The sequence below is a fragment of the Solanum dulcamara genome, chromosome 2 (genome assembly GCF_947179165.1).
Source record: "Solanum dulcamara chromosome 2, daSolDulc1.2, whole genome shotgun sequence".
NCBI classification, from domain to species: domain Eukaryota; kingdom Viridiplantae; phylum Streptophyta; class Magnoliopsida; order Solanales; family Solanaceae; genus Solanum; species Solanum dulcamara.
In genome coordinates, this window is record NC_077238.1 from 56,815,555 (window position 1) to 56,887,643 (window position 72,089).

Genomic DNA, 72,089 nt, shown 5'->3' on the forward strand with positions numbered 1-72,089 from the left:
ATAATTATATTTATTTTCTTTAGGCTTTACTCTAAGTTATGGGGGTGTTTATCCATGGGTTCTTCCACCCATGTAGTCAAAAAACTCTTTCAATTAAATCTCTTGATTTCAAGTAATATTTTCTTATGGGTAATTCTTATTTTTTTACTTAATAGCATGAATCATGGTTAAACTAATGATTATTGATCTATTTTGATGTAACATAATTTCATATGTATGAATTGATGGTTTGCAAGTAATTTCTCTATTTATCTCTTTAAAGGTTCTTGAAATTCATGGTGGGTTGGTTAAAGCATGATTTTTAATTAATGAATTTCAATGTATTTATGCATATTTATTTACATACATGTTTGTAAGTTGAAGTGATTTGAACCCACCTAGTTTTACTATATTTTTAATGAAATTTGACTTAAAAGCTTTGACTCCAAATGAATATTTATGAAAGCAATATCTATAATCAAAAGGAAGTCTTATGGAAAAAAAATGATGAAATGATATGAATAATGTATTCTTTATGCAATAAGGAAAATTCTTGCATATTTGAATTATCAAATATTTTAATGAGCTATTCTATCGAATATGATGTTTTGAATTCTCAAGCTACATGCTATGACTATTTTGAAGTATTAAACTATTCCATGGGATTGACTTAGCACCGAATGAGCCATTGAGGTGGGATTCGGTAAGAAAATCCTAGTAGCAACCCCTTGTCTCATTAACTATGTGCCAACATAGGAGCCCTTGTAGGCTTAGGCTAATGGATTCATGAAAGCCCTTAAAGTTAAAGTTAAAGAAATGAATGAAGTTGACGGAGTTCTACCTGGCAAGTAATCTTCCCGGCCAACGTAGGGGGTTATATTGGATTCCATGTAATAGTTCGCATGATCTTAATTTCGGTTATGGTCATTTTTCCATAAAATAAATGTTTTAAAGGATATCTATATGATTTATTATGCATTCATTACATTATGTTCCATATTACATATATGTTTTAATGTTTTCTCAATGTTCATGTATCCTTACATACTTAGTACATTCAAAGTACTAATGCATACTCTTTTGCCTACATGATATCACCATGTAGGATCGATGCTCCTCCTTGGTCTCCTCCACGTGGCTAGTTGAGATTTCATTTGAAGACTACTTTTTGTGAGTTCCCATATTTTGGGAACAATACTCCTTTATATTTCTAGCTTATGATATATTGAAATATTTTACTATGGTATTTCTTCTATTATGATTGAGGTTGAATTAGGGACTTGTCTTAGCCCCATTAAATCTAAAAGTTAGAGGTATTGTTGGAAATATGTAAGTTAAATATTTACTATTATAATTTTTGCTTGTTCATTTATCGTCATTACTTATGAAAGGCTAAAAGAATGCTAAGAGGCTTGTTTGAGGTACTTTCGGGTTTCTCATTCGCCATGTCACGTCTACGCCCTAGGCTTGGGTCATGACAATTATGGGCTTGATTCTGTACACTATTATTTTAGCGACAATTTTGTAAGCAGTATTACAAAGCCCAATGGGTCTGTAGTTTTTGATACTAGAGGCATTAGAGCATTTTGGGATGAGATAGAGAAGTGTAGAATTGAGATGGTGAGGTGGAGCTAGATTCAAAGACTTCTCTACAGAAGGTAGAGATTTTGTCCCTAACTTCCTACCAATATCTTTGATAGAAGAGTGGGTGGAGACCATCAGGACCTGGTGCTTTTAGAGGACTGAAAAAGTTAATGGCTTGAGTGATCTCAGAATCTCTCAAAGGGGCCTCTAGAGTATAGACACCAAGCTGCTGATAGTGGGAATTCTGCTGAGGGTGGGGCTTAAGGATGGTAGAATGGGTTTGTTTAGTAGATAAAAGCTTGATGAAGTATATGAAAATATGTTGGGAGATGTCATTTTGGTTGGTGAGGAGGTTTCCAGCCTCATCTTTGAGATTATTGATTCTGTTCATCCTCCTTTTGTTGATTGTAGAAGAATAGAAGAATTTGGTGTTGGCATCTCCTTCACTGAGCCAACTGATCCTGGATTTAGTTCTCCAAAATTCCTCCACAGACTTGAGAAAGGCATCATAGTCATTGAGAAGATCATTTTCTAATTGGAGGAGGAAATCACTATGGTGGTAGGAATTGGATTTCTGGATGCCATTTAACCTAGAAAGGATATTTTTCATTTTATGAAAGATGTTACCAAAGGTGCTTTTATTCCAAGCTGTAACATCTTTTTGAAAGATATCAATGGCATTGGGGAGGTCTTCAGAATTGTCAAAGAAATTTTTAATGAGGCTTATGAAAGTAGGATGTCCACACCACATGGACTCCATTCTGAAGGGTTTTTTGAGGTATGAGGCCTGGGGGATTCCATATTGACTAGAAGGGGGCAATGGTCAAATTTGGTTCTGGGGAGGTATGTTACAGTGGATTAGGGGCATCTGAAAATACAAGAATTGTTAGCAGCACACCTATCAAGTCTCTCAAGGATAAAGTTTTATCCGTATTTGTACCTCTTGTTGGTCCAGGTATACTTACAGCCTTTGAACCCAAGGTCCACAACCTTACAGTGGTCCATACAATTTCTAAAGGCATTTGCCATGTGGTTATTAATATTCTTACCCCCAATTGTTTTAGTACCCTTTAGGATTTCATTGAAGTCTCCCCCAATGACTCAATCCCCTTCTATACTATCAGCAAAATCCTTAAGCTCTTCCCAGAGTAAATTCCTAGTGTGGTAGGCATTACTAGCATAAATAGCACTAAAAATTAAGGTTTAGGGTCACTGGTTACCTGGATCATAACATGAATGGTCTGGGGGTGATGGAGATATCACTAAGCTTCAGAGCCTCATTTTTCCATAGAATGACCATGCCTCCAAAAAGTCCCTCAGCAGAAGACTAGATGTAAGAGTTGTAGTTAAGGACTTCCGTTAGTCTTTTGTGCTCAGTCATCCTTTTCTCAAGGATCACCAGCATTATAGGCTTATTCATTTTCACCATTGCCTCATATTGGCGCCTGAAGGTCGAGTTATTAGATCCTCTGACATTTTATATTTTTATATTCATCATGCTTAGTTAAGGGGGAGGGATGGTTAATGGATTTTTCCCATTCTCTACTTGGGAAAGGATCAGATTGTCTAGCACTGGGTTCAAGGCAAATGTTGGGTGGATGTTCTCTTTTTCATCCCTTAAACTTAAGGAGCATTTATTCAGTGCCTTTGGGAGGTACACCATGATTGCCTCTCTGGATAGATCAGAGAATTCTTTCAGTAGACGATTTTCTAATACCACAGCTTGGGCATTTTGTTCCCCAAAGGATGCTAAGAGGAGTTCCAGCTCTTTGATGCTTTCCCTTATGACTTCTGTTGCTGAGTTTCCCACTTCTTGAGGTTCTTTGAGCGGTGGTGGGGTTGGTTGTACCTATGTTATGAAGGATAGGTTCATGATTTCCTAGGAAGAAGGGGATGTTGGGAAGAACGACATGGCTTGGAAGGATTGAGACATTAGGAGGTTTATTTTCGATAGTGTCATTGGATCTTGGATTCCCAAAAGTTGTGCTTGTTTCAGTGTGTGCAACCACACCGGATTTCCTATTCCCTCCATCACATGGTCTAGACCCTATTTCACCACATGAGCGAGGTAAGCTGGGTCTTGGACTATCAAAGTCACCAGCAGTTCCCCTATCTTTACCTGCGAGGAGATCAACCTTTCTTGCATGGGCATTTCTATCTAGGAGGATGTCATGTGGTCCAATGGGGTTGGTTTGGAGATGAGGATAAGTGGAGGAGGTGGTGGAGATGCCATTATCAGAAGAAAAAGAGTTTTTTAGGAGGGAGAGAAAATGCGGAAATGGCTTCTCTAGTGGCCATAGAAGAAGACTCATTGGTGTAGTTAATTGAGGTGACGTTTGGGGTCACTTCAATTGAATTATGGTGATAATTACTCACTACGAAGTAGGGATTTTGGGTGGTGGTGTTTGGTTCCATGGTTTTAGTTTCAGAGGATTTTTGGGAACGAAAGAGGTAAGGTTCTCAATGGGTCCCGTTTGATCCTCCATCTTAAATTCTCAACTTCTAGTTGGAAGGGAGGATTTTTCTTGGGGAATGGGTGATAGAGTTGAGAAGCTTTTCAGATGCTCCTTGGAAGAAGTGGCATCTAAGGAGGTGGTTGGAAGAAAATATAGGATATGACCGTCTGAATGGGCCCCACACAGTTTAGAGATATAATTACAAATCTCTTTCTCTTTTTTATTCAAAGTCATTTCTTGAAGAGTTATGATTATTTTTATTTTTATCCAGCTGGTAAATAAAATTATTAACATTGTGTTTAATAGGTTTGGGGTACTTACCTGCCCTTGATGACACTTTTCTTACCTATTTTGGTGTTGGGTTGCTGCTTTGGGCCTCCAATTCTGCTATTAGGCCCAGGTGTAGATTTGCCTTGTTGGTCTTCCTCTTAGGAAATGTGACAATGTGCCATTGTTCATCAAGTGTTGTAGTGATGGATATTGCGGGTTGTTTAACGAGAGTTTTTGTTTGGGGGATTGAGTGTATTTTCTAAGAACATGTCCAATTTTTCCATATTCTCTACATATGATTTACTCTCCCTCATAGATAACTTTTTTAGTTATGGGTTCCTATTGTTACCTCTTTTTCGATGGGGACTTGAATGCAAATCCTGGCGTATCTTCCTCTCAAGGTCGCTGAGGTGCATGTATCTATCTTCAAGAGCCTTCCTATTTTTTTTTTCAATTTTTTCTAGGATTTCTCTATCATAGAACTCAGTAGGAAGTGAGGCAGTCTTGTCCAGATTGCTGTCTGTGTTTCCATAGTTTCTTGTGGGACAAACTTGGGCTCCCATCTTCTCACTAATAGAAAAATTCTAGCTACAAACCAATGGCCGTCATGGAGTGATTTGTTGATGTTCTCTATTTGGTTGAACTTTGCAGTAAAGAAGTCCCATCACAAATCTATTAGATTGAGGGTTTAGTGGGTTGCCACATGTCGGTAAGTTTTAATTTCAGGTAACTGTGAGGTAAGTTTTTCCCAAACAGCTTTACAATAACTGAGTTCCTTCAAGGATTATATATTCTTTCTTTGACTTTTTTAGATAGAATAATTGGTCCCTGTGGGGAGTCGAATTTATTGTCTGGGAGAAAGAGTTTGGGGTCAGGTGTGGTTTAAGGCTTTCTTCTTGTTTAAAAAAATTCTTTGAAAGAGGTTTCTACCAATGAATGATCTTCTTCCATTGCAATCTTTGTATTAGGTGGTTCTGGTGGGTCAGGGGGTTTGGAGAAGGATATCGGAATGTTAAGAAGGATGGAAGACATTGGACAATTCTAGAAAGGAAAATCTATCTTTACTCTGCAAGGACATCGACTTTCCTTGCATGGCCATCTCGTGTCTTTTTGGTTGGTGAGGAGGTTTCCAGCCTCATATTTCAGACTGTTTTCATCCTTCATGATGTCGATTTCTTTATTTTTTTTCCGATTAAAATATATACGATTGAGACTTTAGGTGATGATTTTGTAAGACTTAGGTTTTTGGTTTACATATTCACACTAAACATAATTGATCAAAAAAGAAGGAAAAAAGAGTGTGTCCATGTGCAAGGACACGAGTTAGGCACATGTGGTGGGAGGAAAGGAGTTAGGAACACGTGGCGTCTCTATCACTATAAATTCAGTCTGTACCCTCCTTCCTCTCTTCTCGTTACATAATAGATTATACATAATACATCTCTCTTTCCACATTACTGAGCCACCAGAGAAGCTACATAGGTCAAAAATGGCGGACGGAAGCGGTGCTGATTGCCATACTGATACAGAACTAAAGCCGATTCGGAAAGTGCTTCTCATTTCCGCTGGTGCTAGTCACTCCGTTGCTCTTCTCTGTAAGTTCACCCTTAGATTCTCTAACTCAATTTCCATTCCTTTCTTTCTTTATACGTACAACGAATAAACTTAACGGAAAGGGAATAATGTTGTACTCTTGTATCAAATTAGTTAATCTTCCAAGTGGTTAGCCTTTTTCACCCTTCCTAACTGAAAAGAGTGACCGGTCTGCGGAAGCACGTGTGTCTGCAAGTAATGTAGATGGAAATGTGAAGCACAGACAGAGGTGAGAGAGAGAGAGAGGCAATTGAGTAGGGAGGGGAGGGGGTAAGGCGTTGTCATAGTTTAGAATTTGCATGGACAAAAATGGTCCACGTTATCAAATATACTATGGGTAAAATGGTAATATGTGCTCCCACCTTTATCACATCTCTCATGGCCCTTCATTTCGGGTTTTATTCATATACAACTACAATTATTCCCACCAAATCGTCAGGGAACAGATCAACGGCCTTCATCCTAATTTATTTGTAATTTCTAAATCAGAAAGGTCATGGTATAATTTTTTTTTTTTGGGTTGTAATTTCTAAATCAAAAAGGTTGTAGAAATTTGTAAAATTAAATGAATAAATACATTTCGAAAATAGTTAAAATTATAGTGGTGATACTTCTATTATTTACTTATATCTTGACAAAAAAATATCTTTATAAAATTCACTAATAATTAGGGGTACAATGGACTAACAAAAGTAAAAGGAAAAATGTCAAATGTTTTCTTTCAAAAAGTAGTACTTGTTGAAGATTTTTTTCCTCAATAAACTATATAACTTAAATGGAATAGATAAAAAAGAGGACACTTCGGTGCACCAAGCATCTCGTGTTCAATTAAGGTCTTTGAAGGGCTGTACTCGAAGGGCGTGTGTGATGATTGTAGCCTACCTATTGCAAGCATTAGTGATTGATTTCACGGCTCGAACCCGTGGCCTATAGATCACGAAGAGACAATTTTCTTGTTGTTTCAAGGCTTCCTTGAATGGAATAGATTGAATAACTCATTTTTGAATTTTTTTTTGTACAAATCTATAGAGGGAATCCCCTATATATGAATGGGAGTATTTTCCTTTTTATTCTCTTTCCATACAATCTTATAGGATATGCTTTTTATTGGCCCACTATTAAAAAATGGTACAAGGGTGTGCCATTTATCACAAAAAGAAGTCTTTCAAATGTTCTTATATAGGGTTGTTGCAACGTGCAACCACTCTGTAATAAGGTTTGGGGGTGTAAGCTTTTGATCTACCTAAAGGCAAAGATACCAATTTGGTGGTTCATAGGTACAACAGATATGCATATTATGTCCTTAAGTCGTTCATTTCTAGCTCAATAAGTAGCTTGAATGTCTTTAGACAATATTTGCAAGTTACATGGACTCCCTTGTTGCCACAGATAGGGATATAGTATTCTTGAGCTTATTTTGGAAAGAATTGTTCAAAGGACTAAGGATTGATTTACACCACAACACTACCTATCACTCCAGATAGGCAATCAGAAAGGGTGAGTGGGTTCTACGAATACAAATTGTGATGTGTGATACTTAATAAGCCTACTAAATGGTTTTTTCATAAGCCAACTAAGTGGTGCAAGTAGATGTCCCTAGTTGAACACTTATACAATGCTTGTTTTTATTCTTCCTCATTAGTTAGTCCTTCCAGAGTACTGTATAGGAAAAATACCTGACTTCAAGGTTGATTTAGTGCCCAAGCTAAGTTTAGCTGCAACAAATGAATTACTCCAAAAAGACAGTTATTAAAAAGGTATTAAAAGACATCCTGGCTAAATCAGCAAGCTGAATGAGGTCTTATGCACAAAACCGCCATCATCAACAACAACAAACCCGGTGTAATTCCGTAAGGGGAAGTCTAAGGAGGGTGGGATGTACCAACCTTTCAGGGGTACAGAGGTTGTTTTCGATTGACCCTCGACAACCCTCCTCCTTTATCCGGTTGTATGGGCAAGATTGGAGGTTGGGTTTCACCTGAACCTCCAGTCGTATAAGCAAGCATCAGTAGCATCATAGGATTATGGATCCTAGAATTAGCAAGGTGGCTTATGAGCAGAAGTTTCTATGCTTCAGCTGTTTTTAAAGAAAATTAATTTGGGCCTGATTTTATAAATAATAGCAAAAGGGCTGCTATGCCTCATTCAAGTTAGTTTTTGTTTTTCATCTTTTTAATTAGGTAAATAATTTTATTAACAATTAGGGGACACCTCATATACAAGCCATATACCAAAAAATGAGAACCTACATTAAAATATTTTTCTCGAAAAAAGAAACCCAATCTTTTAAACAAATAAGGATCTCATGGGTACACCAAAAGTAAACTAGAAACGAAAGACTACTTTGCAATTTTACAAATTCTTGTTCAACCCTTTGAAAGGCTCTTATTTCTCTCTTTCCAAATAACTCACTTAATTGCTAAAGAGGAAACATTCTATGCCCTTGGACTTCTCTTCCCTCTCATGTAAGCCCAACTATGCAACATTTCCTTCATTATAAACTCACGTAATATGCCATTCCCTCCTTTCTACGAGTATCTCTTTTGCCACCCTGCTAGCTGTTTCTCTACTTTCTCAATTATCAGATTCCACACTATCAGATCTTTGTCCGAATCATGCAATGGTAGACCATATATAGTAGGTAAAAGTGCCCACCTTACAATTCAATCTCTTCAGTATTATCCACTTATGCTACACGAGTGACCTCACATTTTTTGAGATTGATTTTGAGGCCGACACAACTGAAATCAAATAATAGTCTGTCTCAAGTAATCTAACCGGAAACCTCTGCATCACAAAAAGTCAAAGTATCATCTGCAAATACGATATGTGTAACCGTCACATTACTATGCCCTCTAAACAAAGCATCAAATCCCTTCAATAAACCTCCAATGACAGTCCGATCCATCATTTTGCTGAATCACATAAAGGATGATGGATCTCCCTATCTTAACCCCTCAAATTCCCAAAAAATCCACATGGACTCCCATTCACCAAAATTGAGAATCTGGCAGTAGAAATGTAAAAATTTGATTCATCTCTCCACTTGTCCCAAAAACCCACCTTTAACATATGAAGTCAAGAAAATTTCAATACAAATGATCATAAGCTTTCTCAAAATCTAGCTTACATAAGATTCTTGGATCTGCTACTTTCTTGAGTCAATCACCACTCTCCACTTAAGTTGCATTTTCTTCCACAAGCTAGTCAGCCCCTAATTGAACCCATCATAGTATTGGATAAAAGAATTGTCAAAAAGGGAATGGTGCAGCTACTCAAATGCGAGAATGGTGGACTAATTTGCTGCCAGGAGAAGCAACCCAAATTCCTCTAGCCTGAGTTCCCAAATGTCTAGCCTTATTTTGCCCTAAATGAGAATGGTAAAGACAAAGTTCTTCAAGGAGGAGTGCAATTGTTTTACTTATGCATCTATTACAAATTCAAGTTGCTAAGGTTGACTAATGAAAGTTTCTTGAAATAGAATTCATCCCAGTTTAAGTTTTAGGAAATTTTTGATTGGATAGTTTGCTCTCTTTATGTTTTTTCCCTTTGAGAGCTGAGTTTGTTAGTTTTGTTTTTTGTTAGGACAATAGTAGACTAAAAAGAAAGCCAGAAATAAAAACGATACGTGAAAATTCAAGGAAAAGAGACTCAAGAAATTTGAGAAAATAGTTAATTTTGATTTGATAAGATTCAAGTAACAACGTATTGATTATTAAAGGAATCGAACACCTTTGCTTGATAAATGAATCAAAACTTAGATTTGGATTTTGACTGCTTCTTTAGTACCATTACAACAATTAGGAACATATACTAACTGCCTTCTACAAATACCAAAAAAGCAATTAGAGATATCAAAGAAGAAATTATCTCACTACCTTGAACTATGAACTAGTTTAGACAGAAAAGATAAATCTCAAAGTAAAAGTCACCAAATGATCAAAAGAACTGTCAAAGTAATATCATTTATCAATTCAAAGTATCCACAATGAGAGAAATCACTCCTATTTATAAAAGTACAATGTGGCTGCCAAGCCTTAAAAAAACCCTGGAAAATAAACTAGAATTAGGAAATAAAAAGCTAGAGGCTGCAAACGAGGATGGGAAGCACAAGTCCGTAGGTATGGTGGCTGATTTGAGTCTCAAATACCTAGGTTTTTGAGCTCATTTAGGGCTAAGATTGGCTACAGTTTTTTCTTGGGGGCCCAGTCCACCTCTTTGTGGACTTCCAACTTGGAACATGAAGTAATTGTAGAACTTGAATCAGTGTTATCAAAGGCATGCTTAAAGCGCGCATAAGCCTTGAAGCGAGGCTCAAAACGTGTTGAGCGCTTCGCTTCGCTTAATGTGCACTTCAGTATCGTCATCAAGGTCCTGACGCATACTTTTCCTTGCCAGTGAGTCTTGTGAAGAGATGACACTAAACAATTGATATTTCATTTTATCGTAAATTTTTTCAATTTATTTGTTCATATATTTGTCATACGTGGTTATAATTTTTAGTCTTGGACTAAACACACATATATATATATATATGTGTGTGTGTGTATATATTTATGTTTATAATTTTTTCTCCCTTTGCCCTTTTTTTCATTGAAGCCCGCGCTTTACTTGCGCTTTGCGCTTAAAGCCCCAATAGGCCTTAGAACTTTTTTGCGCCTTTTGCTTATGAAGAGATGACACTAAATAATTGATATTTCATTTTATCGTAAATTTTTTCAATTTATTTGTTCATATATTTGTCATACGCGGTTATAATTTTTAGTCTTGGACTAAACATATATATATATATATGTATATGTTTATAATTTTTTCTCCCTTTGCCCCTTTTTTCATTGAAGCCCGCGCTTTACTTGCGCTTTGCGCTTAAAGCCCCAATAGGCCTTAGAACTTTTTTGCGCCTTTTGCTTTTGCTAACACTGATTTGAACAACTCATTTCGTTTGAGCTTGTTCTCTTCTTCCTCAGCAAGATTCTTTTTAATTTGTGGTAAAAGTCCATTGTGCTTGTTTTGAAACTCCTTGGTTTGAGATTGTATCATGGGACTTCTTGAAGCTTCCAAAACTTCATCTTTGTCCTTAAATGTTGTTGAGCTTCCATGAATGGCATCAAAGTGGGTAAGACATCCAAAAACTTGTTTACACACCAGTCTACCACCTAAAGATAGGTATTGGCTCTTCCATTTGGATAACTTTCTCTCAAATTTCTCCAGAATATTGTTCCAGATGACAATTGACTTGTGTTTGTAGCCCAATGGAAGACGCAAGTATGGGGAAGACAATGATCCTATATAACAACCAAGAATCTCCGCCAAATTGTGGACTTCATTAGCCGAAAACAACGGACTCTTTTGCTGGTTAATGTGAAGCCCTGTGACTGTTTCAAATAGCATCAAAATGAGCTTTTAATACAAAACCTGTTCTGCCTCAGTATCACATAAAATCAATGTGTTGTCAGTATAGAGAGTGTACGAGATAAAAAGGTCATTCTGGTTTATTACCCTTAATGTGAAGCCCATAATCGAGTTTTGTTCCGTACCTAAATGAAGCATATTGCTGAGGCCTTCCATAACCAGGATGAACAAGAAATGTGAGAGGGGATACATTTATATAAGAACCCTTTGTGTTTGAAAGAAACCTTGAGGTATGCCATTAATTAATGCTGAAAGCCCGACAGCAGAGATGCAAAAGTGTATCCAGCTTGTCCCTTTTTTGTCCAAACCCATTTTCCTCAACAGATCCTGTATGTGATCAAAAGCCTTCTCGGTGTCGAAATTGCATAGAATTCCTGCTCTCTTTTGCTTCAGCCTACTGTCTAAGCATTCATTTGCATTGAGAGCTGCGCCGGTTATCTGACTTCCTTTTATAAATGCCGTTTGAGAGCTTCTGACCAACTTATCAATGATTTTCTTGGGCCTCTCCACTCTTAACTTAGACACAATCTTGTAAAAACAACCAATAAGACTTAATGTATGAGGCATTCATACTTTTAACAAGATGTCTATTTGAGTGCAAATAGTGTAAAACATCCATCAAATCTGGATTGATTGGTCCTAACACTTATGAAAGAATCCCATAGTGAATCACCCTACCGCTTTATCAGACACACTGTTGGATAACCTCGATAACTTCTTCATCCGAAAATTCTTTCTGTAAACAATCATTATCATCCCTGGAAATGGAAGGAAGATTCCCAGTATTCCAGAAAAGCTTGTGTGGAGATGCTTCTGAATATAAGCCTTGGTATAACTGCAAGATCTCATTGCAAATTCTTTCCTTGTCCTTGAATAAGCTCTCCATGGATCATTAGCCTATCAATGTGATTGTAACGTTTGTATGCATTGGCCTTTTTGTGAAAAAACTTGATATTTTTGTCCCCATGTTCAAACAAAAGACGCCTGGACTTTTGTCTCCAAGAAATCAGCCTTGTGCAACAGTTCTCTCTTACTGTGTTCCCTAGTTTCTGCAATTTTACATGTTGAATCCTTGGCCTTTCTCTTTTCCAGATTACCAAAACAGTTTCTTCCATTCTCTTAATTCCTTTAAGCATTTTAAGCTGATTTGCGAAAATAAAATCTGTCCCACCCCAAATCTGGAATGAATTTCACCAGCCATGTACCAATTCCACGACCTTTTCTTCCAATCACATGTTTTCAAATTTAAAAGAAGACCTGCTATGTTGCCACTGTACAGCTGAAGAACGATAGATGTATGGTCTAAGAAAGGCTTTGGCAAGACAGCTTGTCTGATGGAGCTGATTTGTCATCTCGGTCAGCCAAGAACAGACACCTATCCATCGGTGAAGTGGTAGTGGTGTTTTTTACTCCATGGACCAAGTGTAAGAGCCTTCGTGAAGTGGAGGATCGATTAATTCGAGTTCCTCTATTAACTCAGAAAATTCCTTCTTGCTGCCTGTAATCCTCTGGTTGTGCCTGCATTCATAAGGAAGTCTTGTGACATCGAAGTCACCTCACACGAACAACGGATCATCTAATAAAACCCTTAGTGCTGATAGTTCAAGCCATACATTACTTGTCTGCTTAAAGGAGCATAAACACCAGAAAGTTTCCATTTTAAATCATTGTTAAGGTGGGTGGAGGAAATGGAAACAGAGTCAATTCCTTTCAGAAGTTCCCTTGACAAACACCTCTTGTCCCATAGAATGATGATTCCTCCTTTAGTTCCATCAGCCTCCAAAACTGCATAATCCACCCACTTCTGGATCAAAGACCTAAGGACTCTTCTTTTGTTTCTCCATTTAGACCCCTAACATTCCATGATATGAGATTCAACCTCATTTATAAGTAAAAATCGGTATGCTCGTTCCTTTGCCCTACTACTGTCATGGTCAAAATTCACGTGAATCTTTACATTTGTTATCTCCATCTTCAATTTGTTTTCCAAGCTGATACAGATTGAATAACTGGTTGTTTTTTTGATTGCAACTCTCCTCTGCTCCATTTTCATCAGATATGCAATGGTATCTGCTTCAGTTCCGGCAAACTTGATGCCTAAAAGTTTCCCCACCTTCCCACCTATAGATGCTGATGACTTGGCGTTTGACTGCAGTTGCTAGCTTCAGATAGCTTCTTCTGGAGTACTGATTAACCCAAGCATAATTAATTAACTTAGATTGACTCAAACTGTATTATTTTGCTGTCATTTTTTCGTGCTACCGTTCTTCGAATTCTTCTCTTTTCTTTCGAGCCAAGGGTATATCGGAAGCAAGCTCTCTACACACAAAAGGTAGGGGTAAAGTATGCATACATCCTACACTCCCTAGACCTCACTCGTGGGATCACACTGGTATGTTGTTGTAGTAGGCGGTACTGCATAATAGAAGAGCTTGATTCAGCTTCAGCTGCCAACTCAAACTATCAAGCTTTTCTGTGTGATGGGTAGTTGATGTAATCAGTGTAATTGCAGCTGGAAATGTTGTTTGCTCATGGGGAAGAGGAGAGGATGGACAGCTTGGCCTTGGGGATGCTGAAGATCGATTTTCTCCAACTCAGGTGAGTGCATTGGATGGGCAGGAAATAGTATCTGTCACTTGTGGAGCTGATCATTCAACTGCTTACTCGGAGGGCTTCAAGCAAGTCTATAGCTGGGGATGGTAGGCTTTCTTTCCATCAAATATTTCTGATTAATGCATTATTATCATAAAATTTAGAACCTGTGTGAAAGTTGATAACTGGTAAATTCTTTCCATTAGCTATTAAAAATATGTTACCTCAGGAATTTGGCTGTTAGAACATACATGACAATTCTTGATGATTTTGTGGTTTGGATATTACTCCCTCTGCTCCATATTATATGGTGTTTTTAGCTTGGACACACCCTTTAAGAAACACTCTCCCTTAGAAAGTAAGAGGTGTTTTCACTCTATTGCCCTTAATTAAATAATACTTCACTGATTTAATATGGTACCTTTGTTCTTTAAAATCCACTTATCTAAATAAGGGTAACTTTGAGAAGAAATAATTATTAACTTTTTGATGAGGTCGTGCGTCCGGCACACATGTTTTGGCCTTGTGTGTCCATAACTCAAAATAGGCGACCTAACGGCCGCCGCCTGGTCAATGTGACCCCCTTTGTGAGGAGGCACCCTTTCTCCCGAAGTTACGGGCCTATTTTACCGAGTTCCTTAGAGAGAGTTGTCTCGTGCCCACTAAATTGCTCTTAATTAAATAATACTTCACTTATTTAATAGTGTACCTTTGTTCTTTAAAATTCACTTATCTAAATAAGGGTAACTTTGAAAAAAAAAATTATTAACTTTTTGATTATGTAAAAAAACCATCAACTTTGGATTAAACATAAAAGTTAAAAATATCATATAATATGGACCGAAGGGTATAGATCTTATCCTAGCTACTTCTGCCTTTTTATAGGCAACTTGAGGAAGCAATTTATGGAACCAGCTCTTTTAAATGTTGCAAATTCTTTTTTGAGCATGCCGAAGAAAGTTATCTTCTTACTGTAATTTTATCGTAAAAGTTGGCCAATGTTAGAAAAATCTCTAAATTTGTAGAAACAAATCGGACATGAAAAAGATAAAGCTTATAAGAGCACAAAAGATGCAAATACAAATGCAGATTGGGACAGTTTGATTGCATCCAGTAAAGATGTGACAAAGATTTTGAATGCCACCATAACTGGAGTATATGCAAATAATTGCAGACATGAAAGGAGATCAGTGTGGGAGGAGATGGTAGCAGTTAGGGGGTTAATTGATGGTCCTTGGGCAGCGTAGGATTTAACATCACAAGATACCCCTCTGAAAAAGCAAACTGCATTAGGAGCACTACAACAATAGAGGAATTTTCAGATTGTATAGAAAATCTGGATTTGATAGATCCTCCTTTGGAAGGGGGCTCATATACATGGTTCGGGGAGATAATCTTGGAATTGCTTCTCGAATAGACAGAATTCTTTTTTCTATAGACTTCGGTCAGATCACTGTCCAATTTCATTGCAGTGTGGTGTCTGGGAGTACAACAAATCTTACTTCAAGTTTGAAAATTAGTGGCTAAATACTGAAGATTTTGTAGATAAAATTAAGGTTTGGTGGACATCTTTCGGGTTCATTCGGAAACCAGACTATATTCTCTCTTGCAAACTCAAAGCACCTAAAACTAAATTAAAGGAATGGAGCAAGAGCAGCCAAGGGAATTTGGCCATACAGAAAATTCAAAAATTTTGAATCATCTTGCTTCCTTTGATAGTATTTAACAAAACATAGCTCTTACCGAAGAAGAATCAACACAATAGGCACCACTTTTGACGGAATATGAAGAACATATCAAGAATGAAGAAGTGGCATGGAGGCAAAGATCTAGAGCTCTCTGGCAAAAGGGAGGAGATAAGAACACTAGTTTTTTTCATAAAGTGACAAATGCTCACAAGAGACACAACAACATTAGTCAATTGGAGATACATGGGGAAACAATGGAAGAGCCTACAAGAATAAAGAAGAAAATTATTGAATTCTACCAGAAGTTGTACACAGAAACAAATGATTGGAGACCTTTCTGCAATCTCGTTAACAACCCAACTATTTCTGTAGAGGGAAAGGAGTCCCTACAGAGAAATTTTGACGAGAAAGAGGTCTTTGAATGTTTGAAGATGTGTGCCATGGATAAAGCCCAAAGGCCTGATGGTTTCACTATGGGTTTTTTCATCAAATGCTAGGAAGTAGTGAAAACAAGACATCATGGACACTATGCATAACTTCCATACACATGAGATTTTTGAGAAAAGTTACAATGCCGCATTTCTAGCCTTGATACCAAAGAAGAAAAGGAGCAAAGGAACTAAAAGATTTCAGATCCATAAGTTTGATAAGCAGTGTTTATAAGATTTTGTTCAACAGAAAGGTTGAAAAAGGTGTTTGTCAAGCTGGTTGACTATCAGCAAATGACTTTTATTAAGGGGAGACAAATAAATGGATGCAGTGTTGATAGCTAATGAAGCAGTAGACGCTAGAATCAATTAGGAGAAACCAGGGATCTTATGTAAGCTGGACATTGAGAAAGCGTATGACCATGTTAATTGGAAGTTTCTACTCAAGGTTTTAGCATGTACGTTTTTTTGGGAGAAATGGATCAAATGGTTAGTTATTGTATCTCAACTATGAAATTCTCAGTCTTGATAAATGGAGAACCTCGGTGGGGCAGGGACACTCTTATTAGTTCATTGCTTGATGCTTTGCCAATATATATTATGCCTTTATTTCCCATTCCAGATGGGGCTATACAAAGGATCGATAAGATTGGGAGGGATATTTTGTGGAATGGAAACAAGGAGGAAAAGGGGTTCCATTTAGTCAAATGGTGCGAGGTGATGCATGGGGAAAAACAGGGTGGGTTAGGCATCAGGAAGAGTAAAGCATTCAAATTGAAATGGTTGTGGAGATACTCTCCGGTACCTCGGTGGACATAATAAGAGCTAAATATGACGAGGATAACAAGTGGATAACAAAGGAAGTAAACTCCTTTTGTGAAGTGAGCTTATGGATATCCCATAAGAATATTTTGGCCTCTGATGAAGTCTCACACCTCTATCAGGTAGTTAATGGCTGCAAAACATCTTTCTGGGAGGATAATGGCTTGCTAAATCTCGTACTATCTTTCTAAATGAGCAAACCATAGTTCATGAACAACATATCAGAATTTCTTTAGGCGCTGCATTGATAAATCACATTTTTTCATGTTCCTTTTATAAATAAATGTTTGCAATTACAAAATTTCAAATACATCCAATTTTATTAAAATCCACTAGCCAAAAATTGTAGTAATAGTTATTTTTTAATATAATCCTTTCACATGGTAAGAACAATCGCTTCATGCCGAACATGAATTTGTTTTTTCTTGCAAAATTTGAAGTGATGTTTTTCTTTACAAAATAAACTTATGGGTCAAGTTTTTCATTTTAAAAAATTGAAATCATAATTTGAAATCCCTAGTCATGTTTTTTGGAGATCCCACATCGAATGTCCAAACAAGGATGAAATTATGATTTCATATCACATTTCCTAACGCAAGCAAAGAACTGAATTCAACGTTTTAAAAAAAAAGAACTGCATTTAAAGTTAAAGTAGGAGGAGTATTTAGCTTGGCCTATTTCAGTTGCCGTGGTTTGAGATCCCTTGGCCATTATGATAGTTGGAAATTTCTTGGTGTTCCTTTGGTTCTTGTGATTCAAGAACTCTCGAGTCTTTTTTCTTTGGTTGTAAAATTTCACTGGTCACCCTTGGTTGTAATTGATACTATATTCATCCCAATTTATGTGAAAAACCTTCCTCTTTTAGATATTCAAATAGAGACCAATATCCACATTGAAATCAAATGATGATTCAAGCTTTTTGAAAATAAATTGAGTCACCTAAAGTATGTGAAAAGAAATATGCATTGGCTGGTGGTGATAATTTTATCTGAAGAACGGTTTGATCAAGAAGTGAACCCTTTGTTTGATTCAAACTTCAGATTCTCTCATTTCATGAAGTCCTTACTCTATTCGACCATGTTATGAATTCTATGTCATTCCATAAAGTATTCACGACCAGGTACAAAACAAACCATTCTTTACTGTGCATTCCTGTTTTCAATACTGGTGGCCATGATTTCTATGCCATTTCAGTTTTATTTTAGTGGTGATCGTGATGGATGAAAAGAAGTAGAAGCCAAATGGTAATCTAGGAATCTTGATGGATTCAAGAACGATGATGGAAAGTTGCTTTATGCTGAAGTTCTTAAATAACATTACACAAAGCTACAGGACCTTGGTACAAACTTCTGTTTGCCATTCATTATCCAATATATGTAGATTCGTGATGAGTGTTTTACGTATGAATATTGTGTTTTATCACTGAACTTACTTTTAGTTTTCCCAGACAACAATCTTAGCAACTCTTCATGGTTTTCACTGAGACAAGCAGAAATGAGAGTGTTCTGATTTTACCATAATAGGTGGTTTGCATCGTACCAAGGATAATCTGTGTGATGAAAGTATGAAGAACATTAACCTTGTATGTGGGATGATGTACATTTTTTAATTGTTAGCATGTATTTGGATCAAATAAGCAGGCGTTGTTTCTTTTTTATTTGGTAGGGGTGATTTTGGGAGATTGGGTCATGGAAACTCCAGTGATTTGTTCACTCCTCAACCAATTAAAGCACTTCATGGTATACGCATTAAGCAGATTGCATGTGGAGACAGCCATTGTCTTGCTGTTACCATGGAAGGCGAAGTGCAGAGGTTGGTTGCCCCTGCTCTTGAGCTGTAGTTTTGGTGGATCTGATAAACCTTACGGTCATTTATTTTCTCTTTATTTGATAAAGACTTTATGTTCTTTTTGTTTCCTTAGTAGTGTTGCTGTTGCATTTATCCAATCGACATTAGGTGCTTCAGTGATTCTTACCATCTTCATCAATCTTCAATCAATACCTAACTCACAGGCTTCTGGTCTCATTTTTCTGTTTTTTTTCCTTAAAGTGCATTGGTCGCTCATCAACCTTTCTACTTTCGGATACTTCTGCAAACTTGGGGCAATCTTTTGCTCTACAAATTTGTGGCTCTCATCTGTCACTTTTTGCTACTTTAAGTTCAAAATTATAAGTGCCTGCCAAAATTTAGCCATTTCCAGAATGAGTTGAAGGTGTTTAATTGTTTTCTTAGAGACAAATTTGGATGGTTAGAACCACTTTATTTAAGTTGGAATATAAAGAAACTACATGTAACTTACTAGCAGGCACAAATTTCCAACTTAAGATTTGAATCACAAAAAGTAAAACATGACATTGAAGTTTTGGAGGGAGTCTGAAGCTCTCTTATTTGATGAACATAACAAGTAAGAACTACTATTCAAAACAGAAGAGTTCTCATAAAACTATCAAACAATAAAAAGAGAAAGTTTAAAGTTTTTTCTCTTTTTTGGGCTTATATTATGTGTACTTAGGGAAAGCATACAATTCTGTCTTCCCCAATAAAAAGACATATCTATTTCATTTTGTCTTTACTTCCTGCTTAAACTAAACGAAGGACAGAAATCACTACCTTGTAACATTCTCTTATATTCTGCCCATTTTTATATTACCATCCCGTCTTTTTCATGATTAGTTTCCGAACACATTTTACGTATTTTCTGAATATATATATAGCAATCTAGTTTGCATAACTTTGGAAATGCTTTCTTAATATAAGATTTATTTCTAAAGCTGCTTCTTTTTATCTGGAAACTGGAATCTCAAGTATTAATACAGTTAGCATTCAATTTCAGTTGGGGGAGAAATCAAAATGGCCAACTAGGCCTTGGCACCACAGAGGACTCTCTTGTGCCTCGAAAGATTGAAGCTTTCAAGGTATTCCTTGCTAATTGTTTGTGAAGTTATGTAGTTACTATCATTGTTCTTTCACAAACTTTTTTGTAGCATTTCTAGTAACTTAAAAAAGATGGTATAATTCTTTGTCAAGTGTATGGCTTCACTTAGCTTATATGTTTGGTATCCTAGTAAATTAATAGCTTTATTCATATGGTGGTAATAAACTTCAAATTGCCCACATAATGAGAGGATATTTTTCTGGGATTACTTGGTTTTGAGTTGTCATTTCTTTGTTGCTTTCATTTTACAAGGATCACCATGTAACTCCAGCCGAAATCTGATGTAGATATATGCCTCTTCTTTATTAGTGATCCAAGGGTGGACACAGTTGATTTTGTAATTGAAATTTTTGGTTTTTTTTTTGAATGGTCAAACATTAATCATTCTGGAGGAAGACTTGATAAGAATTTGATTTTCTTTGGTTGGTGCATCACGTTTGATTTGGTAACCAGAAATCCAGAATATATGAAATTTACTTGAGTCACAATACTCTTTTGCAGGGAATACCTGTAAAAATGGTTGCTGCTGGTGCTGAACATACAGCTGCTGTCACAGAAGATGGTGAACTTTATGGTTGGGGTTGGGGTCGATATGGTAATCTGGGCTTAGGTGACCGAAATGATCGCTTGGTTCCAGAAAAAGTGTCAGCCAATGTGGTAGGCATCTTGTATGGAATGTTTCTGTTGATTACTATCAGTCTATTTATTAATTACTGTGACAACATTGTACTTACTGAGCTTTAGGCTTTGTGTTTTGTGGTAAACAAGAATCTGTTTAACGTGTATCTGATATTGCTCAAAAAGATGTATTGTTGGCAGTCAACACAGTTTAATACTTCATATGCTTCACTTTATTTGTCTCTCTTTCCTCTTTAGTTTGTCTAAAAAAGAATGCCTCTTTCCTAATTTGGAGACTCCTTAATTTCAACGTCCCACATGACAGGTTAAAGGGCATTTTGGTACATTATACTTATCGTCAGTTTAAGACCAAAAGATTCAGAAGTTGTTTATACTTTCTTAAACTCTGTGCCAAGTCAAACTGACACAAAAAAATTCAAACGGAGGGAGTATTTGTTTTCAATTTTCTTTTTGTATCAGAAATTTTTGTTTTGCTCACTGTTCTTCTGGAATAAAGGGAATTGGGGAAAAGGTGAAAAATAAATGTCCATGGAAATAATTTGGAGAAATAATTTGGAAATTATAGTGAACAAGTCAAATGGCTATGTTGTATTCTCTTTGAGTTATGCCTTGGGCTTCAAACAAAAGGATTTTAGGGAGAGTGACAATAGTGCCTCAAAACTTAATACAAAAACATCAATACCTTACTCTTTTTACACCGGTAACAAGTAACTCTATCCATCAAGGCTAGGAAAGGGCATAAATAACCTAGTGTTTTTTGTCTCCACTGGAATTTGAACCTGATATCTCATGATTTAAAACCACTTCATTAACCACTAGGCCATTTGTCTACGTGGATGTTGACTTGGCTTGATTTATTTAGTAGCTTGACCATAGGAAGATTTTATTTAATAGCTGTACTGATTTTATTCTGTTTCCTAAAAATTAGCCATAGGAGTTTTGTATAAAACCCCTTGCTCATGGTATGTAAATACATACTAAAAATAAGAAGAATACTTCGTCTGTCTCAAAAATCTTCATGGTATCTAAACAGTTGCTGCTTTTTGAGGTGGGTTTTCTCCCTCTCAGCACTTGGTTCCACTTATCTTTCAAGATGTCTAGTTTCTTCCCTCTACTGTACTGTTCACGTTAAAAGGGTTGCTATATGCGTCAATCTGTTTTGGCTAGAGTTGTACAAAAATCAACATCACCACAGGCTTTCCTCTGTTGCCAGCGACCAAACCCCAATAAACAGCTCGGTCAAAGACCACCACATGTGCCATCACACGCAACCAGTAGCTTTACCTGTGGTGACCTGTCAGTCTTGCAAGCAGTGAACCATTTCCTACGACTTTTTGGGAGAGTTTTGTTTCCTAGGGTTCACGGGCCTATTCCAAGCCTACCCATCCTGTTCCATCAATTTTCAAGCACCAAAGGTAGGGTTCAGCTGTTATGATCTCTATTATAATTTGTTTTTACCTATAGTTATTTAATTTCGTTATAAGAATTAGCTGGACTGACAGGTAGTTATGTAACTAAAACAGTTCTGGAAATCTGTTAGGAAGGACAATACTGTTCATTTCAGGAAAACAGTTCTAACTGGTTTTCCCTCCAAATTTTGTGGAGCCTTAGAACTAATATAAATACTTGTAATCTCATAGCTGAGGGGTATCTTTTGAGAAAGAAGAGAAGTGAAAGAGTAGTTGCTCCATAGTTCTTCCATTCTATCGCTGTAGAGCAGCAGTTTCTATGCAACAATTATCATTTTTCCCCAAATTTTCCCTATTAATTGTGGAGTTGTATCATTGGTATCACAGACAGGGCTTCTCCGACCTGTTAAAATGGGTGATCTCAACACTAAGTTACAGGAATTGCACACTGAGATTGATGCTTTAAAGGGATCCATGGAGGGAGTAGTTGGATCTGTGTTAGAATGGATTAAAATGGTGGATGCTAAAGTAGCAAGTGCCATGAATGACATCAAGAAATTGATAATCACCATGATTGCGAGTAATGACCAAGCTGCCAATGGGGCAAGAGAAGTTCCAAACAGAGGAGGAGATCAAGCTTGTGGAGGGATGGGAGCTGAAAATACCAAAGAAAATGCAAGGGAAGAGGTGCCAATGGCCCACTAGAAATTATCAGATAGAATTTCCCAAGTTTGATGGGACTGGGTTGTGAGAATGGATCTACAAGAGTGAGCAATTTTTTATGTGGATGAGACCCCAACAGCTGCTAGGGTTAAGCTAGCATCTTGTAGGGTGGAAGGTAAAGCACTGCAGTGGCATCAAACCTTCATGAAGAGCAGACTCTCAAGAGAATGGCCAAGTTGGGGAGAGTATGTAAGGTGTTTGTATTCCAGATTCAGAATGGAGCTCTTTGATGATCCAATGGGAGATTTTTAGGAATTGAGTAAGACTATGTTGATACATTTGATGAATTGTTAACTAGGGTGGAACTAGCTGATGAGTATGTAGTCAGTTGCTTCATAAGAGGCTTGAAACCTGATTGGATTGCAGATTGTCTGTTAAGATGTTTGCTCCTAGATCTTTACAGAGAGCCATTAGTCTGGCCAAAATTCAGGAACAAACCATCTCTCTGAATCAACAACCAACCAAAAACCTAACCAATCCTTCTTATGCATCAGCATCTACTTCAAAGACCAGTTACAAACAACCTACCTTTTCCCAGCCTATACCAAATTATTTCCTTCCTAAACCTACTCAAACCAAAAGCATCACCACCAAATTCCAAAGGCTTTAAACCAAGATTTCTGAGTCCGGGTGAGATGGAGGAAAGAAGAGCCAAGGGCCTATTTTTTAATTGTGATGAGAAATTGAGTGCTACTCATGTGTAAAAATAAGAGACAACTGTTTTCCCTAGAATTGGAAGAAGGTGAAGAGAGTGTGTTAGATTCTACAGAAATGTTCTCTTTGATGGTACACGGCTTAGCTACTGACTCTGAAGGATCAATTATGCCTCATGTCTCAGTCCATGAATGGCACTTGTGACTTTAGTACTATGAGGGTAACTGCTTCTGTTAAGGGAAAGGCCATTCAAGTCCTGATTGATACAGGCAGTACACATATTTTTTGGATCATAATACAACCAAGAAGTTAGGATGTTCTTTATCAGATATAAATCCTTTTGTTGTGTCTATGGCTGATGGCAATAAAGGGAACTGCAACTATATCTGTAAGGGTTTGACTTGTAATAAGCAAGGTGTGGTGTTTGAATCCAACATGCTGATACTTCCTATTGGGGGTTGTAACATGGTAATGGGGATATAGTGGTTAATCACTCTTGGGGATATAATGTGTAATTTCAGGAAACTGAAAATGGAGTTTACTCTTATGGGCATAGGGTGCTATTGAAGGGGCTTCACCCCCTGCTGTTAAGATGGTTCAACAAGGGAAGATGGACAAAATATTAGCACAATCAGCTGACTTGTGCATGATTTCAATAGGAGTATTGAAGGAAACTTCCCAAGAGGAGGGTGTTACTCTTCTATCTATAAGAATTTGAGGAAGAATCTGAAAATCCTGCTGATTTGCAGAAAGTATTGGATGGTTATGAAGAATTGTTTGAAGGTCCAAAGGGTTTGCCACCTTCAAGATCCCATAACCACAAAATCATCTTAAAGGAGGGGGCTTCTCCAGTGAATATAAGACCCTATAGGTACGCTGTGATTCAAAAGGATGAGGTAGAAAAGATGGTAGACACCACTCATTTCTGGGGTTATTAGACATAGCACAAGTCCATATTCTTCCCCCATTGTCATGGTGAAGAAAAAGGATGGTACTTGGAGGATGTGTATAAAGAGTTGAATAACTGCACCATCAAGGACAAGTTTTCGATTCCTGTTACAGAAGAGCTGTTGGATGAACTGCATGGTGCTACCTTCTTTTCAAAGTTGGACCTGAGATCTGCTTATCACCAGATCAGAATGTATGAGGAAGACATTCCAAAAACAACATTGAGGACTCACCATGGCCACTATGAGTTCCTAGTGATGCCTTTTGGATTAACCAATGCTTCATCTACATTTCAGTCTCATGAATCAGGTTTTCCATCCTTACATCAGGAAGATTATTCTTGTTTTCTTTTATGACTTCCTCATCTATAGTGGTAGTTGGGATGAACACTTGCTGCATTTGGAGGAAGCTTTCAAGTTGCTGAGATCTAACCAATTGTTGGTCAAGAAGAGTAAGTGTGCTTTTGGTGTGTCACAAATAGACTACCTAGGTCATGTCATTTCTGCTAAAGGTGTAGCAATGGAGGAGCACAAGATATCAATGTACTGAGCTGGGCCTCAACCTACAACTATCAAGGGACTCAGAGTGTTCCTAGGTTTCACAGGTTACTAAAGGAGGTTCATTAAGGGGGGTATGGGAGTATTGCTAAGCCATTGACTGATTTGTCGAAGCTGAATAAGTTCAAGTGGAGTACTGCAGCTACTACTGCTTTTGAGCAACTCAAGCAAGCTGTCACCTCTACCCCTGTACTAGCTTTGCCCGACTTTTCCAAGGATTTTGTGGTTGAGCCAGATGCCTAAGGGAAGGGCATTGGTGCTTTTCTACTCCAAGAAAAAAAATAATGTTTATCAAACAGAGCCTAAATAGGAGGAAAGAGTTACAATAGATCCCTAAAGATTCAAAACTATGAAAATAGAATTCTACAGCAGTAAGGAGTCTTTCTGTAATCATCCGTTATTAGTTTGTGAGTGAGGAGCATGCTCTATGAAAGGAAGTCATATCCACCAAATATGGATAGATCTCTCCTTGGTGTACTAACACAGTGACTAATCCTTATGGTATGTCAGTATGGAGGACAATTAGGATCTTATGGCCCAAGCTAGCAGGAAATGTAAACTACAGTGTGGGAGATGGCGCCATGATTCAGTTCTGGAAGGTGTCCTGGATTGATGATGAGGTTGTGATGGTCACATTCCCTGATTTGCTTTCTTTGTGAAGAAACCCAGAAGCAACAGTGGCTGATATGTGGTCTAATCAAGGGTGGAACCTCAATTTTAGAAGGAATTTTAATGACTGGGAAATTAATAGAGTAACCTCACTATTGCAGGGGTTTAATGGTTTTAGAGGTACAACTATAGCTTCAAACAAAATGATCTGGAAACATGATAAGGATGGGAAGTTCTCTGTCAACAGATTATTTAGGGGGATACTATGGAGCAACCTGGCAGCATACCAGGGCCATGGAGGCAGATATGGAAATGCAACATCCCAACAAAGATTAAATGCTTCACATGGTTGGTGACTAGAAAAGCTTGCATCACACATGAAAAATTATAAAAGATGAGGATTTCAAATAGCCTCTAGATGCTTCTGTGTGAGGAGACTGGGAAAACTAACAACAATCTATTCCTTCATTGAAAATTCATTGCACAGATATGGGCCTTATTTTTGAACATCACACAGTCCAGGTGGATAATGCCAGAGCATACTGCAGATTTGGTAAGCTGTTGGATAAGAAGAGGAGGAAGAAAAAGCCAAAACAAATGGTGGAAGATAATACCATCATGTATATGGTGGTCAGTTTTGAAGGAAAGAACCAATAGATGTCATGAGGATATTACTAATCCTAATAAGGCAGTCAAACAAAACTGTGTCAATACATTATACTTTTGGTGTAAAGAAGCAGGTGTAGTAGTAGCTGATCAGTTGGTAGATTTTACAGGTGCTTTGTAAGTATTAGTTTTTTCTTCTTCTGTTTTTACCCTCCCTTGTGTAATTTCTGGGCACTTTTGGAGGTTGCCAGCATAGCCTTAACGCTGAGGAAGACAACATTACCTTTGTCAAAAAAAAGAGAAGCATATTCTAGATCTCTTCAAAGAAATTGGCACAACAGGTTGCAAACTAGAAGAATCTCCTATTGAAAGCAATTATCAGTTACAAATAGGGGTTGGAGAGTTTGTTGAGAAGGAGAGGTATTAAGGGCTGGTTAACACTGGACTAAATATACCATATGCAGTCAGCTTGGTGAATCAGTTCATGCATGATCCTCAAGATTCTCATATTCAAGCCCTCTGTCATATTTTGCAATATCTGAAGTCTGGTTCAGGAAAGATCTGTTTTTCTCCGCTCATCCACTCCTGGTCACCTCGACATAGAAGCCTAGCTTCTATATGGATGTGGATTAGGCTGGATCTCTAGACGACTTGAGATCTACGTCCTGTTACCTACATCTGTAGGAAGGAACTTAGTTACTCGGGGAAGTAAGAAGCAAAGTGTAGTTACTAGATCAAGTGCAGAAGTCGAATGTAGAGCTATAGCTGAGGATGTTTGTAAATTTCTTTGGTTACAAAAGTTACTAGAGGAATTGAGACTGTCTAAAAGGAGATTTTTCTTATACTGTGACAACAAGATTGCCATCACTATAGCTTATACCTGTTCAGCATGACCAAACAAAACATGTTGAAATTGATCGACACTTAATAAAAGAAAAGGTTACAAGATACTTTCATGTGTCATCCCGACAACAACTAGTTGATATGCTTACAAAAGTGTCTCAACAAATGTATCTTTTCCTATACTGGTTTGCATGTTGGGCATGTGTGACATCCTGCACCAACTTGAGGGGTGGGTGGTGTTTACTGGCTTGCCGGTAGGAAGATTTGATTTTGTTAGTAGCTTGATTGCTACTTAAAAAAAAGATTTATTTGATCGCTGTGCTGATTTTATTCTGTTTCCTAAATCAGCCATTGGAGCTTTGTATTAATCCTCATGCTCATGGGATGTAAATACATATTGAAATTAAAAGAAGACTTCTTCTTTCTCAAAAATCTTCACTCGATTTTGGTGAAATGAAGGCTTTAGATATTTTGTCTTGTTATATAGCTAATGCCAAGTTGACTCTGCTAAGGACATTCAAAGACTTCCTTCTTTGGACGAATGACGTTGATGTGCTTATGTGTAATTATTTTGAAATTGAAGAATGTTTTTCGATCGTTGAGTTATTGAAAGCGATTACGTTGTTCATCTTCTTGTATCTATTGAAAGAAGTGTACTGGTTACCTAAGGTAAATTTTGGGTTTCTTGTTTCATTTATTAATTTAACATCTTTTTCACCTGTTTCCTTACATTCATTCTTGCAATAGTTAACCCTCTTGGTTTCAACATGTTGAGCTAAAATGTTTTATCTGTTTGTGGAAATCATTATATAAGCAAATAGTTAGTAATAAGCTATACGTCGGTTTAGCATTATTTTTTTCATTCCTTAAACTAAACTTTTAATGCATTCTCGTGATAATGGACCCTTTGTTTCAACATGTTGAGCTGAAATATTGAATTTTGCTTATAGATCTTTTTATGTTGAATTTCATATTGAACTATTTTGTTTTCTTTGATTTTTGAGATAGATATTCAGCTACACTCTGTACCGACTGTTGTATATAACCTTCTGCAGTCTGGCGGCGCTTCATCTAATAGTTTTTCCTTTTTTAGTCCTGTCTACTTATCTGATATCAAGATTTGTAGGGAGAAAAGATGTTCATGGTTGCATGCGGTTGGCGTCATACTATTTGTGTCTCCTCTTCTGGTGCTTTGTATACATATGGCTGGAGCAAATATGGTCAGCTAGGTCATGGTGATTTTGAGGATCACCTTTTTCCTCATAAGGTTCAAGCTCTGCATGGAAGTTCTACTTCTCAGGTACTTTTTCTTTTATATGCAGACTTTCTGCTCAACATTTTCTGAGATTATAGATGTAAAGTTTTTAATGGGAACTGTTTCACTCTATTTTCTGCTTTTCTGGGGAATGCTGTTGTACCTCTTTACAAGTTATTATTTTATACTTTATAGCTGCATAATCCAGACAATATACATGACTGAATCTCATTGCAAAATATTTGTATAATGTTCTCATATCCTGCATTGACTTTTACTGAAATTTGACATCTCCTTGGTTAAAAGCGCCTGGCTATAACTTCTGTTAGTTTATCTGCGGTGTTCACCATTTTTTTACTCTGTGTTTTTAAATACTACTTAGTAATCTCGGAAACGTTACATTATGAATCTCTAGTTCCCCAATTTAGCTATTGCGGAAATAAGAAAATATAATTGCTGCATATGTCCAGTAATAGATTTTAGGTACCCAGAACTTTTCAAGAGATGAAAGGCAGATGAAAGTGTACATGTTAATTTCAAGCAAAACATTGACAGCCCAATGAAATCACGAGCTGCATTCCAAGAAGACACACTTTGTTGACTACATATACTTGAGGAGTTTACCAATGAAAGACGTGAATAGAAAAATGTATCCATAATTTGCTCACATAGTAGGATTTTATTTGGCCTATTATGTGCATGCTTGAGATATGAGAACCAAAATCTGAAAACAAGTGATTTTTGTCATTGCTTACGTGCCTTACATGTCCCAATTCGCACTCTGGAACAACTGCTTTAGGGAAATTGTTGTCCATAGATATATCTTGTTGCGTTCTCAACGTATTCATAATGTACTCCTCCTTATCAGGAAGTGCTTGATCTACTCTGAGTTGTGTAAAAATAAAGAGTTAAATATTTGAAAGACTCTTAAATTTATCAGGTAAGAAGTGCTTAAAATGACTTTCAAAATATCCCGCCCCGCATCATTTGCCATCTCTGCTGATCAGCTTCATAGTTATCTTACATTTTCCATAATAGACTCATGTTTGTCCCTATAACTTATCACCATTTTCTCAGTTGGGCTGCATAGCCAAATCTTCTTTTCAATCGCTTCCTTTTTGGGAGTTGTTGATTGTGTTAGCATGATTTTAGGAGACTTTATTTCCCTAACGTCAATATAAAATAAAATATTCTCTTATTTGTTAATGATTGTCTTTCCTTAATTAGTTACATGATTCATTGTATAAATACCCTTCTTATGGGATAGAAAGACATACTATAATAGACATTTTGATTATTATTAGAACTTTCTGATGGGATAACTTCTAACAGAATAAATGTCACGCTCTGAGTCTACACTCTAGGCGTGATCGGCACTTGAAAATCATTGCTGGTTTCCAAGCAAACTCTTGGCCTGGCCGACTCCTAAGCCGAGTCTACACTCTAGGCGTGATCGGCACTCGGAAATCATTGTTGGTTTCCAAGCAAACCCTTGGCCTGGCTGACTCCTAAGCGGAAGACTTTAACTTGATAAGGATAGTTTAAAAGCAGTGAGCAACTTAAATACTTGAAAGAAATCTTATAATATGTCTGAAAATATTGAGAATATAAATAAGTAAATGTTTAAAACATAATCTCCGAAAACTGAAGATAAACCTCTACTCAGTCTATGAAGCCTCTGATGACTCTGGATGGGTATTGGGACAAGCCCACGGCTACCTGAAGAACTAATAATAATGAAATAAAGCATTGACTTGACTGTAAAGGAGCTCCTCCAAAAACAAGGAGGTCGCACCAAAAGTTGATGAAGAGTGATCTTCAACACTACACTTGTTGATGATCTCTAGCACTTGTGTCTGCATCATAAAAAGATGTAGCATCGAATGATGTTAGTACATGAAATGTACGGTATGTAATATAGATGAATGAAACATATGGATGAACTAAAGAATGAACATAACTCAACTGTAAAAGACTATGATCATGTAGCGAAAATCATTTAAGCTTACACAAATAAAATAGGCGGCCAATAAAATATGCAATAAAAGCAACTTAAAATAATAGAACTTTATTTTTTTGGGGAGTTTCTCTAACCGACAACTACCACTATGAGCTTTGTGATATGTCTTACCCACGTTGCCAAAACCATCCTATACCTTTCCAGGATATAGGACAAACTTTAACTAATGGATCCATCTTATGAGCCTTCTCAGAGGCGATGAAGAGTCGCCCAACTTGCGATACGATCCTATCCTACGCTGGCTACATAGTTTATGGGGCTGGCTACGTAGTTTATGGGACTGGAGTTGTTTGAACACTCGCCCAACTCGGTGCTCAATACTACTCCCAAAATATATAATTAAATGCTCATGCTAAAATTGTGACGTAAAACTCAAAATGCTTCTTTTAGCTTTCTTTGTTACTTTAACTCATACTGGTTAAACTTCTTTCCCAAACTCATTCTCCAAATACTATCTATGCTCAACACTCTTACTCATTAAGACGTGGTAAAATGCATAAAATCTGTAATGTATAGCTTTATGAACTTAGGTAATATAAAGTACTCAAACTCTCTTCTCAATCAAGACACGAAAGTATGTCGTTCTTTAACTCAAAATAGTGCATACGAAAAACAATATAAATATTCAACTAGGGTTCATGGGAATGTAAGCATGAATAGTAGATTCAAGAATTCAAATTACGAACACAATCACAATGGAGATAATATACAGAGAACTCAAACGAGGACATCATAACTCACTCGAAAACTTATTATAATAGGATTAAACTCAAACTTGGAACTCATACTGACTGAATGAAGATGTAGGGAGCGAGGACGAACTTAGTCCAACGCTATGATCAACCTTACAAACCTAGAAGAACGATGTTCTTGGCGAAAATCGAAGAGCACAATGACTACGCTTGAACCCTAGCCTTTTCTCCTCTCCAATCTTTGCTCTAAATCTTCTAAGTGTTAATGAGGGAAAAAGAAAGTAGGGTAATGATAAGGGACCAAAATTAGTCCCAAAGCGTTAAGGTTTTGATTTGGAAAGAGTGGAAAAAGACCAAACTACCCCTTATTAAAACCGACTCTAGGCCATCTACCGGTCGACCTACGGACCATAGGCACTCCTATGGGCCGTAGAAGATCGGTCGTAGAAATCGGTGCCCAAATATGGGCTCACTGGAAATTGGGAGGCTTGGGTCTATGGGCCCTTTCTACGGGTCGTAGACCCTTCTACGGTTCGTGGGTCACGCTCGTAGAAGAGCACTGGGGTTCTTTGGAGGCTTGGATCTACAGACCCTTCTACGGGTCATAGACCCTAGTCGTGGAACTTGGGTACAAATTCCAGTAGCTACTGGAATTGCAAGTATGGGTCTACGAGTCCCTTCTACGGGTCGTAGACCCTTTGACGGATCATAGAAGAGGATCGTGAAATAGGCTTGTGACTGGGCCTTAGGTTCACTTCTACGGACACTTTCTACGGTTTGTAGAAACTTCTACGGGCCGTAGAAGTGTCTTAGAACCTTTAAAATTTTTACTAAGTCTGGGAGGGTTCTATGAGTCCCTCCTACGATCCGTAGAAGCTTCTACGGGCTGTAGATGACACTAGTACAAGCCCTCTGGTGCAAAACTTAGTTCCTTTCTAAGGCTCTTTAGGACCGATCTAAGTTAGAATGTTTCGGGGTTTTACAATAAATTTGCTCAATAAGAAAGAAAATATTTGAAATACAAAAGAACTTTTTGTTCTTTTCAAATTCTACATGTTATCAAAGTCATTGATGCCTTTTGAGGCTAGTTTTTCTCCCTTGCAGCATTAGAGTTCTTTTTCTCCCTTGCTTCAAACTGTCCGTATCTTAATATTTCTGTTAGTGTTATAAAAATAATTAATACTCCCTCAATATCAATTAATGTGAGTTAGTTTAATTTGGCACAGACTCTAAGAAAGAAAGAATTTTTTTTGAAACTTATGGTCTAAAATAAGTCAGATATTTGTGTGAATATATATATAAATAACAAGCAAAATATCTCATGCTAAATTATGTACATATGTGGCTCACTAACCACCCCTCATTTTAACTCAAAAAACTTGTCTACTACAAAAATATCTACAGTCATCTTAATTTCCTAACACTTCGCCTTAAGCTTTTTCATTGAAACTCCTTGCAACATCCTTTGACACTCAAAACTTCTTGGTGGAAAGAGCCTTGGTTAGAATATCAGCTTCATGTTCTTCACTATTGCAATGCACCAACTTAACTTCACCATTCTTCTTAGTATCTCTTAAAGCATGAAATATGATGTTGATATGCTTTGTTCTTCCATGCTGCACCGGATTTTCAGCCATTGCAATGGCTGATTTATTGTCCATGTAGATCACTGTTGGTTCTTTTGGAAATTGATCCAATTCAAACAAGATCTTTCTCAACCAAATTGCTTGATTTGTAGTAGTTGTAGCAGCCACATACTCTGCTTCCGCTAAAGATTGAGCTACAATATCTCACTTCTTTGTACTCCAAGAAAAAATGCCCGAACCAAACGAAAAAGAGTAACCAGATGTGCTTTTGTAATTGTCACGACGCGGTTTCTCAGGTCATGATGGCGCCTACTATAACCCACCAGTAGGCGAACCGATCCATATCCCAGAACTGTAAGTAATGGGATGTCAGGGTAGAAGACCAACAAATCTATCTAAAACAGTAATGAAAATAGCAGGAGCATACATGAATGGGCGGAAGCAACTAAATATATACAAATAAAAATGAATCCCTCCCAGAACCTGAAAGTCACCTGAAAGTCACCTGTACAGAGCTACTAGTAAGAAGAGTACAAGTCCCAAAAGTGGACCATGGAAACAAAACTGTCTCAAAAAGCAAAAGATAGGCAAAATGCATTTACAGAAGGAGATGGGTAAATCCATGACGCAATGTGCTCACCCTCACCTCCGATCACGACCGCAGCTGGCTCAAACTCAACGCCGTAGCTAGTACTCGGACCTACATCATGAAAACGGATGCAAAGTGTAGTATGAGTACCAAAACAACAGGTACCCAGTAGGTATCATATGCCGACTGAGCAAGATAAGCAAAAGTAAACTGAAATGCGAGTAAAAGACCACAATCAAAGACAGGGCAAGAAGTAAATGTAGGTATGTACACGAGTGTTCTAGCAAATAAAGAGAAAGAAAACAGGACAAGAAGTAAATGTATGTATGTACACGAGTGTACTAGCAAAGAATCCACAATCAACTATGTCATGCTCAACTTTAAAATAAAACGAATTTCTCTTATTGGACTTAGCAATTATGGTTAATGACTTAATATATAACAAAATATCATCATCCTTAAAAATAAAATAGTCACCAACATAAGAATTAAGAGTGTAGTTCATTACCTCCTAAAATAACTTAGGTGTTCTAGGAATACCAAGAATGTGAATAAACCAATTATACATAATGTATTTGGTCTTATGTGATGAAGGAACAATATCACCTCGTTTTTCCTTTTGCATGAGTGTTAGATTCACATCTGTATTGTTGGACTTCTTATGCTCTTTATCCTTCTCATCAACATGCACTTTCTCAATGGGGCATGTAGTATCAACCACTTTAGGATTAAGTTCATCCAATGCAAACTTTCCCATGAGTACCTACAAGAGAGTCAACATCTAGAAGAAGAAGTAGGAATGTTAGAGTTAGAATAAGAAATAACCTCACTCAAACTCTCTTGTTTTTCTCTCTCTACCTCACGACCATCTCTCTCATATTTACTCTCATGGTTATCTCTCTTTTCTTTTCTCTCGATCTTACTTTTCTCACTTGACATTCCATTCTCTTCACACATCACACTCTCTCCTTTTTCCTCTCTTGGGATGTCAACATGCACTCTCTTACTCCTCTCATTCTCTCTCTCAAAAATTTTCATTGCTTCTTTCACATGTTTTTGATCTTCATAGATTTGGGATGGAGTTATAGGTGCAAGTATATATTTTCTATTGTTTATCTCAAGAGAAGCTCTATTCTTTCTCCTATCCTGAATTGCATTCCTATGAAATTGTCATGGGTGCCCAAGCATTATGTGACAATCTTGCATTGGAATGACATCACAAAGAGAACATTATCAGAATATCTTCCAATGGAGAAAGAAATCATGCATTGCTTAATCACTTTAAGCTCACCAAAATCATAAAACCATTGCCGCTTATAAGAAGTATTGTGTTTAATGCATGTAAGTTCTAACTTCTCCACAACGTATGAGCTAACCACATTAGTACCACTTTCACTATCAATAACCATAGAGCAAATATTACCATTTATCCCACACCTTGTATGAAAAATATTCTCTTCTTAAATTAGCTATGGTGACATTCTTCTCCTTCAATCAGTTGATCAACGAATCAACACAGTTGATGTTTTGAGTTCCAACATCAATTTTCTTACCTGTTTGAGATATCTCAAAATATTATCAAAGAAACAAAATATCTCTCAGTTTGGCTTTTTCTGTCTCTATTGATCTAACCCCCTCTTACCTTTTTCCACTCAAATTACTACCTTTGAAGGGATCCTTCAGGATTTATATATAAACCCTATTAGTAACAATTTTTTAGAAGTAAAATATAGAAGAAAAAGGAATTTATCAATACCCAGATAAATTGGGTTTGATGAGACAAGAAAAAGACCAATTTGGGTAACAATTTTTTTTCAAATTTCTTCTCGTTTTGACTTCCTCTTTGAGGTAGAAAATCAAGAACCCAAACAAATCTGGAGTTTCTTGAAAATTCCTTAATTCTTCTCTCCCACTCTTTTTTTATAATATTTTTTGGCTATCTTAACTTTTAAGCTACTACAACAAAGACAGTTTTTCTTCTCTTTTTTTTGTTTTGAAACTCCCAAAATTATCAAGAACAAAATCTTGATAGAACCGCTCTGATACCACTTGATAAGAATCTGGTTGCCTGAATAAACAAGAAAAATAATAGGGAAGCGAAATTATATAGATTAAAGACAAGAAATTGAAAGATATGTGAAATTTGAGATAAAATTCCCAAATTTCAAGAGAAGTGCTAAGAACCTGGATCTTAGTATTCAAAATTAGCGGATTAGAATTAATTATAATACTAATAGATTCAATTCAAGTACTTAGATCAAAAGTGATTTAGACTCCTATTTCGGAGAAATTAGAGACATTAGTTTAAGACTAATCACTTTCTTTGATTTACGAATAAGAACCAAAGATATCAAGTTAACGAAGTAATCTTACCTCTTAAAGAATTGTTCTTATAACTTTATAAGATAAATCTATAGTCACCACACATAAAGGTCTAAAGAAGAGAAACCTCTCAAATCATATTAATCATCCTGTTTTTTAAAAATTAATAAAATCTACCCCTATATATAGGGAAAACCTATCCCAAATAGAATGAGATTTAAATCCTACTTTTATGAAAATAATAACTAGAAAACTTTAAACTAGGAAACTTTTTAAACTAAGAAACTTTAAATTAGGAAACTTTGCCTTTGAACATCATTTTTTTGGCCTCTCTTTTGGGGCTTTATGTGGCCCAATCTTCTTCCTTTTGGGCTTGAATTTGGACACTTCTTTCATGATAAACATATTCTTGATTTTCAATTTTAATGGAAGTATGCCAACGTGGGTATTATCACTAACACTCCTCCCTCTCAAGCTGGAGCATAGATATTGATCATGCCCAGCTTGTGTATTGTTACACAGGTAATTAACTCGAGTTTCATTCAATGCTTTTGTCAACAAATCAGCTAGTTGCTCTCCTGTTTTCACATAGCCAGTGGAAATAAGATTTTCTTGAATCTTCTCACGAATAAAATGACAATTAACTTCAATATGTTTAGTTCTTTCATGATACACCAGCTTTGAGGCAATATGAAGAGCAACTTGATTATCGCACCAAAGTTTTTCTTGTGTATGATGTTTTAACCCAACTTCAGTTAAGAGATGATGTATCCACATAATTTCACATGTAGACTGCGACATAGCTCTCTACTCGGATTCTGCACTGGATCGAGATACAACACCTCTCTTCTTACTTCTCCATGATACAAGATTCCCTCCAACAAAGACATAATAGCCTGTAGTAGATCTTCTATCAATTTTGGATCCAGCCTAGTCAGCATCTACAAAACACTCCACATGAGTATGACTGTGATTGTTATACAATATGCCAAGACCAGGAGCTCCTTTCAAGTAACATAAAATATGTTCCAAAGCTTCCCCATGTTTGACCGTGGGTGGTACGGACATGAACCGACTAACAACATTTACCGCAAAAGCAATATTTAGACGAGTCACAGTCACATAGTTTAACTTCCCAACCAACTTTCTATATCTTTCTGGATCATCAGAAGGATCACCATCAACTTTCATAAGATGTACATTGGGTACCATTGGAGTATGGCAGGTTTTGGCCCCCAAATTTTTAGTGTTTGCAAGCAGGTCAAGAATATACTTTCTTTGAGACAGAAAAGTTCCCTTATTGCTTTTGTTCACTTCTACTCCCAAGAAGTATTTCAATTGGGCCAAGTTCTTTGTATGAAACCTAGTATGCATGAAAGATTTGAGGGAATAAATCCCCGCATCCCTTATGACAATGTCATCAACATATACAACAAGGAGGATAATGCATGTTGTTGATTGTCAGTAGAAGACCGAGTGATCACATTTGCTCATTTTCAGCCCAAAATCCTGAACTACCTCACTGAACTTGCCAAACCAAGCCTAAGGACTCTGTTTCAAGCCATACAATGACTTTTTCAAATGACAGACTTTCCCATACTCCCCCTGAGCAACAAAACCGGGTGGTTGCTCCATATACACTTCCTCTTGAAGATCATCATGAGGGAACACATTCTTAATATCCAACTGATGTAAAGGCCAATTCTTGGAAGCAGCTAGAGAAATGAATAGGTGAACAGAAGTGAGTTTGGCAACCGGAGAGAAAGTGTCTAAATAATCTTACCCCATATGTTTGAGCATATCCTTTTGCCATAAGTCTAGCCTTGAGTCTTGCTACCGAACCATCTGGATTAACTTTAACTATGAAGACCCACTTACATCCCACTAATTTCTTTTCCTTGGGTAAATCCACCAAATCCCATGTGTGATTTTCCTCTAAGGCATGTATTTTATCAAGCATTGCATCAGACCATTCAGGATGATTCAAAGCCTCTTTCACTATTTTAGGTACAGATATAGAGTCTAGAGAGGCAATCAAAGATTTAGACGTAGAGGATAGGCTATCATAGGAAACAAAATTAGCAATGGAATATGTGGATTTGCAACTACGAGTACCTTTGCGAAGAGAAATAGGGAGGTCAAGCTTTTTCGTAGGATCTGGTGGAAAATGGATTGTTGTAGGACACATATCATTGGTCTCTCGCGTCCTCGGGTAAACTTGGATAGCTAGTGGTCTTACTATTGCAGATGGAGTAGGAATTGATGGGACAATACTAGGAGATGGAGAGACAACATTTGATTCTTCCGTCAAAACACGGGTAACCTGATAGGCTAACCACTCATCTTCCTCCTCCTGACTTGTAGAAATTGGAGGTACATAGAAGAACGGCAGACTCTGAAAATGCCACATCAATGGACATCAAATGTTTGCCAAGTTCCATAGAATAACACTGATACCCCTTCTGAAGGCGAGAATAACCTAGAAAAACGCACTTCAATGCCTTGGGATTCAACTTGGTAACAAATGGTCGAACATCTCGAACATAACATATGCATCCAAATACGTTAGGTTCCACCAGAAAAGTGACTTGTTTGGAAAAAGAACACTATAAGTCATATTATCAGTAAGTACAGTAGATGGCATGCGATTAATCAGAAAGCAAGCTGTAGAGACTGCATCAGCCCAAAACTGTTTCAGAACCTTCATTTGGAATAAAAGTGCTCGAGCTGTCTCAAGTAGATGTCTATTCTTTCTCTCATCAACTCCATTTTGAGAGGGTGTATCAAAAGACTAATGATGAATACCCTATTGTCTCATATATGACTGAAATACTCCTGACTATATTCTTTAACATTGTCACTCCTTAGAATATGTACCATTGAATTGAGTTTTGACTTCAGCACAGAAGGTACAAAAGTGCTTAAACACTTCTGAGCGACTCTTCATAAAATAAACCCAAGTCATGTAAGAGAAATCATCCACAAAAGTAATAAAATACTTATGCCCAGTTTTAGAAACGACAGTACATGGTCCCAAAACATCATAATGAACTAACTCAAAAGCCAACCTAGCCCGCTTATTAACCCTTGGACTTATTGATGTGCGATGATGTTTTTGCAAATCAATATGACTCACATTCCAATGAAGAAGTATTCTGAAATTGAGGACACAACTTCTTTAATAGAGGTAGAGAAGGATCTCCCAATCGACAATGCGCATCAAATGGAGACACGACACTAGAGCAAACAACAGACTGAGGCTCCCACTCATCAAGTATCAAGTATGTAAATATCCTCACATACATGTTCTTTACCAATAACCTTGTTTGTCAGATCACGAAACAGGCAATGATCGGGAAAGAATGACATATAACAATTAAGGTCTCTAGTAAGTTTACTAACAGAGATCAAATTAAAAGCTAATTTTGATAGACTTAATAAAGATGATAGGGTAATAGATGAGGTTGGTTTAGCAATCCCATATCCAACACTGTTGCAAGTTGACCCCTCAGCTACAGTAACCGAAGAGGGTGCTTTGTGTGATTGAAAGCTAGAAAATACATTAGGATTATCTGTCATGTGATTTGTTGCACCTGAATCAATCACCCATTTATTTGAAAACGTGATAAGACATGTTTTATCTAACTCCTTAAAAGCATTAACTGAAGTGGATTTCTGATATTGAGAGAATTTAGCAAATTCTTCCGCCGAAACCAAAACCACTTTATCATTTAATGGACTAGAATTAGTCATTTTCCCAAACTCACTATATCAAATTAGAATAATAAAGAACTTGCCAAAGCTCGGCACCAAAATGTTATCCCAACAGTTCAGTCCACACCAACAAGTCAGATTGTTTGACTCAACTCAAAAAGAGCTCTTCTCACATATAAAGATCTTAACAGTGAAGCAGCCAACTCCCAACTAAAGGGTTCAACTCAAATAAACATAATTCATTGAAAGAGATACCCAACAAGATACAAAACAATTAGCCTTAAACACCCAGTTGTTCAGGAGATGATCCAAAAACTAAAATATGAAATACCCAAATGATCTAGATGTGAAACCAATTGAACAGTGGAGAGTAAAATTCGAACAACAACAACAGAATTCAAACAACTTTGCAGCTCAAAACAGATCAAAGCAGCAAACAAGAAATTCGAACTTAAATATGACTAGAAATCGCAGAACGTGGTTGTTGATGCTTATTCTTCAAAACTTGGTCCAATGATCAGAAGACATCATAATTCAGCCGGGAATTTCAAGGCGACGCCAAATCAAGAATCCAGATCACGATTGGTCCACACTCGCACCTCCATGTGTGGCTTTAACTGGGCAATCTCCAGTGGTGAAGGCGGCGCTAGAGACCCACTTGTGTCTTCTCCGACCACCAGGTTTTGGGTAATGATGGATCAAAGGGATATGCTTCTCCGTAGACGGGTGGTGAAAGTTATATTTCAAGTCACAAGAACCAGAAATAAGGCGGTGGCTAATTCCGGTGACAACCACCCATGAAGTTCGACATACCATCAAGGCTCTGATACCATGTTGTCAATAAGTATGGGGAGAATTTCAATGTATATTATCCAAGAAATATAATGATGTAAATACAGGTAAAGAAAAGGCTAACTAAGGTAACTAGATATTTAAATCCCTAAAAATCAGCCAGAATATTATATACAAGGAAACATATAACTTTATGGTTCTCTAACATAGTCCATTTTGACTTGATGTGGATATCAAGAAAACCTTGATAATGTAAGTTGCTTTATATATATTGGGTAAACTTATTCATATTCTCATCTTACATACTATGCTAAAAGATATCTCGTATGTTGACATCATTCTAGTACTTAGTAGAAGGAAATAGGACATGTTTTTGCGACCCAGGGAATAGTAAGTATCTAGATAGGTTTTGCATTTTGTTATATAGACTTTTGGGTATCTTTTATGTCGACATCATTCTAGTGCGTACTAGAAGGAAATAGGACATGTTTTTGCGACCGAGGGAATAGTAAGGATCTCGATAGGTTTTGCATTTTGTTATAGAGGCTTTTGGGTATTATTTCCATTGATGCAATTGTTGAAGAGATGGGATGACAATTCCTATAGTACTTCTAAACTCTTTTCCATTGAGGGGTGATTTACACATGTATTATGTGCTCCTTTATCTCTAAATATCATAAGAATTGTCATTTTCCAGATATCAGGTGGTTGGAGACATACCATGGCACTTACTTCTGATGGAAAACTTTATGGTTGGGGTTGGAACAAGGTTTGGTTCTTATTTCTTTAGTCTTGTAGTTGAAAAAACTCATGTCCATTGCAATTATGCTCAACTTTAATGCACTACCTGCCTGTGTCTGCACTTTGCTGTTTGTTTTCATTCATATCAGAAATGTAGTTATTCTTTCTTACAAGTTGGTCAAAAGAATTCACTCAAGGCCTTCACTTGGTGCATTGTTGGACATATCTTATAGTGTTTGTTACACACATCATCTACATGCAATATTAATGTTGTCATGCAAATTTTTGGTACAATATTTTTATCAGAAGATGATTTTGTAATTTCCTTCATGCCATTTTGGTTCCTTGTGCTTATATGGAATTTTAAGTAATGGTAGCCAGTTAGCTTTGTATTTAGATGAACTCGGCTCACAGCTATGATGTTTTTGTGGTGAAACTGTTCTCCACAATTTGCTTGCTGTAGACAGTTGGATAATTGAATGGTAAATGTGTTACAAGGAAAGTACCGAAAGAGGTTGCAACCTGTGTAGGAAAAATGAATGAGAAAACTCAAAAGAATTATTTCCAGAATAACAGTGTTCTTAGCCTTTCCAATTCTATATCTTTTGTACATTAACATAGCTATTAATTTGGAATCTCATTATCCAATGTCAACACTGCTGTTGTAATAGTTTATACTGCATTCCAGGCATCTCGATTGCCCTATTTCCTCTGTTGTTTTTCTGCCTTTAGCGATAAAGCCTTTGTGTAAGACACCATTTCACATTCAAATTTGTTTAGTCCTGTTCAACGTTTATTCGCTAGAGGTGGCCAACATAGTTTTACTATTGTCACAGCCTGTTTTGTGACCTGGTAATCAACTTGATTGAATTGAGAAGATCTGTTTATATGCCTCATAATCATTTTCAGTTGGTCCTCAGTTCAGTTTTTCTTTATCATGCATATCCTTTGCGTAAGGCAGCATTCAATGTCTTGTTGCTTGATGCAAACATCCTTTTAGTATCAGATAGAGCTTTGTGGTTGTTTATCTATTGAGTTGTTGCCTTGTTTTGCCTCAAGAGCAGTTCGGACAAGTTGGTGTTGATGACAATTGTGATCATTGTTCACCTGTTGAAGTAAAATTTCCACATGACCAGGTACTGCTATGCGAGTTCTCAGTGGAAACGAGCACTAGTGTTTGCCTTTTCCTTCTGTGTTGTCATTACCATCTTACTTGAGAGATCTTGGGGAAAAAAAGCAATTGACATTTTACTTTTACCTAAATGGCAGAAAGTAATTCTGATTTCATGCGGTTGGAGGCACACACTTGCTGTTACAGAAAGGCAGAATGTCTTCTCCTGGGGAAGAGGTACAAATGGTCAGCTAGGTCATGGGGAGTCTGTTGATAGGTAATTACCGCAAACATATCCAGTATTAAAGTCGCTGATAGAGTATTGAGATCTGTAGTTGAATTATCTGTGCTTTGCTGCCTTTGATCCTTTAAAGAAATTTTTCACTCACAAGAAAATGGCTTTTGCGTGTGTGGGTCGGGTCTCTTGAAGCCTCATAGAACTACTTTTATGTTTGTATAGGGCAATGGGAATAGGCTTAACAAAAACTAGAGGCGGAGAGATATATTGGTTTGAGTCTGTGGATTAGCTGTGTTAGGTTGATGTTATAGTAGCTCTTTCTTAGGGTGCTTTTCAGATTAAGGTTATTTGTAGGAGTTATCTGTTGGAAAGTTGAGATGATTCACGTTGCCTGTTTGTAGTGGATAATGCCTTCTGTAGGATGAGAAGTAACAGCATATCAAAAAAAACACCGCTTCACAGTCCCTCTTAAAGGCGTCAAAAGTTTGTTGGGATTTGGGAATTCATAGGTTGCTGATTATTCTGCCCTGTTTGATTTGTAGTCTGTTCATCAAATCTATCAGATGTGGTATTTCATAGGCTCCTTTTTCTTGTGAAATTTGTGTAATAAAAGTTTGAGATTCTTTCTAGAAAGGGGGGAATTTTTTTAAAAAATAATAATTGTGAAGGGGGGGAATCAGTGTTCCAAGTGTTACTGTCATCATTGAAATTTTATGACTTTATTTTTGTCCTTTCATGATCATCTGTTTGTTTAGAAGAACTATAGGTCTATAGCCTGTTTGTTTACTGTGATGTACGTGTTAGTTGAATCTTTTTGTTTCTTTTGGCATACAGTCAAGTTCAGGTGTACAACTATGGATGTTCAGTATCTCTGATACAATAGTGGGTAGTTGTGGACTTTCCAAGTTAGTTGTCTCCAGCAGTTCAGAAATTATTATCCATCAGAAGCTACCTGCTGTTTAGAATATTATACTCTGCGTAACTATTACTCTGTCTATTTAAATTTGTTTGACTAGTTTTGACTTGACATTGAGTTTAAGAAAGTAGAGAAGACTTTTAAATCTTGTGGTCTTAAATTAAAGATATGTAGAATGTACCAAAATATCCTATAATCTTGCGGTCTTAAACATGCTATGTGGAAAATTGGAATTAAAGAGTTGTCAAAACGGGGAAGAGACATTCTTTTTTAAACGAACTAAAAAGGAAAGAAAAACAAACAAATTGAAATGGAGGGAGTAACATTTAAGGCATTCATTGAACCTAGACTTCGTTAAATCCTGCATGTATCGACTTCCATTGCTATTTTGGATTTTATTTGTAAAATAATTAACTTAGACAATGTAGTTTTTGGGTCAGATATATTCAAATGTATTCTAGTTTATGGTTTTTGAGAGCCATGAAGGTACAAAAACGTACGATTATATTGTGTTTGCAAATGATCTAGACCAAGGACTAAGTTTTCTTTTTGTGTTTGAGGGTTGACATCATCACATAAATAATTTTATGTCTAAATCATACACCTGGTGTATTGCAAGTTGTTTGGTTGTAGCAAGGCTCGTCAAGCTTGTAGGATGTCTTTCCGATTGAACGGCTATTTTTATTTTTCAAGTATTTAGTATCACAAAGTGCAGTCCTTAATGTGAAAAATTTGACACCCTCATGTCATCTAAATAGTGTAATCTCACCGGCTAGGAATTAAATATACGAGAAATGGTTAAATATACCCATGTACTATTGAAATTAGTTTAAATATATTCTCGTTATACTCGGGCTAAATATATCTCTGTTGTTATACTTTTAGTTCAAATATACTCCTCTCATTATATTATGGTACAAATTCGCCCTTAATTTTAACGGAATAACACTTAAAAAGCTCAAAATTTAATAATTCATTTCCAATTTTAAATATCTGATTTTTTTTAGAAATAAATAAAATTTTCAAGTACTAATTTGAGTTTTTTTATTTCTTAGAAATGACAATATAAAATAAATTGCATAATTTTAAGTACTAATAATACTTGAAATATCTAAATACTAATTTGCGTCTTTTTTTCTTACAAAATGATAAGACAGAAAATGCTGCAAAATTATTTTGCAACATTTTTTGTCTTATCATTTTGTAAGAAAAAAAGTCTCAAATTAGTACTTAGAAATTTCATGTATTAGTATTGTATTGTCATTTATAAGAAAAAAAACTCAAATTAGTATTTAGAAATTTCATGTATTAGTATTGTATTGTCATTTATAAGAGAAAAAAAACTCAAATTAGTACTTGGAAATTTAATTTATTCCTAAAAAAATCAGATATTTAAAATTGGGAATGAGTTATTTAATTTTGAATTTTTAAAGTATTCTTCCATTAAAATTAATGGCGAATTTGTACCAAAGTATATTGAGAGGGGTATATTTGAAACGAAAGAATAACAGGAGGGGTATATTTAGCCCGAAAGTACAATGAGGGGTATATTCAAACTATTTTCAATAGTACAGGGGTATATTTGACCATTTTCCGTTAAATATAGTATTATTCTATATGTAAAAGTAACACCATGGATGATGACATCTGTTCTCCATTTTCAACATTCTTCTTTACTGAACTAAAACATTTTCATGCTACATCCAAAATTGAACTTACTGATGTTTTGAGATGTGAAGGTATGTCCCAAGGATAATAGAAGTGTTAAGTGTTGATGGATCAAGTGGACAACAAATCGGATCTTCGACATTTGATCCATCAGCAGGTCTTACATCTCTCTCTCTCTCTCTCTTTTTCGCTGTTTGTCTTTGTAATCTTTTTGTCTTTCACAGAATTTAATGATATCGTGTATCTGATATTTTCTTAAAACTTTTGGTCAGCTGAAAAATCTTGGGTTTCACCTACAGAGAGATATGCTGTTGTTCCGGATGAAAACGTAAGATCACCATTTTAGCAAGCTTTATTTTCTCTAATTATCTAAAGGAGTATCGCAGTTGTCCCATAAAATTGTCCATTTGTGCAATAGGCGCATCAAAATTTACTTTGTGCAGTGCATGGTTAGATTATGAGTTGGTAAGTCTGTACCCTGGACATTTGGTTGACGCAACTGCATAACCATGCATCTTTATGGGTTGTATAATGATTTCTTAGGTAATACCAATTTTAATGAAATCACTTGATTCTAGTTAGGAGAAGTGTCCAAAAAGATATTTGAACTTTGAGTTTGAAATAACATTGTCTTCCTGTCTCACGGGCAGATGAGTTGGGAGGTCAATCATCAGATTTCCTTCTCTTCTGAAACATAATCCCGAATGTTATGTTTTATCTGCAGGTGCCAAGACAAACAGTGATTTCAGTAAGAGGGACTGGAAACGATGTAAATGTGCCGGAAAATGATGTGAAAAGGATCCGATTATGAGATTACTAGCTATGAATGCAGTAGCAGTCTGGTTGACGTTCTGGACTGATATCTTCTATTAAAATTTGACCGCCCAAACACCAATAATTTGGGTTTTTATTTATGGGAGAAGGTAAAGATTAATATTATCTTGAAAATTTGAGATGTAGCTATGTGATAATATGATAGGCATGCAAGAGCCTTTTTGTCCTCATGCTAAATTCCTCCTAAACTAAAGATGTGGTGGTGCATTTGAGGTTCATCTCTAACTGGAATCCGGGACGTAAATGTCATTCATAAGTTGACCACTATATATTGGCATTCTGAATCTCAAAGAAGGCATCATAAGTATATAGTTGATGTGAAACAAGATTGCAAGTGCCTTATCTTTTAAATGAAAATTTTACTTATTTAAGCAAACATAGTATATCCTTTTGAATCTAGTGATTCTTTAATTAACAAAAAAAACACACATTACTCGGCGACGAACTTGATTTTAGCCAATTCATTCATCACACAGTTTCCCTTTTTATAGGCAGAAAAACACTTTCCATGTATTCCTTTAATCACATTTTCCTAATTTTGCTCTTAACTGTTTGCACAAGAATTTTCGCCTTCTCCCTTACGATTTTCCTCTTTCACATTATTTTGTCCTCGATGCGTGATTTTTAAAGTAGGGATACAGAAATCCCAGTGTTAATAACTAATTATACAAATCTCATAGTGTTAAGAACTAATTATATTTTATTTCTATTCTTTTTTAAATTACAAAAATTTCTTAAATTTGGTGAAATCCAAATACATCCTAAAACATCTTGATATATCATGTCTCGATTTTGGATACATTTTGATACATTGCGTCTCGGTTTTAAATACACTGCTCAACCTCCCAGTACATCACATAAAGTGATATATTTAATCAATACATCGCGTAAAGTGATGTATCTGAGAATAGGAAAGATTGAAGATTTTTTGTAATTTTTTTAAATGATATAAAATTTTAGAGAATATAGTAAAAGAAGTTGTGTATTTAAATATATTTTTTATTTTTAAATGGGCAAATTATGCAAATGTCAGCCCATAAATCTTATTTTTCTTTTTATTATTGTTTTCTTTTCTCTTTTTCTAAATTTTCTTTCTCTTTTTCTAATTTTTTTTTCTCTAGTTCTTTTTTTTTTCCTTTTTTTCATTGCTTCTAAGACAAAAGTTATTTTGTTCCTTATAAGTTTGACTTGGTGAAAATGATGGAAATTATTATTCATAAGGTGCAATTTATTATTTGAAAGTCCTTTAGCTAAGGCTTGTCTCTAAGGCAAAATCAAGACACAATGTAGAGTATCATGTTTTGTTCATAGGGAGTAAAACCTCTTATTTTTGGTCTAAGTCTTGTCTCTAAGGCAAGAGTTATAGAGCTTCTCATAAGTTAGACATAGTGAAATTAGTGTAAACTATTGCTCATAAGGCATATGTTTTTTTTAACCCTTGAGCTATGTTCTGCCTCTAAGGCAAAAGTTATTGTGTTCCCCATGAGGCGCAACTTATTCTTTCAAGTCTTTGGGCTAAGTCTTGCCTATAAGGCAAGAATTGTAGGGCATATAATAAATTAATACATGATGTGGTGTGTCAAGTCTTTCCCATGAGGCTTAACTTGTTATTCGAAAGTCCTCTGACTAACAAGTCTTACCTCTAGGATAATAGTTGTAGAGTATATCATAAATCAAAACACAATATGATATTGTCAAGGCTTGCCGATTAAGCTTAATTTAATTGTTTGAAAGTCCTTGTGTTAAGAGGCAAGAGTTATTGAGCATACAGTAAATCAAGACACAATCTAGTAGTGTGAAGTCTTGTCCATGGGGCGTAACTTGTGAAACTCTTAGTCTAAGTCTTGCCTCTAAGGCAAGAGTTATAGAGCATCTAATAAATCAATGCATAATATGCTTGTATCAAATCTTTCCCATGAGGCTCAACTTGTTGTTTGGAAGTTCTCGGACTCTACAAGTCTTACTTCTAGGATAATAGTTATAGAATATCTCATAAACCAAAACAAAATGTGATATTATCAAGTCTGGCCTATGAGACTTAATTAACTTGTTGTTTGAAAGTCCTTGGGCTAAAAGGCGAGAGTTATAGAGTATATTATACATCAAGACATAATGTAGTAGTTTCAATTTTTTCCCATGGGGCGTAACTTATGAAGTTTTTAGTCTAAGTCTTGCCTCTACGACAAGAGTTATAGAGCATCTAATAAATCAATACATAATATGACAGTGTCAAGTCTTTCCCATAGAACTTAACTTGTTGTTTGGTAGTCCTTGGATTAACAAATCTTACCTCTATGACAATAGTTATAAAGTATCTCATAAATCAAAATAAAATGTGATATTGTCAAGTCTTTCCCATGGGGCTTAATTAACTTGTTGTTTGAAAGTCCTTGGGCTAAGAGGCAAGAGTTATAGAGCATATGACAAATCAAGACACAATGTATGTAACACCCCAATTTTCTTTTTTATGGTTTTTTCTAAAAAATTGCCAGGTGATCCACGTTATCTATGAAGTTTTATGTGAGTAGTGACGGTTGGAAATAGGTCGAGGGATTTGAAAGGAGTTGGAGGACAAATAATGGGTCGTGGTAATCAACCTACTTGCGTAAGCTACTGACTTGGATGTCTTACATAACAAAGCTACTTGAGTACATGTCGAGCATAAGTAGCAAGGATTTCATAGGTTCTTAAAGTGAGGCAAGATTACGAACCCACGAAAGAGGGAAAAGGAGGCGTAGCACCTACTTGAAACAAGTAGGCGTAGCACCTACTTGAAACAAGTAGGTGATGCACCTACTTGGAATAAGTAGGTGATGCACCTACTTGGACCAAGTAGGTGACACACCTACTTGGGGTAGACACCATGCAGCCATGTGGCAGCTTTAGATTAGCGCATGGATGAGGTGGCGCCCTAGGGGCTGGACACGTGTCACCCCTAGGGGATGCCATGTGTCACACTTTAAGGGAGCATATATATGCATGTTAAGATGACTAAGAAGTCATTTCTTCAGCAAAATTACACTTAGAGTTTGAGAGAAAACTTAGAGAATAAGAGAGAGTACCTACGACAACAACAAGGAAAAAAGGTAAGCCCTCCAATTTCGTTCTGTGAATTAATTATCTAAGGCGTTCTTCGATCAAATGGAGGTGTTTAATAACGTAAATAAACTGATTGGGGTAGCAAGCAAGGGTAATGAGCAGCCACCAATTTTCAGCCGCGATTAAGAAGCTTTCGAGGTCAAGTTTTGTCAAGTTAAGGTTTTCCCTTTCGAGTTGAAGTTAATGATATTGTTGTTGATGTTGTTGATATGTTGTTGTCGAAAGTGGGGGAATAAACCTTGTTTTGCAAATCCGTTTTTGGATGGGACTGCTGTTAGTAATATTAGTATAACTCCTTGTGTAAAGCTTCGTTTTAAGTGATTCAAGATGTTTTGGAAAGATATTTCATAGGGATATAACTTTCATTTAGGATCTAAACCCGATTTTTCCTTTCTCAGCTCAAAAAAGGGTGATGAAGTATAGGGGAGGTGCTGCCTATATTTTGTTTTGAAAATCCTACATGGACTACAGTTGGTATTTTGAAAATATCTTTTTGTACATAATTTTTTTGGGGGTGATTCATAATTGTATGCGACCCTAAGAAACATGTATATAACTTTCATTGAGGCCGCAAAACCTATTTCCCCCATTTACCCCTTCGAAACTGAGCAACAATACAAGACAGTAGGCTGTCCAGAATTTCTGTTTTGATAGTTTGGGCTAATTTTTATTAATTTCATGTCTAGTTTAGATATGATGAGACTTGTAGACTTAAGTAGATATTTGATTGTGTATTTAAGGTGTATATGCGCTTATACCAGCTAAGAAGAACTGTTTGACAAAGTGGATTTTGGTTGGTCTATGGCGTAGATGAATTGAACTCCTCGAGTTGTGGTCGAACTTGTTATGTGCTAAAAAACGCCAAGGTTTGTGAACTTGGAATATTTTATTTTTTGAAATTTGAAGTATTTTGATGGTTTGTTTCCTTACTCCTTGTCTTGTATTATGGTATGACCATTATCTTAAGTATTGCAAAACTTTCGCTAAACCGCCCACTTGTACGAATTGCTTGATCATTTTGCATTTTTGTTGGGACTTTGTCCTTCTTTTTACGGTGACTTCCTCGATATTAGCATGCCTCTCGATTCGAATATTGCCCATCTTGACTTTGGATTTACATTTTGTCTTGACGATGGATTTTGATCCATTTTTGAGTACGAGAGCCACTTTTAATATGGTTCTTGATTCTCTTGATATTGGGTGACGATCCTTCTTGATATGAGCTTCGGTCCTTCTTGATTTTGGGGATTCAGTCCGTCTTGATACTGATTGTGCTTAGTGTGAAGGCATAACATATATATTGGGCGAAATTGATTATGTGACAACTCTTGTGAATTGAATTGTAAGCTTTCTTGATACTTGAGCCTTCGAATATTAATATTGATATTTTGAAACTCTTCAAGGTTTGTATTCAATACTTGGATATACTTGTTCACTTGGGTTTACTTTTACCTTATTGAGCCACCTGCGACGAACAAGGAAATTGAAGAGTTTAATGGCTTTAAGCTCAAAGTTTATTCACCACTAAGCTTTATGCTTAGCGATAGTTGTTTTCTATCATAGGTAATGTGCGGGACGAGATATGAAGATGGCCATTTGGAGTAGATTTTTTGGAGCCCTTGTGAAGATCACATCTGCATATGCATCTAGTTTTATAAATATTTTGGGGACTTGTACAGGTTACAAGTGGCACTTATGTATGATATTTTGAAGGCTTGTGAAAATAAAACCGTATGCTTGTAACTTGAATTGTGTGATTAGTTTTGCTATTTTTGGAGTGTGCTTTTAACTCAAGTCATGCCATGTACTGGATTTATACTTGACTTGTCATTATGCACAAAGAAAGATAATAGTTTTGTGATAATTACTAGTTTGAGTTTTGTGTATTTTATGGACCCGCAATGGTGTTGAATTGGAAATAGAATTTTAAAACAAGTTGTCTAAATGTGTTGACTATTTGAGATTATAAAAAAAATAACTGTCTTTTGCTTCGTAAGTGGCATCCTCCCAAAGGGGATGCTACAATGTAGTAGTGTCAAGTCTTGATCATGGGACATAACATATGAAGTTCTTGGTCTAAGTTTTTACTCTAAGACAAGAGTTATAGAGTATCTAATAAATCAATACGTAATGTGGTAGTCTCAAGTCTTGCCTACATGGCGTAACTTGTGAATTTAGACGCAAAAAGACTGTGTTAACTCTTACCCATGAGACGTAACTTGTTATTTGAAAGTTTTTGGGCTAAGTATTACCTCTAAAGCTGAAGTTATAGAGTATCTCGTGAAATTTTAAACCATATATAATTTAAAATAGTAAATATGAAAAAAATTGTCTTGAACTTTAGCACTTGAATCTAGGGATCTTTTTATTTTAAAAAAGTACAAAATATATAAAATAATTATTTTTTTTAGTTTCGTAATTGAAAAAAAAATGAAAAGAAAGAAAAAATATAGAAAAGAAAAAAAAAGAAAGAAATAAAGAAAGATGGAAAAGAAACAAAATACGTAAGAAAAAAAGAAAGAAAAAACGTAAGAAAAAAAAGTCAAAAATGAAGGAAAAAAAAAGAAAGAGGGAAAAGAAAAAAATTTTAAAAAAATTAACTTTTTTAGTTGCATTTAGTTATCAAAATACAAACTTCCTTTATTTTGTTAGGTTTGGAGGATAATTTTGTCCAATCAATTTTTATTAAATTAATGGAGGCTGTTTTTGCGCGGGGGGTGGGAGGTCGGGGGGAGAATACAGTGATGGATCTAGGATTTTAAGATCATGGGTGCTCTCTTAATTACAATGGAGGCGGCAAAATTTTCACCATATGACTTCAAAATAATAATTAATTAATTAATCATATATAAATAATATAAGTTTCGCCATCTGCCTAGCTTCGACCTCGCTTAGCTACCCATCAAAAAATGTAAGGGCATAAATTTAACACTTTGTCATAAAAAGAACAACCATATTTGAACATGATAGCAAACACAATCAATAAGAAAAATAACAATAATATAATTTTGAATAAATAAAGGAAAAAAGAAAAGTTTTACTTTGTATAAACTCTATTTTAGGAAAAGTGGCAACACGACAGCAAGTGGAAGAAAAAAAAATCAACATAGAAAGTAAGGGACAACAAAAAAATCTAAGTGAATACAATTCTCCCTCCGTTCCATTTTACTTGTAAATGTTGCATTTTTTTAGAGTTAATTTGACTAACTTTCAAAGTTAAATTAGATTATATTAATTTCATATTTAAAATAAAAAATTTGGATATTCAAAAATTATATGAAAAGTACTACAAATTGTAATTTTTTATATGAATATGATGAAAAAATTATATCTTAAAATGTTAGTTAAAATTCATATTGCTTGACTCTCAAAAAAAAACTATGACAATTAAAAAAGAAACGAAAGGAGTAATAAATAACAAGGAGAGAAGAGTTGGTTTTTAAAATTAAAAGAATGTGCTAACTGGGATCGAACACTGGGAATCGAACCCAGAAGCAAAAGTTATGAATGACCTTAAGCACCCACAAACAACCACTGTACCAATCAAATCATTTGTTATGTGGGTGCTCGTTCTTTTATTTTATACACTTTCTATCAATATCAATATCAATATATATAGTTCGATGCAAGATTAATGGGTGCTCGAGCACCCAGAAAGACCTATGTGGGTCCTCCCCTGGGGAAATATCATGACCATCTTATGAGGGCCATTTGTGAACTCAATCCATGTATAAGTAAGCTATATTGTGTAGTCAATGTATACTTTTCAGACTTTTGACAATTTTTTTATGAAAATAAAAATATGACTATATTTTTATTGTAAACTAATAACTTTATTTTATGCATTTGAAAATATCTGTCACAACCCAAAATGGGCCATGAGTGACACCCACCCTTAACCTCCTAGGTGGGAGAACCAACGATATGATCCCCAACTTATAAAGTATAACAATAACGCGGAAGCTCAAACTTATAAAGTAAGAATTAACAATCCATAAGAGTTTACTACATAACGTTCCCCAAAATCTGAAAGTCATCACATCAAGGACATATAATTCTAAAATACTAAGTCTAGAATGTCAAACACTAAAATAAAATAAGTGACATAGTCTGTGCCCGAACGCTAAGGACATCATGTCATGACTAAGAGAATCCATCACGAGCTAGAAGGATAGATCACCCTTAAATCCAATGAACTTGAGACGGAATAGAGCTGAGGTCGAGTCAAAATCGGTGGAACACTCGCTCTACTCCACAAAATAAAATAAGAAAAGATACAAATAGAGGCCAGTACAGGACAACATGTACTGAGTAGGTATCATCGGCCGACTCAAAATAGAAATCAATATACATAAAATAATAGTGGGAAATCAACAACACTTAACAGGTGGCAACCAATGAACAATTACATAACCAGTCAACAATATCAAGATCACACATGAGGACTCAAGCCTCCACATCACACTCTTTTGAAATATGAGTTTTTGGAGATTGGGTAGCATTAAGTAATTTTAATTTATTTCCTTTTAATATTACCGTGCTGGAATGTGACACCCGATCCAAATATACTGTGTCGGAACGTGACACCCGATCCAAATATACTGTGTCGGAACGTGACACCCGATCCAAATATATTGTGTCGGAATGCGACACCCGATCCAAATATACTGTGTCGGAATGTGACACCCGATCCAATGGGCCGTGAGTGACACCCACCCTTAACCTCCTAGGTGGGAGAACCAACGATATGATCCCCAACTTATAAAGTATAACAATAACGCGGAAGCTCAAACTTATAAAGTATGAATTAACAATCCATAAGAGTTTACTACATAACGTTCCCCAAAATCTGAAAGTCATCACATCAAGGACATATAATTCTAAAATACTAAGTCTAGAATGTCAAACACTAAAATAAAATAAGTGACATAGTCTGTGCCCGAACGCTAAGGACATCATGTCATGACTAAGAGAATCCATCACGAGCTAGAAGGATAGATCACCCTTAAATCCGATGAACTTGAGACGGAATAGAGCTGAGGTCGAGTCAAAGTCGGTGGAACACTTGCTGCACTCCACAAAATAAAACAAGAAAAGATACAAATAGGGGCCAGTACAGGACAACATGTACTGAGTAGGTATCATCGGCCGACTCAAAATAGAAATCAATATACATAAAATAATAGTGGGAAATCAACAACACTTAACAGGTGGCAACCAATGAACAATTACATAACCAGTCAACAATATCAAGATCACACATGAGGACTCAAGCCTCCACATCACACTCTTTTGAAATATGAGTTTTTGGAGATTGGGTAGCATTAAGTAATTTTAATTTATTTCCTTTTAATATTACCGTGCTGGAATGTGACACCCGATCCAAATATACCGTGTCAGAATGCTACACCCGAACCAAATATACCGTGTCAAAATGTGATACCCGATTCAAATATAATTAATTTATCATTCCTTATGATTATATTCCACTTCATTAAATTTATTTCATCAAGCCTTCTTTATTCAAGACACCATTTTTGATAGGGCAAGTTCAAGATTATGGATTTCGTGGCCTTGGGATTTTAGACCAATCACAATAACATTAAACCATTCAGACCACAATAATTAAATGCGTAGTAAACTTCACACATATTACTCCATGAATATCAATCACTATTAAGAGTCTATCTATGATGTAGAATAAAACCATAACCTACCTCAACCGATGAACCGAAATCAAGCAATCTAATTCACCAATGCTTTTCCTTTCTTCAATGCCTCAAAACGATCTATCAAGTTTATAATATTCGTAAGCAAACGAGTCCGTAGACACCCATATTACTATTATCAATTTTTTAAATCTCAAGTTTATAGTTAAGACTTTAATGAACTAACATTGTAACTTAAGATTGAAATAATTGCACTCTATTAATTTCCGTACTATCATTTAAGAGTAAATACATTCAACCAACTAATGTAGTATTCCATATTCACGAAGATCTAAATACTGTCTATTTTTTTAATTATTTTTTTTGAGTCCAAACAACCTAAAAAGAAGGAACAGTTAAGTTTTAAAAGGTGTATAAAAGATATGAACAAAGAATAGGATTTTTGTGAAATTACAATTTATTTATTTATTTTTTATTTATTTATTTTTGTTTAAAACTTGTCCCCAAAAACTTTAATTCATACCTGCCATACTATCATTTAGTCCATAACCATTGAAAAATAATTACACCATCACGGATCATCACTATACCAATGATTGGCCACTAACACTTGTCCCCTTAAAGACAATTCCCACGTACAAAAATTGCTTTTACTTTCCTTCCCTTTACTTAGTTTGCAACAGTTATTGAATATATATATATATATCAAAGATTGAAGCTTATCAAATATTGAAGCTTTAAGAAGCTCATACCTGAATGTAAATTTCGCACACGCCGCAGGTAAGGTTCTCTTTCTTTTTCTTTTCCTTTCTTATTAATTAGGTATTTAAAAGTTATAACCCTACTAACTTATTTTAAATAAATATGGAATAAGTGGTACAGGATATTAATTAAATTATAAATTTAGCCCACCAATTAAATTAAATATCTAAAGTTACCCCTCAATTAAATAACCTTAGTTATCAATTAGTCCAAAGTACCCATTAAAAATTTACGGGGTGAGTCTTTTATGAAATAAAAAGCCATAATATACAAAACGACCTAAAGGGTCGTTACAATATCCCTTCTTAAATTTTGTAACCATTTTTTTTATTAAATAGTCTGGTTATCTATATCTTATAGTTTATTATACTCAACTTGTGAGCTATAATCTCTCAATTTCAAATTTCTTTTAGGTCTTATCTCAAGCTTTTTCATTCTTCATCAATGGTGAAAAATGATACAACTACCAAGAGGCTTACTCGAAGTATACCATCCTGCCACTACTCTAATGAAGATGACAAATCTTTTAATTTGTGCATTTTCACTCAAGAAGATGATAATGTAGTGGTTGTTGTTGTTGTTAGAGTCGATTCGAGATTCAAGTTTTGCAATGATCCTATTAAACTTTGAGAATCGAATGAACAATTACTTCAAAGATGAAAAAAATGAAGTCAGATACAACTAATACATGTATCAAAAAAAAGAGGATTGTTCAGGAAAGCTCTATTGAAAAGGGCAAGGGAGATGCTTCCATCCATGATAACAATGGCAAAAGAGTGGTTGGAGAAAATTCTCCCAAACCTAAAATTTCAAATAATAAGATAATTATTGTTATAAAATGAGTATCAATGCTAAAATAACAAGAAAGATAGATGAAAAGATAGAAAGTGTAGTATTTTTATTTTACTTGTTCTTGCTCCTTTCGTTGTTACTAGAAGAGGGGTATATATGTATATACTTGGGAACCAAGTATATTACATGGATATCTATTTTCCATGTATATACTTGGTCACCAAGTATATTATGTGGATAAGTAATTTATAACACATAGTATAATATGTGTATATAGATCTTACACATAATGCATTGTGTGTACATATATATTACCACACAATATATTTATGTGGACATCTATTTTACAACACTCCTCTGGATGTCCATGTAAAAGAAAATATTTAGTGAAAGAAAAGTGTAGTAATACGCTTTGTTTGCTGCCACATTACTTTCATGATGAAGATCATAATTCAGTTGTTTAGTGATGTGTCTCCAAAAGATGACATTTATGACACTCAAAATATAGAATTATTATAAGTTCTCAAGCATTTTTTGTTAGTTTGATATGCGTTTTTGTTTAGTTTTTAGGAAAAATGAAGTGCGCTTGAGTTGATGATCATTGAATTGGTTTATGTGGAAATTTTCTTACATTTGGAGTAAGGTGGAATGGTGGTGTTGAGAATAGAGCACAAGGAAGCCATAATTGTATAAGAGGTGTTCAAGTACTTGATTTTGTTGAGGTTTTGAGACAACTTGAAAGGGAAAGCGAAGACAAAACTTCACCATGCCATGAAAGACCTTGTACTGAACATTCATAGGCTAAAGCATCATCTTTGGATCAAGGGTGCACACCATGAGACCCTTCAAGGGACGTGGTGCACACCACCACCCGTGAAGACAGTGGCACAACCACCCAAGAGAAAGCAGCCAATAATTTGGCTAAGGCACACACCAAGAGACTCCACCACGAGCTGTGGTGCTCACCACTGGTTGAGAACTTGCTTGTATTCATTGCTTTCCTGGGAGGGAGGTAGTGATTAGGAAAAGATTATCACAACATAAATTCAGAGGAATAAAACTTTATCTACGTTACTTGAGACCGGGAGGAGATAGTACTCTGAGATCTAGGGTGAGGGTTAATAAAGCTTACATTCTGAGATCGGAAGGAGATGAATGAGATACGTTAAAGAAGGACCGGGAGGTGAATTAGATGGTACCTAACTCTCTAGATTTTGCATGCAATACACTGATCGATATCATGAATATGAGTTGTTTATTAGGGTGTAAGTCATGGCGATCATAACCCTAGCCTAGTCTTCATACTGTTTACAACATAAATCCTATTTACTTGTCATTATGTCGTTATTTATTCTTAAATCAAAAGAAAAACCCCCTACTTTTACTTTATGCACTATTATTTTTTGAAATAGAAACTATAATTGAATACAACAACAACAACAATAACCAAGTGAAATCCCACAACGTGGGGTCTAGGGAGGGTAAAGTGTACGCAGAACTTACTCCTACCAAGGTAGGATGGCTATTTATGAAAGACCCTCGGCTCAATAAAAGCATAAAAAGAGGTCAGATAAGGCTAAAAAATTTAAAGCGTTATGAAAAAAAAATAACGAAAGCGACACAGATAAAATAGAGTAATCAAAGTATAAAAAATAATAGATAGTAATATATAAGAACAGAAATTAGAGCACAAGAAATTATAGTGCGCTAGTGCGCCTACTAATAAGGAAGAATAACGAGACTATGTACTAGCCTTCTACCCTAATGTGGGTCCTCCATACCCTTCTATCTAAGGTCATATCCTCGGTATGCTGTAACTGTGCCATGTCCTATCTAATCACCTCTCCCTAATATTTCTTCGGCCTACCCCTACCTCTTCTAAAACCATCCATGGCCAACCTCTCACACCTCCACACTGGGGCATCTGTATCTCTCCTCTTCACATGCCCAAACCATCTCAGTCGTTTTCTTCCACCGAGGAAACTCCTACCTTGTCTCGAATAGCCTCATTTCTAATTCTGTCGTTCCTGGTATGCCCACACATCTATCTCAACATTCTCATCTCGGCAACCTTCATCTTTTGAATGTGAGAGACCTTAACTGGCCAACACTCCGCCCCATATAACATAGCTAGTCTAACCACCACTTTGTAGAACTTACCCATAACTTGTGGTGGCACCTTCTTTTCACACATTACAATAGAAGCGAGCCTCCATTTTATCCACCCTGCTCTAATACAATGTGTGATATCATCATCAATTTCCCCGTTACCTTTCATGATAGACCTAAGGTACTTGAAACTACTTTTCTTTTATATGGCCTGGTCACCAAGCTTAACTTTCGCGCCAACCTCCTAAGGTGTCTCACTGAACTTGCACTCTAAGTACTCTATCATGGTCCTACTCAGCTTAAACCCTTTAGACTCCAAGGTATGTCTCCAATCCTCCAGCTTAGTGTTAACTCCGCTATGAGTCTCATCGATTAGGACTATGTCATCCGCGAAAAGCATACACCATGGCACATCATCTTGAATTTGTCCCATTAATCCATCCATCACCAAGGAAAATAAAAATGGACTAAGAGCTGATCCTTGATGCAACCCCATCACAACTGGGAAGTGCTCTAAGTCCCTTTCTACTATCCTTACCCTAGTTTTGGCATGCTCATACATGTCCTTGATCACCCTAATGTATGCCACAAGTACACCTTTAGCCTCCAAATATCTCCATAGTATCTCTCATGGAACTTTATCGTAAGCCTTTTCTATGTCGATGAATACTATATGCAAGTCCTTTTTCCTCTCCCTATACTGCTCCACTAGTCTCCTCATAAGATGGATGGCTTCTGTAGTTGAGCGTCTCGACATAAATTTGAACTAGTTCTCTAGAATAGATACGCCTCTCCTCACCTTCATCTCCACCACTCTTTCCCATACTTTCATAGTATATCTTAGAAGCTTGATACGTCTATAGTTATTGCAGCTTTAGATATCTCCATTGTTTTTATATAGAGGGATCATTACACTTGACCTCCATTCTTCGGGCATCATTGCTATATGAAAGATGAAATTAAACAACCTAGTCAACCACTCTAAACCTATGGAGCTCACGCTTTTCCAAAATTCCCAAGAATCTCATTAGGTCCGGTTGCTCTTCTCTAGTGCATCATACGAACAACACCCTTAACCTCCTCGACCGTAATACTCTTAAAACACCAAAAATCGTGACGCTTACCTGTGTGTTCCAAATCTCCCAACACAATCTCTCTGTCCCCTTATTCATTCAAGAGTTTATGGAAGTATGACTGCCATCTCTGTTTAATGAGGGTCTCCTCTACCAATACTTTTCCATGATCATCCTTAATGCACTTCACTTAATCCAAATCATGTGCCCTTCTCTTCTGCGCTCTGGCTAGCGTTAACAATTTCCTATCCCTGCTTTTCTTTTCTAATTCAACATAAAGGCGTTTAAAAGCTACCATTTTTTCTATTGAAACCGCCGACTTCACCTCTTTCCTTGCTATCCTATAAAGTTACCTATTCGTCCACTTCTCCACCTTATACTTTCTTTCTATAAACTTCGCATACGCCATCTTCTTTTCTTCCACCTTCCCTTGTACTTCTCCATTCCACCACCATTCCCCTCAATGCCGACTACAACTACCTATCGAGACTCCCAACATATCCCTTGCTACAACCCAAATAAAACTAGCCGTCCTATCCCACATACTGTTCACATCCCCACTACTATCCCAGGCCCCCATATTCTTCAATTTCTCTCCCATCTCCAAGGCACTAGCCGTGGTCAAACTCCCCCATCTGACCCTAGGTCGGTCATCCCCGATCTTCTTCTTCCTCATCATCTGGATCCCTAAATCCATCACCAAGAGCTTATGTTGGGTTGTAAGGTTGTCGATCGAAATGACCTTACAGTCCTTGCACAAGCCTTTATGATCCGCGCCTCTTATCCTCTTAGCCTAAGCCCTCTTATGGCGCATATGCACTAATAATGTTCAATGTGATCCCTTCAATGACCACCTTAATCGATATCATCCTATCAGTGACTCTTCTAACCTCCACCACCTAATCCCTTAAATCACTATCTACTAAAATGCCTACCCTATTCCTATACTTTGATCTACCAAAGAACCAAAGCTTATACCCGTCTACCTCCTTAGCTTTAGAACCTATCCATTTATTCTCTTGGACACACGATATATTAATCCTTCTCTTCTTTAAAAAGCTTAACTAGCTCTATGGATTTTCCCATTAACGTCCCAATGTTCTAAGAACCTATTCTTAGTCTAGACGCTCTTTTAACCCACTTATCCCTCCTTACCCTCGTACTCATCCCCTTCCCCATCCTTAAGCAAGAACATGACCCTAGTCTACCATCACTATCCAAAGCCATAAAAACTCGTATGAACTAATAAATTATTCAAAGGTCTAAAATCAACAAAATGTAGCTACAAGTGTATGAACAAAGAAATAATATGAAAATATATGGAACCGGAGGTACCAACTCCAGTTGAAATGAACCTGTAAATCACTGCAAGGAATTGATATCAAATCAAATTCAGATCTTTCTCATAGATGGTAGATTGTATCCCTTGTTGATTTCTTTTCACCCTTGGATTTAATGAATTTGAGAAACTACAATTGAATAGTGATAGCTAATAGAACTGTTGTAACTTATTCCCTCTGGGATCAACCCCGACTCTTAGTTGGGTAAATATATTGCTAATGACCTTCTATATTTCTTTTGAGAGGTATGATTGAGCGTTATCATTTAGTCTTTACATTCTATCTTGTGTACCATCTTCTCAAAAGTCAAAGATGATAAGAATTTGGTGAATAAATCTATTAGATTTGTTGTACACCAATTGTAAGGCCTTGGAATTTGAAAAGTCATAAAATGAAGATCAAAAAATGATTCCCTAGAAAACTTAGCTTTTTGGTACCAGGTGATGACCACAAAGGCTATCACGGGCCGTCTGTCCACCACCGCCCATGGTGGAGATCCTAACAGTCAGGTTTGTAGGAAAGAGACCACGACAGAGGACCATGGGCCATAGTGAGAACCATGATCTGTGGTTCCTTCCGTGGTGGACCCTCCTACATGCCCTAAAAGGTGTAATGCATTTTTGTAAGAAAGGAAAGCTAAGGCCTTTCTAAGTTGGCCTATATTAGATTTTGAGGCAGATTCGTAAGGTGGCTTATGAGTTGGATTTGCCTTTTGATTTGGCATTGGTGCATCCGGTGTTTCGTGTGTCCTTATTGAGGAAGTTTGTTGGTGATCCTAATTACATTGCGCCATTAGACAGCATTGAGGTAAGGGAGAGTCTCTCTTATAAGGAGGTTTCAGTTGATATCTTAGATCGGCAAGTGAGAAAGTTGAGAAATAAGGAGATAGCTTCAGTTAAAGTATTATGGAGGAACTAAGATGTTGAGGATGCCACATAGGGAAGTCGAAGCCGATATGATATCACAATATCCTCATCTCTTTCCTTTCATGCCTAGTTGAGGTATTTAATTCCTTCATGATCCAATCAACACAAACTATGTGTTTCAGTCACTCTCATGCTTTTCATATGCACCCATGTTCATAAAATGAGTTTTAGAATCATGTTTTAGCTTGAGATTAAAGATTTCATGTTTTATGCATTTTTGAGATGTTTTTCATTCATGTTGGGCTGTTATGTTCCTTTCCTATTCCATTCATGCTAGTTTGAGTCCCATTCGAGGATGAATGTTCCCCAAAAGAAGATATTGTAAGGCCCCAGAAGTTGAAAAGTCATAAAACAAGGATAAAAAAATAATTTCTTTGGAAACTCAACTTTTCGGCACCAGATGATGACCACGAAGGCCATCACAGGTCATACTGCCCATCACTGCCTATGGTGAGCTGCCGTGGTGGAGATCCTGACAGTCAGATTTATAGGAAGGGACCACGACCCATAGTGAGCACCACGAGCTGTGGTGCCTTCCATGGTGGACCTCCTATAGACCTTGATGAGGTCCTCACTACGCTCCACCCACCACAGAACGTAGTGCCCTTCACGGACCATGGTGGGTCTTGTGGAGGGGAACCTCTTTCCCAACCCTTTCTCCATGAGTTCAAGTCCCTCACCACGACAGTGACCACATACCATATTGCTCATCATGGTCCTTGGTAAGGTCCCATCCAGGTGCCCAACTTAAGTTTTAATGAGGATCATTTTGGTCATTCCCTATATTTTATTAGTGAACGTGGATGGTTTTTGGGACTATATTTTCACCTATTAACTATCCTAAGCTCTTCTAACCCTCCCATTATCTCCCAAACAGTCCAAATCAAAAATCTTCTCTCTAAAAGTGTGCTCTCCAAGCCTTCTTCTTCTTCAAGCAAATTCTAAGGGTTTCTTTAAGAACAAACTTCAATTCTCTTCAATATAGGGCTTCTAAGGATCAAGGTATGTGGGACTTCTTTCACGGGTACCTTTCACCCATGAAATCCCAATTTTTCTCTCCAAATTCCTTATGATTTTGAATTAAAAAAAGCCCTAATTTTATAATAATGCATTGGGTTCTCTTATTCATGGTATTTTCTATGATTATTTATTAAATTATGAGTTTAATTGATATTATTTTTATGAATTAAGTATGGGTTGATATAAAGTATATGATCATGCATGTTTTCAATCCAATTTCATGATTTCCAAGTAAATTGCTCATATATTCATGTTTCTATCCTAATTTCAAATATAAGCTATGATCATGAATTTCAAGTAGGCAATGATGGTTTATAAATGAGGGTGACTCAAGACCCTAATGATGTTTCTATAATTGTTTTTTATAATAATGTAAGGCCTACACCCACATTACATGAATCACATGATAATGAGATAATGACTCATGAAAAATAATGAATGATAATGAATGAGCTACTCCTATGATATGTTTATATTATAATATGATATATATTTCGTGGGATGTTAACTTAGCACCGAGTGGACTTTGATGTGGGGGATTGGCCTAAGCCTTAGTAGCAACCCCTAGTCCCTTAAACTATGTTACGACCGTAGGATTAATTACCAATATGGTTTTAATGATGATGATGATAATGTTGGACAGAGTCTACCTTGGCAAGTAGCCACCCCCTTCTCGATGTAGGGATCATCAAATTCCATGTTATGGCTCGCATGGTCTTATTGTCAGTTATGTTTATCTCCCACATATGTATGTTTCCTATGATAGTAATATTTTGATGCATTGACCAATGATTATGATCTTTCAAGGTTTTCATGATTTTAATCATGTTTTAAGATATTGGTCTTGCGAATCATGATTCATATTGATTATGTCTTATGTTTATTTTTCATGCATACTTCTCACATTCTTAGTGCATTCCATGTACTAACATATACTTTTGCCTACATTGTATAATTATGTAGGGTTCAATGATCAAGCTCATCCTCCCATTCGTGGCTAGAGCTTATTGTAGTTGTACTTTGGCGGTGAGTCCTCATGTTCCTATGTCGTGATATTTTACTTTTATGTTGTCATTTGACTACTTCATTACTCTTATGTTGTCGTGGGTGAGATAGGAGTTTATCTTATGCCCCCATCGAGTTAGTAAAGGCATGTTAGATATTCATGGAGTCTATGTTGTCTCTTTTTTCTTTTCTGAGACTTGTGTTCCTTTTATTGAGAATATGTTTACGTATCTTGATTTAGTTTTATTTGATTTATTTACCTTATGTATGCACATGAATGATATGCTAAGAGGCTTGGTCAGAATCTCTCAGGATTTTTATTGCCGTATCACGGCTAGCCCCTAATTCGGGTCATGACACCAATATAACCGTTCTTCTGGAGATCATGTATGAAGAATAACTTTGGTAATTTCAAGCCTAAGGAAACTATTACAAGGATTTTTTGCAAGTTGCTTGCTTGAGCTATTCGAAACCTCTTTTTTTGAGCTTGCAAGTTGCTTTCTTGATTGGATTCCATCAATAAATATTATGCCTCGTTAAAACTTTATGAGGAAAAAATCCTGTGGGAAAAATTCCTAATGAAGAAAAAATAGTACACATATCTAGTAATATGCACTGGTAACTGCCTTAATAAAAAACCTTACCAGAAAAACCTAGTGGAAAAATATCTCGGCTAAGGGGAAAAAGAGTGTAGCGCGCATTATACTCCTCCTGATTAAAACATCACTTAATTCTTGTGAAGGATGGCCCTCAATCTTGTACGTAGTTTTTCAAATGTTGATATTGAATGTATTTTTGTGACCAAATCATATTCATGAATATGCTGCATCCTTGAACATTTCCTAATATATCATTTTCTTGTCTCTTAGATGTGTTGAGTCTTTCTGTTCAACCAAATACATTCTTGAGAATCACTTAGTTTATGACCTTGTCGACATAGATGAATTGCTCATTCGACTTATTTATAGTAATAGTAAAGTGACAAAGACTTTCATGACAATAATTTACTGTCTTGTAGAATAACATGATTGACAATATTTCCACATGAAAGCATATAATTTTCTTGTGATCAGACTTCATATTAATCAAATAATTTTCTGGAGTTTCATAACCAATAAATTTTGACATGATTGGTTAGAATAAACAAATTTATAAATTATTATTTGATTCACTTTGATATCTCCATAGATAAGAGTCATATTATATTTTGCATGCACATAAATAAAATTATAATATCATGAATGGTAATAGCAGGATACATAGGTGCACCAATTGCACTATGACATGGTACTTTCTTACCAATTTAATGAGATCGAAAGTGATCTTTATTTCTTTTAAGTAATCTTACGACTATTGGGGTACTCAATAGAAATCACTTTAAAATCTTTTAATGCTTCATGAATTTTCATTTAATATTTACTGTCTAGCTAAACATAATAATCATTTATTATACGTATTCAAGTTCTTCATATATTTTCAGACTAAAAGATACCTCATTGCATCCACCACAGGAGAATACACCTCCACACAATAATGTCAGGACTTTTGCGAAAAATCTTTATACCCCAAGGTGCAATCCATACTTTTTATTTTATGATTTTCATTTTATTTTTATCATAATCATCCATTTGTACCCACTGACATTATATCTTGGGACTATAAGCCCAGAACATCACGTTTCCAAGTGAAATATGATGTACTTGAATTGTGTATTTTTTTGGCTAATCATTGATCTATCGATACTATTTGACAGATTTGAATTCAAGATCCTCGTTATTATTTATAATTTTGAGCATTACAATATATTAAAGATATTGTCGATGGTTATTTGATAACAATTTTGATATGACATAACTTGTTGAGCTCTCTTAATTTTTCATCATTTTGAGGCACCTGAACCTTTTTCAAGGTATTATGAAATGTTATGTCATAGTGCTTTTTCTAAAGCACTTGTCTTATTATTATGACCATCTTGATCATTTGATCCTCTTCTTCTTCAAGAAGTTTTATGTTTTGAATTATTTTATGAACACGCTTCAGGCGTTCCATAAATTATGTCCATCAATGGCCTTTTATTGGAGCATTTATAACTAGATTATAACATAGGGTCTGCCAATGCGTCTGACAATTGACTTATATTATATTTTGAAAGAGTATCATATCAATAATCATTCACATATATAACTTATTTTTCAGTTGCTTATCATCCCTCCCCCTAATAATGAAAAATCTAATATTCACCCCACCTTATTTGGGGACTCATCTTTGTGCATTACGTAGTTGTGGAATAATTGAATCTTATATCGCACTTTTAAATTTCTAGATGAGAATTATTTGGTTCATGAACCTGAACCAATTATGATAGGGAAACCTTGTTGGCTTGATATGTACAAGTGTTGCTACATTTTTAAATAACATATCTCATACCGAATTTCTTTTGGAGTTTTGTTCTCATAACCAATGGTTTAGCTATAATTTGAGACATATAATTTCTACTTAAACTTAATTCAATATAAACCAACATCATCAATATAATTTATAGTTTGGAAGGTGCTCTTGATTTAACAAGGCGAGCAACAACCTTGCAAAAATTAAATTGCAAGTTGATAACAAAACACATGTGACCATAACATAGATGCATCTATTAAAATCATATAATAGTAAATGGTCCACATGACAGTTGAATGGGCCCATATTCACCTTTTTATAGATTTCAACATTCACGGGATACAATCCCAATCTTTATTATTTTATAATAAGAACAAACAACACTAGAAAATTTTTGAAGAATTTATTATTTCTTGAATATATATAACCACATGAATTCTCTATTATTTTCACATCATATGTGAATCGGGATGGTCAACCAATCATGCCAACTAATAATTATTTTACTTTTACATGTGATTCCATCATCATGTCCATATTTATATACCACAAACAACATAAAAATGGGTAATATTTTATATAAATATTTATAACCCACTTTTGATTGAAGTAATATGAAGATCTTAAACCTTCTCATATTTTATAGTCTCAATTATTTTTGATAATTTCTTTAAAACTAAAAGAAGTTTCTTTCGAGACTTACTACAACTCCATAATCATGAACAATTTTATTTCTTGGGGTAGTAGCACATTATCTCACCAAAGCTCACAATTAACTTTGGAAACTATCACATATTTCATAACATTGTTCATATGGTGAACATCTCCTTCAAGAAGAAATTTATATCATCATTGTCAAAATCTTTGCAAGTAAAATTTGTTTCGTGATTTATATTTGGCATTAATATATATATATATATATATATATATATATATATATATATAATACCTATAAAAATATATTTTTTAACATTAATTTTTATTTTTGGTCATGGACACAACTTTATAGGCAAAAATTATTTCTTTCTTTTGCCCTTTTGGTAGTTCAAAATAAAACATGCCACAATATTTGTGATGTACTTAATGCACTTGAACAATGGCCATTTATATCAAAATAAAATTTCTTTATTTCTCTCAAACCTTCCGTAGAAGTGAGTTGTGACATTTATTCAATAGGCATGCAATTATTCATAATTTTTATCATCCCTTGACACATTCACTTTTAAGAATGGTTTAGCATTCATGATTCTTATCACAAGTCACATTCTCTTCAATAAATGGACAAAAATCATATATGTAAGACCACGGAAGTCGGAACCAAGAGGAAATCTTTAACATATGGGCTAACTTCAAGTCTACGAGTCCCTTTACAACTCGTAGAGATACCTATGACTCGTAGGAGTGAGTTGTAAAGTGAGTCCTTGAACTTGTTTAGGACCATTATGTGAATAAATCCTTATGACTCGTCAGGATGAGTCATCTTCATGATGACGAATCGTAACTCTAACTCGTAGTAAAAGTTTTGAGGCTCAGTAATTGGCAGGTTTACAAACTTGAAGGACGAGTGGACATTACGAGTCGTGTTGCGACTCATATAAAAACTTTAGAGTCCCTTATTTTAGAGTTCCATTTGAACTGCAGGACGAGTCTAATCGATGACTCATAGATGTGAGAATGAGTCATAGACATGATTCGTATAAAAAGTTTAGAGACTTGTTTTTTAGGTAATTTCTCAGGGCATGCAGGATGAGTCATTCCTATGACTTATCACTGCCTCCATGAATCGTAGAGTGCTCTCGTAGGGATATGCCACTCAGAATTTAGTAAAGGGTAGTTTGGTCCTTTTTCCTATATTCTACCAATGTATGTGGATGTTTTTAAGGACTAGATTCATTAAGTAATATGTCCTAAATACTCCTAACCCCTTTTTATTCTCTCATTATTTCCCAAAAAAATTCTAAACTTTTCTCCCAATGTTCCTCAAGTTCATCAAGCTTTGGTTAGGGTTTCTTCAAGACCAAGCCTTATCTCTCAAAATTCAAAGTTCAATTCCAATGAAGGTATGTAGGGATTGATCCACAGGTCTCTTTAACCCATGGAGTCTCAAGGTTTTCTTCAAAAATCTCATAAAATCTCATTACTTTTAAACTCCAATTTTGATGAATTGTGTTGGGCTGTTTCAGTTATATTTTTAATCATTACTAATATTCATTATAAGTATCTTTCTACGTAAATTACATAATTTTAAGTTGAATTATGCATGTCCATGCATGAAGCTATTTTCTATGATGAATTACATGAATTATGATTATGAAGTTCAATGATTTCCAAGTATCCTATGGTTTTTCAATGAAAATTGAGTATGTATTCAAGTTTTATTTTAAATTCAAGTATCAATTATGATTAAAGATTTCAATTATGATCAAGTTATAATACTCATGCAAGTTGTGAAGAAAAGGACTTAGGGCCCTATGTGGTGGCTTAGAAATCTCAAGACAAGAATTATGCAAGTATGATTTATAATGGTTATAGTGCAATAGTCACATTGCAATTATGTTATAAAATAAACTATTCTATGAATTTTAAACCTATGCTCATGACTATGATATATGTTCGTTATAATTTTTATGCTATGTATATATTCTGTGGGATTGTACTTAGTACCGAGCAGATTTGAGGTGGAGGCCATACCAAAAGATTTAGTAGCAGCCTCAAGTCCCTTAAACTACGTGCCATCATAGGTTGCCTTATGTCTTAGCTAGTGTATCCACATATAGCGTATATACATGACTCGCCTAGCGGGGTAGAGTCTACCTTGGTAAGTGGATTCCCCTTTCTTCTATTGTATGGGGAGATATCAAGATTCCATGTTATATCTCACATGGTCTTATTGTTGGTTATGGTTGCTCTCCTACATATGTATATGTAAATGTTCTTTATGTTTCTTTATGATTTTCAACTATTTCCCTTCAATTCTTTGATCATTTATGATTTTCTCATGACTTCACTTATCCTTATTCTCATGTACGTCATTTGATCATTGCACCCTATGATTTATATTGCTTGTTATTCTCTCATACATAGTATATTCAAACATACTAATATATATTATTGCCTATATTGTCTCATAATATATGGGTTAAAGTTGAGGATTATATCCATACATGTGGCTAGTTGAGCTTTCTCATCGACGAAGTCATGGTGAGTCCTCATCTATCGAGAACTATTTATGATTTGTTGTTTCTTACTTTAAAAGACTTTTTTATGTTCCAATTTGAGGGTGAGCGAGGGATATGTCTTATCCCCCGCCTGTTTTTCATTAGTAGAGGAATTCGTTAGACAAAACATGTAGAGTCTATGTAGTCGGATTATATTCTCTTTATGTTTTATGTTACTCTTTCTTATGCTATGTTTTGCTTTACTTTAATTTATGTATACTTTATGATAATTCAAGAGGCTTTGTTGGAGCCTTTTAGGCATGTCTGACTTGGTTTCTATGGAATGCCGAACCACTATTATTTCTTGAATATATATAACCACATGAATTCTCTATTATTTTCACATCATATGTGAATCGGGATGGTCAACCAATCATGCCAACTAATAATTATTTTACTTTTACATGTGATTCCATCATCATGTCCATATTTATATACCACAAACAACATAAAAATGGGTAATATTTTATATAAATATTTATAACCCACTTTTGATTGAAGTAATATGAAGATCTTAAACCTTCTCATATTTTATAGTCTCAATTATTTTTGATAATTTCTTTAAAACTAAAAGAAGTTTCTTTCGAGACTTACTACAACTCCATAATCATGAACAATTTTATTTCTTGGGGTAGTAGCACATTAGCTCACCAAAGCTCACAATTAACTTTGGAAACTATCACATATTTCATAACATTGTTCATATGGTGAACATCTCCTTCAAGAAGAAATTTATATCATCATTGTCATGGTGTTCCTCTCGAAAGGGAAATTGACTTTGGCATAGATCTTCTTTTCGATACTCAACCCATTTTGATTCCTCCTTACCTATTGGCTTCAGAGGAATTAAAGGAGTTAAAATATCAATTGAAAGACTTGTTAGTCAAAGGCTTCATTAGATCAAGTATATCTCTTTGGGGTGCTCCTATTTTATTTGTTAGAAAGAATGATGGTTCATTTCATATGTGTATTCACTACAGGCAACTGAACAAAGTAACCATCAAGAATAAATACCCAATTCCAAGGATAGATAATTTGTTTGACCAATTGCAATGGGCAAGTTATTTCTATAAGATTGATCTTCGTTCTGGTTATCACCAATTAAGGGTGAGGGAGTGTGATATTCCCAAGAAGGAATTTTAAACAAGGTATGGCCATTATGAGTTCTTAGTTATGTTATTTGGTTTGACCAATGCTCCTACGACATTCATGGAATTGATAAATAGGGGTTCAAGCAATACTTGTACATGTTCGTAATTACTTGAGAATTATGTTGCAAACTCTAAGGGAAAAACAATTATTTGCCAAGTTCAGTAAGTGTGAATTTTGGCTAAGAGAAGTGGCATTTCTTGGTCATGTGGTTTCCGGTGATGAGATTAAGGTTAAAGTAAACAGAGGCGGTAAAGAATTGTCCTAGACTATTATCTCTTTCGGACATTAGAAGCCTATAAAAGGTTTATTGAAGGGTTTTCATCTATTGCTTAACCTTTGACTAAGTTGACCCAAAATAAAGTGAAGTTTCAATGGTCGGAAGCTTGTGAGAAGAGTTTTTGAGAGTTGAAAGATCGTCTTACTACCGCTCCTATTTTAACCTTGCCGGAAGGGTCCGATGGTTTTGTTATGTATTGTGATACTTAAAGGGTTGGTCTTTGTTATGTTTTGATGTAACATGGTAAGGTGATAGCCTATGCTTCTAGGCAGCTTAAGGTGCATGAACAGAATTATCCAGCCCATGATCTTGAACTTGTGGCAGTTGTGTTTGCTTTGAAAATTTGGCGGCATTATCTTTATGGGGTGCATGTTGATGTGTTAACCGATCACAAAAGCTTGCAATATGTGTTTAGCCAAAGGGAATTAAACCTTAGCTAAAGGGACTTGAACTCCTAAAGAGCTATGACATGAGTGTGTTATACCATCCAGGTAAAGAAAATATTGTAGCCGATGTTCTTAGTCAATTGTCCATGGATAATGTTGCACATGTTGAGGAATGTAAGAAGGGATTAGTGAAGGATGTCCTAGATTGGCACATTTAGATGTGCGTTTGGTTGACTCCAATAATGGAGGTGTTCTTGTACATAATAGATCAGAATCATCTCTTATGGCTGATGTTAAGGCCAAACAAGACCATGATTCGATTTTGGTTGAATTGAAGAAGTTGGTTGTCGAAAAAGCCATAGAGGCTTTTTTCCAAGAGGGAGATGGAGTAATAAGCTACCAAATTTGTTTTTGTATGCCTAATGTGAATGGATTAAGGGAATTGATATTAAATGAGGCTCATAGTTCTCGGTATTCAATTCATCCGGGATCTACCAAGATGTATCATAATTTGAGGGAAGTGTATTAGTGGAATGGAATGAAGAAGGACATAGTGAAGTTTGTGGCTAAGTATCCTAATTGCCAAAAAGTAAAAGTTGAGCATCAAAAACTGGGAGGTTTACCTCAAGATATTGAAATTCCTACTTGAAAGTGGGAAGATGTGAATATGGACTTTGTGACGGATTTGCCTTGTACTAGAAGGCAACATGATTCTACTTGGGTTGTTGTGGACTGAATGATTAAGTTGGTATACTTATTACCGGTTAAGACTTCTTATGGTGTCGAAGACTATGCTAAGTTGTACATTCGAGAACTTGTAAAACTTCATGGTGTTCCTTTGTAAATTATTGTTATATCTCAATCCCATAGGCCGTGACTAGTGCCCGAGCTGGGCACTCATATACATATCTATTAGACATCGTCAAACTGAAAACAAACATAATATGGAGGCTTTGTGAAAATAGGACGTTATCTCAAGCGTTACATACATGTATCAGGGTAACCTATCTCCTGGGGAATCACAATCAAATTAACACATCATAATACACGAGTTGGCAAGGCTGTCACTACATACAACATCCCATGATATGTACGCATGCAAGACGACAAGGCTGTCACTATGAATAGGAGCATCCTAACATACAAGTCATGTAGGCACAATCAAACATATATACACACAACCCACACCTATCTCTATAGGCCTCTAAGAGTATAATCAGTATCATATGGCGGGATAAGGCCCCGCCATACCTAGAATAAAAATATATATACATCAAAAAGGGTCTGTACCAAAAGTCTAGGCTCCGGGACAAAAAAGCACTCCAAGATAGCTGAATAGAAGTTCTAAGCTGGTGGATCGCCGAAGCTAACATCTATACCTGCGGGCATGAAACCCACCTTCCTGAAGAAAGGGTGGTCAGTACAAGATATTTATTGTGTATGTAAAGCATGAAATACAATAAGAAAGATCATAACTAAAGTAGAGAGTCCAGGAGACAAGTATGATAATCAAGAACTCACTGTACCTGTGCCTTACAAAATAAATCATGCATATCATTATCACATACCATACCCGACCCATTATAGGACTCGGTGTCAAAATTGTATCATTATATTATCATATCACCATATACATATACCATACCCA

The 72,089-nt window shown here is 35.9% G+C and overlaps 1 protein-coding gene across 2 annotated transcripts; it reads left to right on the top strand.

The window, feature by feature from the left end:
• Positions 1-5,475: 5,475 nt before the first annotated feature.
• Positions 5,476-45,601, top strand: LOC129880581 (ultraviolet-B receptor UVR8). Of its 2 annotated transcripts, XM_055954670.1 has the most exons (12): positions 5,502-5,884; positions 13,807-13,993; positions 18,490-18,636; positions 19,658-19,739; positions 20,261-20,416; positions 27,874-28,047; positions 40,415-40,486; positions 41,523-41,594; positions 41,728-41,846; positions 44,463-44,548; positions 44,664-44,719; positions 45,116-45,601. In XM_055954670.1, the coding sequence occupies exons 1-12, from the start codon at positions 5,779-5,781 to the stop codon at positions 45,200-45,202; spliced, it is 1,344 nt and encodes a 447-aa protein (XP_055810645.1). In that variant the 5' UTR covers positions 5,502-5,778; the 3' UTR covers positions 45,203-45,601. The 2 variants fall into 2 exon arrangements, with proteins under 2 accessions (XP_055810646.1, XP_055810645.1); XM_055954671.1 differs by lacking the exons at positions 44,463-44,548; positions 44,664-44,719; positions 45,116-45,601 and adding an exon at positions 42,642-42,964 and having other exon boundaries at positions 5,476-5,884.
• Positions 45,602-72,089: the final 26,488 nt, after the last annotated feature.

Excerpts from the sequence above, each read along its gene's own strand:
- LOC129880581 (XM_055954670.1), top strand. The coding sequence starts at position 5,779 with ATGGCGGACGGAAGCGGTGCTGATTGCCATACTGATACAGAACTAAAG. Across the intron at positions 41,847-44,462 it reads CATGGGGAGTCTGTTGATAG|GTATGTCCCAAGGATAATAG; the intron begins GTAATTACCGCA and ends TGAGATGTGAAG. Across the intron at positions 44,549-44,663 it reads GACATTTGATCCATCAGCAG|CTGAAAAATCTTGGGTTTCA; the intron begins GTCTTACATCTC and ends ACTTTTGGTCAG.